The sequence below is a fragment of the Aplidium turbinatum genome, chromosome 17, assembly GCF_918807975.1.
Source record: "Aplidium turbinatum chromosome 17, kaAplTurb1.1, whole genome shotgun sequence".
Lineage (NCBI taxonomy): Eukaryota > Metazoa > Chordata > Ascidiacea > Aplousobranchia > Polyclinidae > Aplidium > Aplidium turbinatum.
In genome coordinates, this window is record NC_137488.1 from 1,130,052 (window position 1) to 1,202,140 (window position 72,089).

The 72,089-nt window shown below is 40.5% G+C and overlaps 2 protein-coding genes across 2 annotated transcripts; both read left to right on the top strand.

Annotated features, from left to right (window-relative positions):
- The first annotated feature begins 5,454 nt into the window (after nt 1-5,454).
- On the top strand, nt 5,455-31,106 carry LOC145786715 (peroxisomal 2,4-dienoyl-CoA reductase [(3E)-enoyl-CoA-producing]-like). Its single transcript, XM_082598438.1, has 9 exons — nt 5,455-5,648; nt 11,680-11,748; nt 26,165-26,282; nt 27,065-27,134; nt 27,398-27,522; nt 27,819-27,912; nt 28,134-28,238; nt 29,000-29,877; nt 30,695-31,106. Exons 1-8 carry the CDS (start codon nt 5,461-5,463, stop codon nt 29,209-29,211), a joined length of 981 nt encoding a protein of 326 aa, XP_082454564.1. The 5' UTR covers nt 5,455-5,460; the 3' UTR covers nt 29,212-29,877; nt 30,695-31,106.
- Nucleotides 31,107-33,379: 2,273 nt separating this feature from the next.
- Nucleotides 33,380-55,269, top strand: LOC145786828 (melatonin receptor type 1A-like). The gene is made up of 8 exons (XM_082598569.1): nt 33,380-33,583; nt 38,981-39,087; nt 48,755-48,850; nt 49,548-49,744; nt 51,116-51,308; nt 51,843-51,994; nt 53,280-53,478; nt 55,110-55,269. The coding sequence occupies exons 1-8, from the start codon at nt 33,380-33,382 to the stop codon at nt 55,267-55,269; spliced, it is 1,308 nt and encodes a 435-aa protein (XP_082454695.1).
- The last annotated feature ends 16,820 nt before the right edge of the window (nt 55,270-72,089 follow it).

The window sequence follows — 72,089 nt, forward strand, 5'->3', positions numbered from 1 at the left end:
CGTTTTATTTCATAACATAGAGTGTAGCTTTCATTTCAACCTGCCAAAATGTTTTAGAATCAGAAAAAAAAGCTTCTTTTGGATACTTTTCAATGTAGCTAAACGTTGAAACGATATAAAAGCCAACTTTTCTGCCTGGGCTGCTGCTTTTTGCTAAATTTCCCAGACAGCAAAACCAGTCATTTTTCAGACGTTGAATCAATGTAAAAATGACGGGTTTTTCTGTCTGGGTTGTTTAACCTGAGTCTGGCAATGTCGAAACAATGTAAGAATAGTTAATTCTACTTTTACATAATTAAAAATGAAATGTACCACAATTCTGGATCAACACACAAATGATCGTGGAGTTATGAAAAATTCAGTTTACAAGCATTTAGACTAGAGAAACACAATGCTCGCTGTTCTGTTGTGAGTAGTCAGGTAGTGCTTACGCCAGAAAGATCGCTCCTTCTCAACTGTAGCCTACATGTCATGAATGGCATGACATACATAGTTTCAACATGTGCTTTGCGCAAAAAGGCATATTGCATTTGGAGCGACGATCAGAAACTTTGCCGAGATTATTTCTTTTTTTGGAATAACCCGTTCTTCTGATGTCGTCTACACATAATGGTAGGCTACAAGGCTTTGTGGATAACTGTGGTTGATGATTCGGTTGTGATTAGCCCTGTTTTTCTTTTCAGAAGTAGCAAAGTGTAAATACTAAACTAAAGTAACGGATCATTCCTAGTAGCCAAAGTTTGCTTTTCATGTTTTGAACACGTCGAATCTTCGAAAAAACTGGTCAACTTCACTTGCCGAGATTGTGCAATGACGAAACAAAAACTGCCTGGGATTTAGATAAAACGATAAATTGCACTATGAGTCCCATTGCGCTTAGTTCTAAGTTTAAAGGTGTGACTGATGACTTGACTCGCGGTTGACTGCGGCCACTGTGTATACAATAGCAAAAGCGATGAGTCATTTCGAGGCCGATTGCCAAAATATAGGAATTTATACAAAATTTCTGAACAACCTGTGACAAAATGCTTATTGTGAACCACATAATGTTCCAAAAATACCCAAATTAGGTTTAAACGATGCTCAAATGATAAAAAGTAAAAGTCAAGAAATATGAGCGCTTTAGGAAAATTCCTTCTATATAAAATTTCAAAACTAGTGAAGGGCGGGACCATCAGGTCCCGGCTGATAACAGGTCGAGTTAAAAGCTTTCATGAAAGAATTCGCCATCGACGTAGATTCTTGGGAAGAATTAGCCGCAGAACGACCAACATGGCGCAGTCTTATTTATAAAGGCGCAGAATCAGCTGAGAAACACCGTACGCTATCTGCCGTCAGAAAACGAGAACATTGCAAGGCCCGAGCCTCAAACAACCCTGGCTCTAGCCAACCATCCTTCCAATGTCCATCCTGCAGCAGAAGTTTCACCGCACAGATAGGCCTCATCAGCCATCTCCGCACTCATGTAGCCTACACTGACCAAAGTCAACACTAAAAAAAAGAAACTTGATCTCAGTCTCATTGGCCATCTTCGGAAACGAAGGGCGAACATCATCATCATCATCATCATCATGGTAAATTTAGTCTAGACAAGAGGATATCCTTTGAGCGGACGTCGAGTTGTCCGAAGCAACCGTAGCCTACATACTGAGCTATAAATTATTGCAGCAACATCTCAAGCACATCGGTGGTGGAGATGATCCGAGAATGATGTCTGGATGTCTACATGTATGAGTTTATTGCAGAGAATAAATCTTCAAACCATCAGGACGCATGAACTCAAAAGGTTGCAACCGAAATATGCCTAACTAGGCTAACAGAACGTGGTGAACTGAATCTAATCATGACTCGTAACATAAATTAAACTGACACCACAACTGAACTGGTGTCTGGTGCCATAACTGCAAACAAAGCGTGGTGAACTGATTGAAAGATGCCATGACTCAATGACTGAAAAAAATCATAATGAAATTCAACACTAGACGCGTTGGTTTAAGAAAGGACCCAGTGTGGTTGGAATGCTCCAAGCGATACATTTAATCATGACACACAAACACACTGTGGCATGCAGCAGATGCACAACTCTAAAAAGACGTAAATTTTTGTATATTATATATGTATCAAACTACCAATTGCAAGAATGTACTCAAATTAATAATGTTCCAAATTCCTAAAAAGCACACAAATACCTAGCTAGCATTTCAAAGTAGCCTACTTGACTTACAGCGAAACTACAGGGACTAAAGGCCTTCCAGGTTTTCACAACATAAATAAGGCACAATGGAACACAATAATGTCGCAGAAGCTATGTCAGCTTCTAGGAAATTGGAGTGTCTAGGGAGCTGACTTTGTTGTCTAGGGAGCTGACACCTCTGTCACCATAGTTAATAAATATACCATATATTTATTAACTATGCTGTCACGGAGCACCATGAAATTAATGCGACGTGAAACAATGGCAAAATTTTGCTGTTTGCATTGGTCGTCAGTTCGCGTAAGTCGTCACTTTTTCTATTCCCCCTAGGGTGATGAGTTATCCAAGTTCTACTGTATATATAATAAATCAACTAAAACAATAAATACTATTAATACTACACAAAGTGCTCAATGCCAAGCGAAAAGCCAAGTAGAGCGAATTAAATCAAATATAGTTATTATCTACTCTCTAAAACCCTTGACAGCCTGTTTCACCATAAAACTTAAAAGGAGGATCGCCAGAAGGTCCTTATTAAAATAGAATTATTTTATTTGAATAAGGACCTTCTGATGATCTTTAAGGTGAAACAGGCTGTCATGGGTTTAGAGAGTAATAACTCTATTTGATTTAATAAATCAAATAGATTTAGATTTAATAAATCAAATAGAGTGAAACTATTTTATTTTGCTTCATTGTTCACACACTTTTACCCATGTCACAATGTGTCTTGGTCGATTCCTGTCTATGATGTCATAGTATTTTTTACCACGGCCACAGCGGAGGGGAGACTTGTAAGTTGTACACCAGCTCCGGCCCAAGGATGCCAGACCTTGGTTTTTCCACCTAGATCTGGGTTTTTTTGACCACATCTGGGTTTTAAGTTTTTTTATTTCAAATTTAGGTAAATCTAGGTTTTTTTGGTTTTTAACTTTGTACAGATCTTGCACGGTATTAAGGCACTGGGATCTTCGATAAATGGTCCACACTGCAACTAGGGTTGCCAGATTGGGCGCTTTTACGCCCAATTGGGCTACTTTTGATTTCTCCAGGCGCCAAAAATTCGTGTTGGGCGCGCTTTTTTGGTGGGCGCCCAATTGGGCTACTTTTTTTACAAATATAATATAACTTTTTATGTAAAAATTGTATCATGTTTAAGATTTTTACCTAATTTATAGTTATTTCATTGAGGAGTAGCGTTTTTGGAGGCCTCGGTCAGGCAGGGTTACCAATTTGGTACGTATAAAGATGCTAATTTTCAAAAATGTGCATGTTTAGGCTTTAATATCTGGCAATCCTGGCAACTTAAGTGATCCAGGTTTTCATGAAAATGCAGTGGACATCAGTTCAGCTTGTTTTTATTTCTGACAATCACAACGAAAAACAATATATTTCAAACATAGCAAGGGTCTAGAAAAAGGTAGAAGCAACAAAACACGGACGCTATAACGTGCATGACGCCAAAGCAGGACAATCAGTTATGGCATGGTCGCAACACCTTAATAAAGTTTTTACAAATGTAGAAAGATGAGAAAAGAAAGGCTAGTGAAATTTTTTTTAACAATTTATATGAGTAAAAAAAAAGATAGTTTCTACGTTAATCTACCAAGGTGGGTTATCAAAACTGTTGATGGTCTTGAGGGGAACACTCTTGATGCGTTAGCTCATCACGAAAAGCAATTAAACCATTTTTTGTGTTGCTTGGTGTGGAACCGGTACTTGTTTGTAGTTATTTTAACAAACAGTTGAGTGAATGCATGGATGCCAATCTGTCTGAAAGATGTGAAGAACTGGAAAAACACTTATAATTTGGGACTGATGATCAAGCGTTCTTGAAGAATTTTGTATAATAGCCTATTTCTTTGCTTGGGCTCCAATTTGGGCTCTATTTTAGAACCCCCAAAAAAATTGGGCTACTTTTGGGCTACTTTTTGCATAAGCTTGGGCTCTTTTTTATATTAACCTCTGGCAACCCTAACTGCAACACAAAAATGATAAGGTAGCCTACTGGTAATGTTTTTTTGCATCAGCTACTGCAGTCAGTGAGGTAGCCTACAGGATGCTAAAGAAATGATCCAACTTTATGAAAATGTGGATGACTAAAAATTGGAGTAGTACAACAACTATTTGTGTTACTGAACATTTACTTATTGTGAATTTGAGTTATTCTTTTCAACATTATGTTCAAATGAAAAAGGCTAAGCAGGGTTTATTGCTAAGTAGGCTACCAAGTTATCGTAGTTGTACACCAAGCAGTCAGCAGGCATGATGATTCTCCTCAGCCGCAGTCTACAACTCACACAGCAAAAAGTTTAGTTCAAAAGTCAAAACTAACCTTATTGGTTTTGTCTAGTCAGTTTTAGAAATTTTGGTTAAACATGCACTGAACCTTGCTAGCTAGACGCTTTACCATAAAGGTAATTTTGAACCAAAATCTTTGCTGTGAGCCCATATAGGCCTACCAAGCTCTTGTTTTTGTATATAGTTATATTACATATATATTAACTACCATACCAACATAAGCATGTATATTGTATAATTAAATCAAATATAGTTATTAATTACTATATTTGATTTAATTTGCTCTGCTTTGCTTTTTTGCTTAGCATTGAGCACTTTTTTGTAGTATTGATAGTTTTCATTGTTTTTTTTATTGTATAATTATATATATATAGGCTACGTGTTACTATTTGTAGCTTTCTGAGGCTTCTGTGTAATGATTTAAAAATGGTGCTGAAAGCGCATGCAGGTTTTTTTAACTGCTTTACTACATATTTTCTGGACCTGGTTTTTTTTTTGCCTCATCTGGGTTTTTTTTAGCACACAATCTAAGTTTATTGGAAATTTGTCGCTGGCATCCTTGCTCCGGCCGCTTATGTGGCCGAGTGGTTAGCGCGTTGGGCTCGCAGTCGAGACTCGAGAGCCTGCATGTTCGACTCCAGCCACCCGCACTTGCTGTTGTTTCTCTGGGCAAGAAACTTTACGATAATTGCCTCTACCCAGTCATCGATTTCGAGTAATGGGTAGTACCAAATTTAAGTCATAAGTAGAGCAGACAATCGGAAACAGACATTGCTGTCGGCTGCAGCGTGGGTCAGGTGTACGTCGGAAGGCGTACACCGATGCATAGCGCTCAAGTCCGCTTTCCCGCAATGCAGGATAAAGATAATAAAACAAACAAACAAACAGCTCCAAATTTCCAAGGTCTAATCTAGGCGTCTGTTGTAACTTTTAGCTGAGCTGTTACTTTCAAAGACTTGGTTAAAATGTTGGTAGCTCATTGTAGGCGTTGTACTAGTAAAGTTTTATTAAAACCTTTGCATAAAGACTTGTTGGTGTGTACAAAGCTATCCCCACTTGCAAGAATGACCTCAAGCAGAAGCTTCACAAATAAAACTGAAGGAGATAATTGTTTGAAGGAATACAATTATGTTTTTAAACCAGACTTACTGAAGTGAGTTTCTTAGTCTTACTCAGCTAGGCCCAGTTGATCAATTTGATATTTTAAAAATATATTGTGGCTGACTAGTATGGTACCGGTAGATCGTATGGCCACTTTGTTGTCTCCCTATCAAAAGTAAAACATTGTGTAAATGTATATGATATGATATATTATTTTTGTTTGAAATTACTTTTGTGTTCTTGTTTTTAATAAGCAAATTATTACTTATTGTTTACTCTTGCATTATTAGGCTTTTTTATTGGCAGTGGCTGTTTGACCGGCTCCAGTCTTAATCTGAAACACTATTTGACTGGTCAATGGTCATGACGTATCTTTTTCTCTTTTAAAGCAAAGACGAGAGGAGAAGAAAAAAGTGCCTATATAACTTCTAAATTCAATTGTTTTAATCAACTGAGTCAGTGGCGCGTGTGATCTTTCTCGGGCTGGTCATAAAATCCTGAAGTGATAATGTGGAGCCCATGATTTGTCCTGATCACCCAGGCAAATTTTAAAGTATATATATATATGCAAGGTATGCTTGTTTCACAAACCTTGTTATGGTTTGCCTTGGTTAGGAACAGTATAACTGCCACATATATATATTATATATGTAACACAAAACATCAGGGTCAATTTCACACTTTCTCCTTGAAGATGCCATCCTGCTACTTATTCACACCACAAACAGAATTAACACCTTGCTAGTATGAAAAAATCTGAATATCTAAAAATTTAAATAGAAATGAGTTATAGACAAGTTTCAAATAAGCTTAAATCTCCACGTTCAGTAGTAGCTATGGTGGACTCCTCATAAAACAAAAAAGATAAAACCGATATTAGGCTATACTGTATATCAAAAAGTGGAGTGGTACTAAACATTCAGGCGAAAGTGAATGTATCCCTGCAAGGGGTGGTTTATGGACAGTTCTCAGAAGGTAAATTAGTTGGATGGTCTACCATAGACATTCGTTATTGTTTTTAAACTAGAGTGCTTCAGATTCCAGAACAAGATTAAAGTTGCAAATTTTTTAAGCTACTTTTTGCCTATGAAAATAGTAAAAGAAAGTGGAGCTTTTTTTAGAAAGAAAAAGAAAGCTAGAGAAGAGGAACTAAAAGGGAATAAAGGAGCCATGTTGAAGTTCGTGAAAATTTCCTCTGCTATTAAAGAAACAGAAGAGGTTAGCAGCCACAGTAAATCGCTACCTCAAGTTGAGACGGAAGAAGAAGTGTACCTCGAGCAAATCAATAATATGAAATTTGCTAATATGAAAGAATTTGAATACATAAAAATTCAAATAAGAATGAATTATAGACAAGTTTCACATAAGCTGAAATCTCCACGTTCAGCGAAAAAGATAAAACCAATATTTCGGCGAGTCCGATTTGGCTAGTCCGATTCGACGAGTTCCTTATTCGACGAGAGCCTGTTTCGGCGAGTGCCCTATTTGGCGAGTTTTTAAAATTTTATTTTTGAAAGGGAATTATCGGGTACCGAGCCTAGGATACAACCTAGTTCGTACCATGAACAGTTCGGACCGTCAGTTCGTACCTTGAAAAGATCAAGAGAAAAAATTAAAAAAAGCCGAAGTCGCTGATCGCAGTTTCCGCAATCATTTTAAAATTTTCCCCCTGAAAAGATCAAGAGAAAAAATAGCTCAAAGCCGAAGTCCGCTGATCGCAGTATCCGCAAACATTTTTCCGCAGTTTCCGAACACATTTTTCTGCACTTTCCGCTAACCTTTACCCTCGCTGTTCGCAGTTTCCAAACATTTTTCAGTTTCTGTTAACCCTTACCCTAATTCTAACCATAAAGTAATCTATGCTCTAACCCTAACCCTCGCTGATCGCAGTTTCCGCAAACATTTTTCCGCAGTTTCTGAACACATTTTTCCGCAGTTTCCGCAAACATTTTTCCGCTAACTGCAGTTTCCGCTTACCCTAACTCTAACTATGGAGTAATCTATGCTCTAACTCTAACCCTCGCTGATCGCAGTTTCCGCAAACATTTTTCCGCAGTTTCCGCTAACCCTAACCCTCGAGTTTGTTTCAAATTGTTTGGGGAAACTACGATCAGCGACTTCGGCTTTGTGCTACTAAACTGCAATCAGCGACTTCGGCTTTTTTTATTTTTTTCTCTTGATCTTTTCAAGGTACGAACTGACTATACGAATGGTTCAAGGTACGAACTAGGTTGCACCCCCGAGCCTAACTGTTTTCACATCGTTTTAACGTCGCTGAACATGCAGAAAGGAATAAAAATTAAATATTTGAACTATTAAATTAAAATTCGTCATGTCAGTTCAGTTGAGTTGTTTTTATTTCTGACCATCATATCAAAAACAATACACGTCAACATAGCAAAAGTAGAAGCGACAAAACGCGAACGCTAAAACGTGCTTGAATTCGTCATGTCCGTTCAGTTGTTTTTAAAGTAGAAGCGACAAAACGCGAATGGTAAAACGTGCTTGTGACCAAAGTAAGTTATTAAGTTGAAAAAAATTTGGCACGGTTGCAACACCTTCAGAAAAATTTAAGATATGAAGGGAAAATAAAAAAAATAAAATGTTACAAAAAAAAAATCATGTTTCAACACCAGTGCCACATACTTACAACCATACCAGGCCTCGAAATTCACGGCTAACACCGCGGACATGTCCACCGTCACAGCATGTAATGTCTGTGGGAAGCTACCACCTAGATCGGTCATATTTGTCCACTGAGAAAGAACACAGGCGCTAACGAAACAAATCGTCATTGCATAGGACGAACAATTGTTGCGAGAATATAATTTCCCCCACATTCTAGCGCACATCTAGAAAATGTAAATACTGTATCGCATAGGCGTCAAAATAGGGTGGGCCGGGTGGGCGACGCCCACCCTGCCGTGAAACGAGGGTGGGTAAAATATGTTTCACCCACCCTGTTTTCATGACACTTATGTCTTATGAAGTGTTCGTTACAATTATTTTCGTTTTTCTTGAACGCTGGATTATCCAACCAACTGCAGTGCAACTTCTTGTTTTACGCTATGTCTCTCGCTAAGTATCCGACAGAACAATCTACCTATCTATCCGCCCCGATAGCTCAATTGGTTAGCGCGTCATCTCTGGAACGAAGAAGCTTCAAGATCAAGCGGCGCTGGTTCGACTCTCGGGGTGTGCGCTTGAGCAACGCACGTTAAGGACTGCTCTCCATTCAGCGGCATCTAATGGATGGAATAGTTCCCCGGCAACAAGACTTCAACAATCGGAAACTTCACTCTGTCAATCTCGGTGACCGGGCCTGCGTCAGTGATTCAAAGCCTTTACAAGTATGCGAAACTGCCAGGATAAAGCTCTGCAAAAAGCTTTCCCAGTCCGAGGATAAAGATTCAATCAATCAACAAAGCAATTCCGCAACAACGCTGCGTGGAAAAAAAGGGGTACGGTGCTCACTGCACTGCTGTTGTTATGGCAACTGCCACAGCTAGCAATTCCGGCAATTCCTGGTGAGAGAAAGCCACGTTTGATCTTTTCTCCGAATGGTCTCACTTTCGTTACGTCACAATCAAACTTCAGTTTCCGGTCAGCGTAAGGGAATGTGAATATGACATCATAATGAACATGACAATAAAATAACCGATACAAACTAAAGACGTACTGAAACAATCGCTTTTACAAATCAAAATGCGGCAAATCCGAAGGCGCTACTTTAAAGATAACAGGTCATGAGTCACGCGCTTTTTAGGTCGCAAAGGAAAACATAAAAGAAGTTTGTTTAGTTTAGCAGCGCTCATAAGATCGCAAGGCGCAAGAAAGAGAACATCCAACCTATTAAAGCTTAATTGCTGCAGCGACGCTAAACGCAATCTTTGTGAGAAAGACTAACCACACTTTTCGAAATTACCGTCGGCAATTGCCGAGGTGATTGTAAGGACCACAAGAAAAAAACTAATTTTCTTAGACTACACCAGACTAGGATGTTGTTTCAATCTTACTATTGCTGGATGCTTTATTTGGGTTACTTCCTGCTTCGCCGGCGCTTAGACACGTGCCCAGCTGGGAGAATCTTTTATAGAAATATCACCCTATTTGCATTGATTTAACTCCAGTAGACGTCAAATTATTGTAAGCATCTACTCCTTGTTGCGCCTCGCTTTCCGTTATCTCGTCCAGCTGATACAGCATCTGATGATACCGATTCTGACTAGTTCATCAAACAGACTTTGTGTTGCTCGCAGTGTCCCAATTGTGCCGAAATTATGTTGGCATATAAGCTTACGTAAATCGAGGCAATCTTCTCGCAGGGAGCTCTTGATATGTTACCTGTACCTGGTTGAGCAATTAACGTTATTTTATGATAATTCAACGTCGCTTGATGTCGAATTAATGTAAAACAAATGTAAATTTCTTATTGGGCATTGTTACGCAATATAACCCGCCGGGAAAATTAAATCGATTTGTGCTGACTCGAACGTTGAATCAACCCAAAATTAACTTACTTTCCTCCTCCCCGTGAGTTTTTTAACGTGAATTACCGTAACAGCGTGCGTATCGCGTTGCTCGCTTTATCACTACTTTTGGTATTATTACATCACAACAAATCAAACAATGCGTTCGTGATAGACTACTCTAGTATATTTTTCGCTTCTCGTTTTACATGTTTTAGTACAATCTTTTCCTAAGTGTTCACAGCAATTGCCGAGGCAATTTCAACTTTTGCCGTTTGGCCTCGGCAACGTTTTTGCCAAAGTAAAAATATGCTAATTTTGAAGACTGAACCATTGCGAATTTGCAAACATATACAAAACACATTCAATGAAATTTGTTTGAAAACTCTCGCCCACCCAGAATTCTTCTTTTCTAAGAAAAAATCGACGCCTATGCTGTATCGTGTATCGGTGTATCCCTTAGCTTCCATTCAAGCAGGAAAACTTTCGATTTTTACGTTGTTTCAACTTCAACGATGAATGACATTGAATCAGCGTAACAAAGGTGAATTCTTTGCTAAAAATCGATGGCAGTAGCCTATGTAGGCTACTTCTACACTAATCAGCGCAATTTAGTTAAGTCTTACGTCACAATGGCTGGCTTTTGATATCCGAGTGATATTAATAAGGCGAGGTTGGTTACAAAATTAGATTATACCAGTAGGCTATTACAGCAAGATGCAGCAAAATTTGTTAAGTTTTGGAATTACAGTAAGATTTACTAAGAAAGAAAAGGCCTACTCACTCTGACTTTGTTTAAGCTTGATGAGTTTATTACAACGAAAAGTGGGAATTAAATCACAAACTGATAGAACCAGCTTACTAAAAACAACCAAGTTACATGGGTTTTTTTGAACGTTTGGCAACGTAAAAACGATCCACAAATTATACATTTTTGCTACCTAAGTAGTCTTAGCCTAGCAAAAGCTTCTCAACCAAACGACAAGCGCCCTTAGGGGTAGGAACTTTAACATACTGATTATATCAATTGAACGAACCGTCAGATGTATTGTTAAGTTGTCCGTCCAATTGTGACCATTTCAGCATTCAACCAGAGGGTTGATTATTACTTTAAACTGTTTTGGTAATTACACAACAAACAAGAGCAATAGCAGTGGTGGGAAGTTGCATTTTTCCTTTGTTTCGAGAAACGCAACCTCGATGACGTCATGAATAGTGTAGCTTCTGATTGGTTGATGGTTTGTGATTCAATGGGATATCAGTATGTTAAAGTTCCTACCGCTCTTAGGTTGTACATTACTTGTCGAATAGTTTTTGTACGACTACACAAATGACTTGGTTTACATTTCAGCTTGCTGTAAATGCTTGAAACTTGATGCACATTCGATTGAAGTCTTTTTGTTATTTTCTCTTTGTTATTTCATAGAGATGGTGATCATTTTCTTCTACCACTCCATTTTTGAAATGGAATGCTGTCTGCTGTGTGATCTAGTGATGGAATCTGCCTGTGCAAACTTGCAAAGGCCCTGCCAAATGCCAATGGCATTAATAGTATTTTTACATTCCAATTATTATAACGACATTTACTGAATAGATCACTTGCAACTTTTTCAGGAATAAGGTTGCTTTCATTACTGGCGGAGGTTCAGGTATTGGTTTTCGAATAACGGAAATCTTAATGAGGTGAGTGATTTTACTTTTTAACTGTGCAAGTTGGTAATTTTTATTGTTCGATTGATTCTGCTTATTTTGACCAACTAGGGGCTGACCATTTTTCTCATGCTGCCCAAATAGTCACAATAACCACAGGAAGATATGTTTTGCAACATAACAGGTGAAACAAGTTGCCAAGATTACTTGATAGTGATTGATTTCATTTACTTCAAAATTTAAATTAATCAATATGTAGAATGAGCACTGAGCAGTCTACCTGGTGTCAGCATATGTCTGAGTACTGAGTAGGTTACTCAAAACTACTCACTATAGAACAGCAACCATTGCGTTTCGCTAACCGTGTCGGTGTAGCTTCTGTGGTAGCTATCAAGGATCCAATCAAGTCTGTGGCATGAATTAGTGATGCGATACTGATGAGACCAGGCTCATGGGTGAAACACGTGTCTATCGCTGTCGACTTTTGCTACAATTGGCTGCTGAAAAACAAAAAATTAATCAATTACAATAGGCCTAGTTCGTTTGCTTGATGCAAAACATTCCCTTCAGCCCTATGGGGATATGCCGACTAGCTATGGTTAAAAACGTTTTTTTTAGTCGCCATTTTGTAATCTTTTTTCAGGCCTCAAAATTTACGGCAGACATTTCCGCCGTCACTGCATGTGATGTTCGCAGGCAGCGGGAAGTACCATATAGATCAGACATATTTGTCTTCCGAAAAATAACACAGGAACTAGCGATACAAATCGTCATTGCATAGCACGAACAATTGTTGCGAGAATATAATTTCCTGCACATTCTAGCGCGCATCTAGAAAATGTAAATACTGCATCCCTTAGCTTCCCTACAAGCAGGAAAACTTTCGATTTTTACTTTGCCTCAGCGGTGGATGACATTGAATCAGCGCAGCAAAGGTGGATTCTTCGCTAAGAATCGATGGGAGTATCATATTTCTACTCTAATCATGCACAACCGCCACTTAGTTCAAGTCTTACGTTACAATGTTTGGCTTTGATCTCCGATTAATATTGATAAGGCAAGGTTGGTTTGGTTACAAAATTAGATTATACCAGTAGGCTATTACAGCAAAATGCAGCAAAATTTGTTAAGTTTTGGTATTGCTGTAAAAAAGAAAAGGCCCAGGAAAAATTCAGAAACCAAATTTTTCATATTCCCAACTTTTGTCCAAGGAAGTCGGTGAATGAGAGCACAGCTATCAAATGCAATCGAAATACAAAATAATCGAGAAGTAGTGCACAAAATATCCTCATTTTGCAAGATTATTATATGTATTTGAACAATGCAGATGTCTGAGATTTCCGCATACTTCCGTCATCTGGGAAAAGTGATGGTGGAACATAAGCATTTAGCAAGTTCATGCGAAAATTTGTCCGGTTCCAGTGGCCCCTGCAAACAGGCTATAGACAGTAACCTGTGAAAGATTTCAGTGGATAACATGTTTATTAAAGTGACCCAAAAAAAACTAAATTTTGATTTTTAAACTTTTTCTTGTTTAGACCTCTGCATTATGGTCCAAAATGACACCTTGCCAAGTTTTGTTGAGATTGGTCCACATTTGACGCCCTAGCAGTGGGTCGGTACCCCCGCCGGGTCAAAATCGGCCAATCTGGCTGTATCTCAGCAACCGGTAGGCCTAGAATGCTCAAATTTGGCTTTAAAGAAGCAGAATGCATGGTTTCCTATCTAACTTTCAGAGGGTTTTGGGGTCTAAACCATTTAGTTTATGAAAAAAATGCAAAAAACACATTTTTGACCAAATGTGGCCCCCATAAACGTGTAATAATTCAACTTTTAGTTTAATATACTACACTAATTGACTAATAACACAAAATTTAAAATACAAGCAACTTTTGTTTAATCATAGACAAGCTTTATTGCTTTTGCACTTTGGTTTACCACTTAACTTTCAACCACTGACCACTGTAATTACCCATTAAATAATTCAAGACAGTTTTTTTTTTCATTTATTGTATTAGTTTACCACTTAACATTTCTTAAAAGTGATTTTGTGGTTGTGTCCAGCTTTTGGTGGACAATGACTTCTTGGCTATATCTCAAACTTTAGAACGGTAAGCATGAGTGACTTTGATTGCTTTGTCCAACTCTTTCTCACTACTAGGAGCAGAAGCCCTTTCCTCAACATCAGTGACCATGTCCAAAACTCTCTCAACAACATCATTTGTAGCAGGCATGTTCTGTAGCAGAGTTTTGAATGATGAAAACTCCTCCATATGGTGCCAAGATCTGGGACTTTTATGAGTCAGACATTGAAACTTGGGAAAAACGGTAATGAGTTCAAAAGAGTCTGATCTGATTAAGTCAGGCAAGCGAGTGGAGTTTTGAATAGTATGCATTTGAACTAAGCCCTTTCCAATAACGGCTCTCTCAGAACTTGATCGAAATGTTTGCATCTTTTGCCACATTCGGACCTTGGTGGATATGCTCACACGATCACTTGCAAAAGTAAACACAACGTGGCACTTAATGAGGTACCACAGGTGCAGGTTGAGTTTCGTGCGTGTAGTAACAGCCATTTCAAGGAAAAGGTTCAGGTAGCCAATGTTGCTTCTTTTAGGAATGGCATTTGTGAGAGCGTTCCACATTTCTTAGTCATTCACTTCAGCATTTGTCAAACTTGGAGATGTAAACCAATATTTAACATAAAAAAGCGTTAACATACCATACGGTACTGGAAAAAAGAAGCCAGTTCTTGCAGTAGTACTGAAATGTTTAAATAATGAAGCAGAAGTGTTGGTTGATGTGATAAACACGAGGGACTCAAGTGGATCAAAGAATGAAACAAGAAACGTGATTGAAGCACTGAATGCTGTCAATTTCAACATAAAAATAGTCTTGGGTCTTGTTTTTGACACAACTGCAGTAAATAGTGGTTAGAAAAGTGGCCTTACCGTTCAATTTCAAAGCCATATAGGACACAGTATCCTTCAACTAGCCTGCAGGCATCATAGCATGGAGCTTGTTTGTGGTGGAGCAGCTTCAGTGGTCTACGGTAACACAGAATCACCACATGAAGCTGTATTTAAAAGCTTTGCAGAAGTTTGAGTGAACGATATAAATGTTTAAGTTTATGAAACTTTCCGAACGAACAACAGAAAATTGAATAGAATTAAAGAATCAGTTCTAGATTTCTTATTCAGTTGGCTTTAAAATGGAATAAACATACGAGAAGATTTCAAAAAGTTGGCTAAATTGTCCATTCTTTTTCTTGGTGGTACTTTCCGGTGTGGATACAATATTATACGTTCAAGGCTCCAAGTGTGTTTAGCACGTATGATGGCGAAGATCGTTTATACCATTCAAATTGCCTTGTTCAAGCAGCAGTTATCAGAAAATCCAGCTTTTACAAAAGATTGTGGTCTTGGGAATATATATTCACTGGCTTCTTTTTTAACACTTTTTAATGTTAAATATTGGTTTACATCCCCAAGTTTGACAAATGCTGCAGCGTATGACTTATAAATGTGGAACACTCTCAAAAATGCCATTCAGCTCACCTCTAAAAGAAGCAACTTAGGCAACCTGGACCTTTTCCTTGAAATGGCTGTTACTACACGCACGAAACTCAACCTGCACCTGTGGTACCTCATTGAGCGCCACGTTGTGTTTGCTTTTGCAAGTGATCGTGTGAGCATATCCACCAAGGTCCGAATGTGGCAAAAGATGCAAACATTTCGATCAAGTTCTGAGAGAGCTGTTATTGGTAAGGACTTGGTTCAAATGCATTTCTAAACTCCACTCGCTTGCTGGACTTGATCGGACCAGACTCTTTTGAACTCATTAGAATTTTTCCCAAGTTTCAATGTCTGACTCATAAAAGTCCCAGATCTTGGCACCATATGGAGGAGTTTTCATCGTTCAAAACTCTGCTACAGAACATGCCTGCTACAAATGATGTTGTTGAGAGAGTTTTGGGCATGGTCACTGATGTTGAGGAAAGGGCTTCTGCTCCAAGTAGTGAGAAAGAGTTGGACAAAGCAATCAAAGTCACTCATGCTTACCATTCCAAAGTTTGAGATATGGCCAAGAAGTCATTGTCCACCAAAAAGCTGGACACAACCACAAAATCATTTTTAAGAAATGTTAAGTGGTGAACTAATACGAAAAATGAAAAAAAAAACTGTCTTGAATTATTTAATGGGTAATTACAGTGGTCAGTGGTTGAAAGTTGAGTGGTGAACCAAAGTGCAAAAGCAATAAAGCTTGTCTATGATTAAACAAAAGTTGCTTGTATTTTAAATTTTGTGTTATTAGTCAATTAGTGTTGTATATTAAACTAAAAGTTGAATATTACACGTTTATGGGGGCCACATTTGGTCAAAAATGTGTTTTTTGCATTTTTTTCATAAACTAAATGGTTTAGACCCCAAAACCCTCTGGAAGTTAGATAGGAAACCATGCATTCTGATTCTTTAAAGCCAAGTTTGAGCATTCTAGGCCTACCGGTTGCTGAAATACAACCAGATTGGCCGATTTTGACCCGGCGGGGGTACCGGCCCACTGCTAGGGCGTCAAATGTGGACCAATCTCAACAAAACTTGGCAAGGTGTCATTTTGGACCATAATGCAGAGGTCTAAACAAGAAAAAGTTTAAAAATCAAAATTTTTTTTTTTTTGGTCACCCTAATGTTTATCTCTTCATCTCCACATTTTAAGGCTTTTTGCATAACGGCAAAGGTACTTGCTTGGTCAGATCCTTTTAACAAAATCTCTCAGTTTCTTTCCACATATTTTGTGAATAGTATTATATCGTTACCAATACTTAATTAAGGCGTTATCCACATTTACACGATTATCCGTAATAATGCCCTGTTGAAACGTTGTGCCTACAAATCTTCTGCATCATTTTTGGCAAAGATTTCAATGTATACACAGTTTTCCATAAATCAGCTAAACCACTTCTTTCCATCAGTTTGCACCCTGCTCCGAGAAAGGACATCAGTTGATAAAAACCACCAAGTCGTAAGTGAACATATTTGAAAAGGCCAATTGTCCTGTTTAATTTTGAATGCTCTGAAGTGGAGGGGTTGGTCAAACGTTAGCGGTGCACAACGTATGCTCATTTCTCTCGCTTGGTCTTGAACGAATATCATTGTAGGCTACTGTAAACAGCTTCATCTGTTGCGGGATTAAGCGCTATCATAGGATTAAATGATGCTGACGAAACCTGAAAGTCACCTTTAACTACATTAGCCATGAACCCTTGCCATTTTACTGGCTTAGAATTGAATATTATATTTGAACACAACCATATAGTGCCAAGCAGTTCATGGTGCGTTAACAACACGGGAGAGGCATTCAGCTGCTTGATTAGTAGCCTACGTCTTTCCAAGTAGTCTACCTGTCTTTGCAGCAGTATACGACTTGACTAAGTTGCCAAAATTACCTTATTCCAGTAGTTCAGTTGCACTGGCGTGGCGTTTTTCAATAACTAGTGGTCGAGTTTGTCATATACCAGCAGGCCTCGAAATTCCGGCAGTCATGGCGGACATGACCTCCGGAATGACCTCGAATGTCTGCCGAAGCCGACTCATTGGTCGGTCATAAATGACCGCCGCAAAATTCTTGACAAAAATAGAGCTAATGCAGCAAAAATATATTTTAAATTTAAATTGTTTGTTTAACGCGAACAAATACGGAGCTGAAACAATAATAGTACAGGCAATTGCTTTAAAGATCACATTAGAGTGGCGTGGTTAACGAGCTGATGGCAAAAATAGCCATTTTTACATCATTTCAACGCCTTGCAATGTTGCCTTGAAATAAAGTTGTCTGAACTTTTCGGTAGGATATGTATTCTAATTTTAACAATGAGGATTATTGCGTTACATTGATCGTTTGTTAAAAAGAAACGTCACAGAGAAGCAAGTCTCAGCTGGGTTCCGCACGTGCTTAGGCGAATGTGGCGACCGTATTCACGCTGATACTGATAGAAATAGAATTTCTGCACAGAAAGGAGGGTGTTAGACTAACACTATTATGTTAGTTCAGGGGTGGGGAACCTGCGGCCCGTGTGACTGTTCCATGTGGCCCGCGTCAAAATTTTATTTCGAGGAACAACTTCAGACTTTGAAATACCGGTACAAGAAAATTTGTTGTCATTGGAATCTATGCATGGAACAACACGTGATGAAGACTTGTTTGAGAGGCTTGTAGTGGCAATGCGCCAATTTAATCTATCATTTGAAAGGTTGAGAGGTCTTGCAACAGATGGTGCTCCAGCCATGGTGGGTTCACAAAAGGGGTTAACTACACTTGTAAAAAGAGAAATGACACGTTACGGCCTTAATGCAAGTGATTTAGTGGTATGCCACTGTCTCATTCACCAAGAAAACTTGTGCGCGCTTAGTGATGTCATGCCAATAATGATAAAATGCATCAATTTCATCAAAAGCAGAGGTTTGAACAGCCGCTTGTTTACTGGAAGGGCTGAATACTGATTACCACGGCCTTGTCTACCACTGTGCAGTTCTGGCTGAGTCGTAGCGACATGCTTACACGCTTTTACTTGTTGCGAAACGAAGTCGATCAGTTCATGAATAATCAGGGAAATCATGTCGTTGAACCCACTGATAGCCAATGGTTGGGTGACCTGGCGTTTATGGTTGACATTAGCAAGCACCTCTCCGAGCTCAACGTCAAGTTACAGGGACCGAGTCAGCTTTTGAACTCCTTGTTTGCAAAAGTGAAATCATTTGAAGCTAAACTACATCTGTGGAAAGTACAACTTGAAAACAATAACAGTATAACACCGCACATTTCCCTACCTTGCAAGAGCAAAAGCCTTCTGCAACAGCTAAATATGCCCATGTATGTGTCAATCTTACGGAGACATTTAATGCAAGATTTTTGGACATAAAGAGTAAAGAAATGGAGTTAGATATTTTTGCCTCTCTATTCAATGTGGTTGCAACTGATGTTCCTAGTAACTTCCAACATGAAATAGTAGAGCTCCAGAGTGACGGTACGTTGAAAGCGATGTACCAAAACGTTCCACTGCTCAACTTTTATCAACGCAACATAAATGCTGATAATTTTCCAGTCATGCGGAAACATGCTTTGAAATATGTGTCTCTGTTTGGAAGCACCTACCGTTGCGAGCAGTTTTTTTCCAAATTGAATCTAACAAAAAGTCGGCTTCGCTCCAGACTGACTGATAAAAACGTGGAGATGCAGTTAAGAGTTGCAACATCTTCTGTGTCAGCAGACATCACACGACTCACCAAAAATAAAAACTTTCAGCCATCCCACTAGCTGTGAAAGTGAAATAAATCATTGTCTACTTCGCTGCATTTTTTATCTGTAAATAAAATTTCGAAAATTTTAGTGGCCCACCTGTGATATTTCTCATTTTATGTGGCCGGCAATACTATACTACAAAGGTTCCCCACCCCTGTGTTAGTTAGCACTAACACTATTGAGGGCTAACATTATTCAGTCACAAATGCGCATTTGTCTGGACGGTCCTGAGCTGGAGATTTATGACCCCGCGCCGGCAGTAATCGCTTGGCACAACGATTCTATAACGCCAAAAACCACGGAATAAGTGATCGTAGTTGCTTTTGTAATAAGGAAATTTGCTTTGTTGTTTTCAATTGTGTTTATTGCGTCATTACACGACTGTCATTAACGCACTGATTTATTTGCAAGCAATTTGCTCCAGTATACTTCAGGGTCGATTAATTAAGCCATCAACCATTGCAGAGTTATTCTGTTCTAGAAAATCTTCTTCTACAAACCCAACTACACAATACTGTAGTGTGATTTCGTGCAAAATCTACATGCAAAAAATATGTCCGGTTGAGATATTAAATGTCCGCTGAAAGGGCCAGTCCGGTAGGACATGCTTGACTGCCGGAAAAAAGTACAAATTTCGAGGCCTGTACCAGTCATATCAAATGGCCAAAACAGTGGTTGACGTCAGTTATGAACGCTCCCTAACCGTTATCGAAGCTTGTCAGTCGCAATACCGATGCTGATGGTGCATTCTTTTGAAACATTTTTCGCCTAGTTGGGCTCGCCCAGATATCGTGTACCGCACGTCGTTGGTCTGATGAAAGCCATTCAGAGTGACTTTGCCGAAATTTTAATATGCCTTCCAAACCAAAGCTACAGTTCTCAACTGGCGAAGAATTATTAGCATGATAATAAAGTGAATAAACATGACAATCGACGTTAAAACTGGTGTGTCCGTCATGATACTTAATTTGTCCGCCGTAATAGCTGCTCAGACCGGACACGTTTGTCCGCCGTCAACAAAAACGAATTCCGAGGCCTTTTTTACGTTTTTCATACTACGATATTTCTAATCGTTTCAGACATTTTCTCAAGCAAAAACTGTTTTCGTTTATCTTTACAAAGAGCTGCAAAATAAGTTGTAGGATTAGAGCTGCTGAATAACTTAATATACCGGTACATTAGTTCACTACAGTTTTGAAAAGTGATACTAATGAACCATTCAATTCAAGTGCTACCAAGTAAGAAGATGAGAACTGTTCGGATGACGAAACCTGGGAAATGGTCCCAGTGGTGACCAACTGACCATGTTAACAGTCAACCTCATTTGTTGCTTGTCTCAATTTATTTTATTACTTAGTTCATACTTTATTTTTTTCTTTGTGTAATTTGTTTATTTCTAACCCTATTATCATGGTTAAAGTCTAATTGGTGAATTTGCAGTCCAGTCGACCAATAGGTTAACAACTTATCGATAAAAAAAATTAGAAAGTACTACACTAAATTAGCAAATCTATGTTCTTTCAATTCGAATTCAAAATTAATAAACTTAAAATTGCCAATTTAGTGTGGTGACTGGTATTCTCTACTTTTTTTGGTTATTTTATCAGAGTCTGCTACTATTCGGTGAGTCCGATTCGGTGAGAGCCTTTTTTGGTGAGAGCCCTATTCGGTGATTTTTTTTGAATTTTTTTTTGAAAATTATCAGGTACCGTAGCCTAATTAAAACCCCAAACCCCAAAAACCCAAAACCCCCAAAAAATCCCAACCCCCCAAAAAAAACCAAACCCCCCAAAAAACCCCAAAAACCCAAACCCCCAAAAAAAACCAAAAACCCAAAAAAACCCAAACCCCCCAAAAAAACCCAAACCCCCAAAAAAACCCATTCCCTAACCCCGAAAAAACCCCATCCCCAACCCCCAAAAAACCCCATCCCCCAACCCCCAAAAAAACCCATCCCCAACCCCCAAAAAACCCCAAACCTCATCCACCAAAAAACCAAACCCCCCAAAAAACACAAAAAACCCAAACCCCCCAAAAAACCCCAAACCCCGGAAAAAAACCCATCCCCCAACCCCCAGAAAACCCCATCCCCAACCCCCTAACCCCCATCCCCCTAACCCCCATCCCCTAACCCCCATCTCCTAACCCCCATCCCCTAATCCCCATCCCCTAACCCCCATCCCCTATCCCCTAACCCTATAACGGCAATGATAATTAGGCTACGGTACCCAATAATTTTAAAAAAAATCACCGAATAGGGCTCTCACCGAATAGGGCTCTCACTGAAAAAGGCTCTCACCGAATCGGACTCACCGAATCGGACTCACCGAATCGGGCCATTCCGATTTTATCACACTAGTCATCCTTTTGGATCATTGGTGAAGTTAAAAGAAAATTTTAATAATTATGTTTGGTGACGAAATTTTATTTTGGTAACTTATTGATGATCTGATGTCTTGATTATTTCAGAATTTAAGCAAAAGTGCAAATTTTGTTCTAATATTCACATTTCAGACAGATTGTTGGTGCAAGAAAACGTCCGTTATGTTTGATTCGTTTGTTTTTTCAAGCACAAAAAAGGACTCATCTCTATCGCGATACACTTGGATACGATTCAACTCACCCATGGATACGCCTTAACTCACACTTGGATACACCATGAGCCCTCAACTCACACTTGGATACACCTCTACTCATACTTGGATACACCTCAACTCACACTTGGGTAACCTCGATTCACACTTGGATACACCTCGACTCACCCTTGAATATGCCTCGACTCACACTTGGATACACCTCGACGCACACTTGGATACACCTCAACTCACACTTGGATACACCTCAACTCACACTTGGATACGTCTCGACTCACACTTGGATACGTCTCGACTCACACTTGGATACGTCTCGACTCACACTTGGATACGTTTCGACTCACACTTGGATACACATCGATCCACATTTGGATACACCTCGACTCACACTTGGATACACCTTGATTAGGCTACTTTAAAACGATTTAGTTGTAGTGCTCATATGGAGAATTTGATGTCGTATGTACTCGAACCGGAACGTCCGGATTTGGAGGTATCTCTGTTGTCAAACAGTGTTTGTATCATGATTAAAGCACAATTGTCTGTGTACACCAGGGTTCTGTCTTCTCTCCTCTACTTTTTACCATTGTGATTGATGTGATTACCGAATGTGTATGAGAAGATTCATTGATGGAGATACTGTACGCGGATGATTTGGTTTTGTTGAGTGACACAATGGAAGACCTGAGAGAGAAATTTGAGATGTGGAAGGAGTCGCTTTAATCTAAAGGTATGCGTGTGAACTGTGAACATCAAAAAGACAAAGGTCGTAATAAGTGGAACGGAAGGGGAAATCACAATTAGCAAAATTGACCCATGTGGTGTATGTGGAAAAAGAGTGATGGCAAATTCTGTTAAGTGTACAAAGTGCAGGAAGTGGGTGCATGGGAGATGTGCAAAGATGAAGAGAGTGACATGTAGATCCGGAGATGGTTTTGAATGTGAAAGATGTAGGAAGATTGAGGAAGGAATGGTTGGTCCTGTTGAAAAGCTGAATGACGAAGTTGAATCCGTGAATGCCTTTTGCTATCTAGGAGATAGATTGAATGCAAGTGGTGGTTGTGAAGCGGCAGTGACTGCAAGAGTAAGGTTTGGTTGGGTAAAATTCAGAGAGTGTCGAGAGTTGTTATGTGGTAGAAGATTTCCGTTGAAAATGAGGGGAAGAATTTATACTAGTTGTGTGAGATCTGCAATGCTGTACGGAAGTGAGACAACATGGTGCTTACGGGAAAACGAATTGGCGATTTTAAGAAGAACTGAGAGAGCGATGGTGAGAGTAATGTGTGGTGTGAAGCTGATGGACAAAAGGAATACTGAAGAACTGATGAACTTGCTTGGGTTGAATGAAAATGTTGATAAGTTGGCGAAAGCAAATGGAGTGAGGTGGTATGGGCATGTTTTGAGAAGGGATGAAGATGATGTTTTGAGAAGAGCGCTGGAGTTGCGAGTTGAGGGTCGTAGAAAACAAGGAAGACCCAAGAAAACATGGAAAAGGCAAGTTGAGGAAGAAAGCAGCAAGGTGGGCTTGACAAGAGAGGACGCGTTAGACAGATCGATGTGGAGGCAGGGTGTGAAGGCAATTGCGGCATTTAGAGGTGAATGCGGCCACCCTCGGTAACAGGGACATCACCGGATTAAAACTGGACTACTACTACCGTCTGTGTGGAGATGGAAATCCTCTAAAATCCCATGGTGGCATCTGTTTGAAGAAATTGTAATAGAGTGTTCAGAGGAGTGATGAACTAATTTAAAACCTAGTTCTGCTGTCCAACAGCGTTTCATGATTAAAGTATAAATTAGCGTATTACAACGTAATTAGATATTAAGGAAATAATAGAATCACCAGTCACCACCATGGTGGACATATCAGTGGGCAATCGCCTCCTTAAAACATAATAAACTGACTTTATACATTTTTTCTACTTTGTAAAGTGTATGAAATTAACCTCCCTCCCCTTAACATTATTAGCATGATCCACCACTGGAACTTTAATGCTAATTGATTAATTAACTTATAGTCATTGCTAGATATACCCGCATGATAATATTATCTTAGCTAGTTTACATTTACCCCACTGTGAAACAATTACAACATAAACCGTTTCAATGCCATGGATACCGGAAGGTAAACATGAACACCGGCTACCTAACTTATCTCTACAATTGCTCCTACTGTAATATATTCAGAAGCTGTCGCGAGATTTTCAAGAACTTTCGTCTTCCAAATCGATTGTATCCGAATTGGCTGCACTGAATTGCAGCAGACTATACTCGAACACAGGGCTGCGATTTTTGCCTTTTTCGGTGACGAGGTCACTCGACAGTCGACACGCGCCATCACTATTCGACAAACGCCGTGCCTTACGAAAAAACAAAACAAAAAAAAGGAAAAAAAACTGAGAGAAGACTAAACGTCGTCAGGTCGAGGAACAATCGGGGGGGGGGGCATCACGTGATGCAATCATAAGAGTGCTGACTTACGTAAACTTTTTTGCGCCAGGTACTTCAAAGCAAGGTCTAAAAGCGACGCTTCACACGAGAAACTACAGAGGCGTCAGCGCCGCCATTTTGAACACTGCGGGAGAATGCTTTGATCGAATTTCCAACGCCTGGCATCAAATATTTCGCCACACACGTTTTGTGCTATTCGACACAACGGGTTTCTTTTATAGATAAAATAACCGAAGTAGGCTACTTTAATTGTCAACGTGTTTGCAAGTTTGTATTTATCTCTGACTTATGCACTTGTTGTTCCAAAATTGCAGAAATGTTTTGCAATGGGAATAAAGAATAGTAGATAAACACGGTTGCAACTTGACTTCCATCCACTAAAAGGGTTTCTGTGATTATATACGTAATGGGCGATTTTGCATTTGCATTCACAAAAGCACACAACCCAGCTGGCAAAACTCGCCGTTTTTACATTGATTCAACGTCTACGAGAAGCGAAAAATATACTAGTGTACCGTAGTCTATCACGAGTCACGACCGCACTGTTTGATTTGTAGTGATGTAATAATACTAAAAGTAGCGATACGCACGCTGTTACGTTAAATAACTCAGGGGGAAAAGTATGTTAGTTTTGGGTTGATTCAACGTTCGAGTCAGCACAAATCTATTTAATTTTCCTGGCGGGTTACATTGCATACCCCGACAGCAAAATCATCATTTTTACATTGATTCAACGTCTACAGACGTGAAGTCAATGCAAAAATAACGAATTTTGCTGCCTCCGTAACAATGCCCAAGAAGAAATTTACGTTTGTTTTACATTAATTCGACATCTAGCGACTTTGAATTATCATAAAATAATGTTAATTGTTCAACTAGGTACCGGTAACAAATTAATATCTCACTGCGAGATGATTGCCTCGATTTACGTTTACACTAACATAATTTCGGCACAATTGAGATACTGCGAGCAAACACGAGTCTGTTTGATAAAGAACTAGCTGTCAGAATCGGAATCATAAGACGCTGTATGGGAGGATGAAGCTGTCGCATCGTCACTGGAATACTTGAAGACGCAAAACTGCCCGTTCATGAACGCGCAATGCCATATGATCAGAAGCATTATTTTTCTTTTCTGCCGAAGAACCGTTTATCCAATTTTGTACTACTTTTTTAACTGGACCCCGTAGCTTTTCTAATTCCGATTTGTTTCCGGCATAAAATTCTTTACAAATTTTGCAAAATACCACACTAACTTTTCCTTCTGTTTGATAATCTATAGCAGGTAAATTTCACTTTTAACTGTATCTTCTTACACGATGATTTATATTCGCAACGACACCGGTAAACAATAAGCATTCGATGAAAGAATAACTTTTGCGTAACAATAAGCCGGTATTTATAAGGTTGCAAACTTTTTACAGTTCACAAGAGCATTGTCAGCGCATAAAATAGCTTGCATGATGCTCTGGGCTACCGCCGTGTGACACACGATAAAGAAGAAGCGCATAAAATTTCGTTTGATTAAACATTAATTAAAGCATACGGCAATTGTCGCAGCAATCCAAGGTGTGTTGATTTGGCTACGGCAATGTTTTTGTCGTAGATGCATCACTCAACCAGCGTGCGATTAAAAACTTAAAGTAAGTGACTCTGATACCACACAACTTGTGCGGTAACTCGCGGCCAAACGCTTATAATCTGACTCTTGTGACGTCATATTACTATTCGACAAACAAGCGTAGAATTTTTGGTCGTTCGACAAGAAAGAAAAAATCGCAGCCCTGCTCGAACATAGGTCGAGGTTTTCGCAACTGATTTTAACCTTAAAAAGTGAGGGTTGATCAATGGACACTGGACAGAACACCAGGAATGTGGAGACTCCAAATCCACATAAAACACTGCGTCTAATACCAATGGAAGGATTTCTTAACAGTTCATCGTCTTGTTGCACTTTCAGTCATTGGATTGTGTGTCTGCCAAAGACAGTGGTTTTCGAACTGGCGCCCTTCACTTTGCAGCCGGGCTCAAAATAAGTGACCTATTTAGGGTTTGCTGATTGATTTGTTGGTAACCACTAACTAGCACCTATACTGTTTCAATAGGCATGGATGCAAAACTGCTATCGCAAGTCGTAAACTGGACCGTGTCGTGGAAGCGGCCAAGAAGCTGCGTGATGCAACTGGCGGGGAATGCCTTCCTCTGCAGGTTGATGTCAGAGAGGTCGGTTATGTTCGGAACAGTTCACTTAAGATAGAATTTTGCCCGTTTATAATCTTTATATTGGTAATGTTACTACTTTTCACTAACTAGTACGGCGACACACGGTGGCGTACGCAGACTATTTTTATTATGGAGTTCAAAAAGTTTTTGCTTATTCGAGGCTGTCAACCTGTAACTGTTGTATTTCTAGTTTTACTCCACCTACTTACTGCGTGCTTATACTCATGTTGGTACAACGCCTCGACTAAACATATCATGTTAGTCAACATTGCAAAACAATTCTTTAATAATTAATTTGAGTATGGAAGTAGCACTTCACCAATAAGTCCCTTACGACAGTGATTTTCAATCGGTGTTCTGTGACGTGAAATCAGTGTTTCGTAACAGGTTTGCTTGGACCAGAAGCTTCCAGAGGTTAGGGTAATACTACATCACAAGAATTTACTCTTCTGGTGAACTAGTCTTTTAATCTACAACAAGAAGTTCCAGAATGTCACGTACACAGAAACTCTCTAGAAGCAGATATCACAATAACAGATTGTGTAACAAAAAGTTACTATCTCTCAGTATCATCGAAACACCTCAACAGAATTACGCAATAAAATAGTTAACCCATTGTAGAACCAAATGTAGCTTACAGCGAGACTACGCATACTGATTGTGACACCCTGACATCAAAGGAATTGAAGTCTTAAGATGTGAAACGATAGTTGAATCATCTTGTTGTAGGCCATTAGACACTCTAGGACTAGGTGGGTGTCTAACAGCTATCTTATGTGCAGCCAGAGCAGATTCAAAAAGTGATTGATGACGTATTGTCCGGGTACGGGAGACTTGACATTTTAGTGAATAGTAAGTTTTAGCTTTTGATTTTCTTATCAGTTTGGTGTTCGCAGGCTTTATGATCCTAAAACGTTGAGAACTTGATGATCTAGATTTGTATGCATGGTTTCATAAAGCGAAATTCTTTAGCCCAAATGTATTACGTTTGAGAATGCAATGCGCCCGGTGTGTGTGAGTTCAAACCAAATAAGCGAAAATATTTGGTTTTGCCAATATGACGGCAAGGTAAGTGTGAGACGTCCTTACGTGCGATGACCTCATTTGTGTTGCAGACGCCGCAGGAAACTTCCTGTGTCCGGCCGAGAATCTATCTTTCAACGCCTTCAAGACTGTCATGGAGATCGACACCATGGGAACGTTCAACGTCACCAAAGCTGCTTTCGAAAAATATTTCAATGTCAGTGAGTTCTGTCGCAGCATGTCTTGGTGGTGCGCCGGTAGTGAACTTGGAGTGGTTTAAACTTGACCATGTCAATGGCCATGCTTGGTTTAGGTCATACAGGGAATATGGTTTCCACCACTACAACTCATATTGAAGTACATTTGAACCTGTTGATTTTTGATATACGAGCTACTTAAGTGAAGGCAACATGTTTTCTATGCCATTCCTACATTTCGAAGTAGCTACTTTTATGTAACAAGTATTAACTTCCATTTTATTTATTTACTATGCTAAGAAACGATGTTGTTCAGACTCACGGGGGTAACGTGATAAACATCTCTGCCACCCTGGCCTACCGCGGCAACGCATTCCAAACCCACGCAGGGTCCGCCAAGGCAGCAATAGGTGAGTGTTATTGTGCTTGGTTCAATTCATTTGACGACTGGGCTGCAACAAACTGACATCTCTTTGTCTTGTTTGGTTGCCTGCAAGAATGGACGGTAGTTTGTGTCGGTTCTCAGGCAATTTTAAATTTCAATTGCTGAGTTACTTTAATTTGTTCGCCTCAAACCTCGATGCTTTCCATCTGCTTGCTATCCGAGGTTTCACTGATATTATTTCCGCAGATGCGATGACGAAACATCTCGCAGTGGAGTGGGGCGCCAAGAATATCAGGGTCAACTGTATAGCCCCCGGGCCCATCGGGGGCACAGAAGGAATGCGACGTCTTGGTGAGCCGTTGTTGATTATTTTCGGGCTATCTCTTAACTGAGCATCGCTGTCGACTCGTGTGGTGGTCACGTGACATCTGTACAAATCCCGCAACGATGGTTGGGTTCTCACGTGCACAGTTGAATGACAACACGTTTTAAGACGGTTCTACCATAAGAATACTGTCAACCTGAGTGACCTGTGTCAGTGATTCCAAGTCTCTACAAGTATGTCACACTGCAAATTGTCAAAATCCAAAGATCAAACTTTAGAAGTGTTCTTCATTAGGAATACCGTGGAACATGTAGTGAGGTTCCACGAGTTTATTTATAATGGATTCCATGAGGGTTCCTCGCGTTTTAATGGAATTGATTTCTTGGATTGCATTGAGCAACATAGAACATAGATTGTAAAAGAAATACAAGAGCAAAGAGTTATTAAACTTCTTACTTTTTAACTTTTGTAACAACTGTTTATTTGTTGAAGTGTCTACTCACATTTTTAGGTGTAACAACAAAATATTTAATTTTGTTACAAGCAATTCGTGATTTTTAACTTTTGTGTTTGTGTAGGTTCTGTGATAAACGCGGTAGTAAATCAAGGGGTTCCGAGATGACAAAATGGTTAAAGAGCGCTGTTTTAGGAGGTCTTTTTCACGTGCTTTTAATTGATTTGTATCGATTACCAGAAAGTCTTCTGTAAAGGATCCCACGAAGGTTTTGTGGGATATCTCCAACTTATGTTCGAATAGACCAAAGCTGATGGTCATCTTCTTCCACAGGTGGACGGAGCAAGGCGGCCGATGCTGCCCAGCGGATCATTCCCCTACAGAGGTTCGGCACAAAGACGGAGATAGCCGATAGCGTCCTTTATCTATCGAGCGATGCATCGTCGTATGTGACTGGGACAGTCCTTGTGGTAGATGGGGGGGCATGGCTCACCTCACCCAACGACCCAGCTATGTTGCAGATGTTGCTTAAGAGTGACATGTGATTGTCAAACCAGGTCATTAATCCACGAAGCAATTTGAATGAGTGGTAATTCCCCGATCGTGGCTGGGCTTGCTGATCAAGTGTAATTATTGCAACAATATTTTGTTACCGAAGCGCATCGTCACTCATCTACGCGTCTATCCGACCACACCATGTCTCATAGTGTTGTTTTGTGTGTTTCTCTAGAACGTGACGTGGCAACATGTTATTGCAATTCATAATGAATATGAAAGTTCCGCTTGGTTGGGCATCGTGGGTTGCTTGGGTAACTACGTTGACTCAAAACTTTTAATTCAACATTTCTGAGTCGCTATCGTGCTCACAGACGTCGTTCCATCATTCCTGATATATTGGTGGCGGTTACGGTCTGCTTCGTGTTATGACGACACCACTTGAGGCTTTTTTGACTTCTATGCAGATTGGTTTGATAGCGATGAAACTTCTTTAATGTTCATGCACAATTTCGGAGCGATCGGTGAATCGTGTTTGTGACACTGCGGCACATGCCGATGTTGCCATGTAGTTCTCCATCTTCCCATCTATGCACATTGCAATGAAACACCCCTATGCGTATAGCCTAAGTAAAGTTCGCTGCATGACCAACTTGATTAATGTTGTGTAGAAGGCAATACTTTGTCGCATCATGTGGTTGTAAAATGTGTAACGTGTAAAACATATACACGGTAACCCAAATTTATCATATTACTGTGACATGCCACTACTACATCCCAGCTGGCGATGCCTGTCGTTCTTGCATTAATTCAACGTTTGCTAACGTTGGATCAGTGTGGAAGTGACGAGTTTAGCTGACTGGGGTTTAAAATTATCGCTTTATCAACGCAACTTTTATCAAAGCACGCTTGATATCTTCAAGACATAACTTTCCCTGGGTAAAATTGAATTTCCGAAAGATGATGATGTTGTTTTCGCTAGTTTGTTTTATTTGTTTTCGTCATTGTTTTCAGTGTCGTCAAGTTATAGCCTATCTATTTTGTGAGTCGTACAAGGCCTATGGTGCGTTGCGCTTGAAATGGCTTTGCCCGTGGTAGGATTTCTTTGTGGGGTTTTCTTTGCCTGCCTTGCTCTTGTTGCTATGAGCTAAACGCAACAAGACGTGTTCCCCTTAAGACCATCAGCACTCTTGATAACGCACCATGGCCGATCTTCATAGCAACTGTCCATACAAATCTTCAATATATCAGCTAAAGTTATGTAGGCTAATAAAGTTGTAGCCTATATATGTTTATATGTTTTGTTACATTTTTTATTTTTTTTTTCCCTTTATATCTTAAATTTTTCTGAAGGTGTTGCGACCGTGCCAAATTTTTTTCAACTCAATAACTTACTTCGGTCACAAGCACGTTTTAACGTTCGCGTTTTGTCGCTTCTACCTTTTTCTCGACCTTTGCTATGTTGACGTGTATTGTTTTGATATGATGGTCAGAAATAAAAAAACAACTGAACTGAACTGAACTGTGTCACAGATCTATTTATTGTTAATAAGAGAACTATTGAATCATGTGGTTGCCTGCTTTGTTTTATCGATTGGTAGCGCGCGCTACTTTTAAAGTAGCTAATGCTCTGTTCTGAGCGTAACACTGGGAAAACAACGCAATAAATCCTGCATAGCGCGCTACTACCCACCTCTGGATATAGGTGACAAAGAATTTATTATTAGTGGGCTACTCATTGCATTGTTTATCACGAGGCCTTAGCACCCAACACTTTGTCTCCTGTGATTGTGAAGTAATGGAGAGTGACCTGAACTTAATTATAGAGTTAGTCGGTTTTGCAAAGCTTGTGCCCGTAACATCATCTTTTTTATCCTTCACGTTTTCAACATCCTGGGCCAATGACCTTATTTACCCACTTGTCTCAACTATCAGGATGTTGTTACCACTTAAATGGCAAAAGTGCTGGATTCTGCATAATAATCTTTGTGAAGCTACATTTTCTAATGCAGTTGCTATTAAGACCAGGAGCTCGCTGAAAGTTGAAGACCTAGGCTTGGTTGAGAATTTTTTGGAGTTGAACGGTGAATTAAATACCTAGTTGCTCAGAGGCTCCGATAGCACAGTCGGTGAACATTGCGTGTTTGTTCACAAATAAATAACATGCAGTTTGGTTTGGAATAGCTAGCCCAGTGGTTCTCAACCGGGGTGTCTCGGCACCCTTGGGTGCAATTTACAGTACAATATTCTTGGGTGCCGCGAGCTATTTTTCATATTCATTCTTTGTCTGTTTTAATTGGTTAGCTAGAATATTGTTGCTGATGAAATTTTTGTTACATTGTTAAAGACAAATTCTAGAGGTCTTAGAATGTACTGCTGCATCCTAAAATCAGGGCTAAAGTTGAAATTAAAATTAACCCCATATTCATTGCTATGTTGATTTCTGAAGGTGTTGTTATTGCAGTAATCCCCGCCTACTAGGCCCACGGTTAATATTTCTAACCGCTTATTGAGCCCAATCTGGTCCGGTTCGGAATTACTGCTATTCATTTAATTATACCTGTAATAAAAAAAACATTTAATAAGCACAAAACTCCGCTTAATAAGCAAAATTTTCGATTCTATTTGCTTGAAATTGTGTAAAAAAAAACGTTACAACTTACTCTTTTGTGTCTTGCATTCCACAATTTCACGTTTTGCTACTCTGCGAACTCAGTTCTTAATGTTGATCGTTGGTTTGTACAAAACCATGTTCGTTGCTAACACAACTCGCAAAAAACGCAATTTTTGGTGGTCCCCAAAATGGATGGCGTGTAACAGGAAAGAACCGATCGTTGTGTACAGTTGTTAACAAATTTGGCAACTTTCAACTATACCGGTAGTACAGTTGACCATAGTCAATAATATGCGTATAGAGTGGCAGAAATTTGTTTTCCGCATCATAAGCCCAAATCGTTCGGCCCCGAAGTGGGCTTAACAAGCGGGGACTACTTGCAATTGCCCTTTTCCAATGTGCACGCACAAGCAAGCTTGCCTATTTTTCTCCAGATTGCATTAAAGCGGAAAGTCAAGTGAAGAAGCCCGAAGAAGCTATGAATGGGTTAGCCTACCATTTTTAATAGTCTTTGGTATGAAACAGTTGAACAACCTGCTGCATTCGAAGTAAAAGATCGTTGGCCTACCACTGGGTGCCACAAAATATTTTTCTCTGCTGAAGGGTGACGTAAGACTAAAAAGGTTGAGAACCACTGAGCTAGCCTATCTACAGAGGTGCAGTGGGTCTCTTGGAGGAAGATGATGAGTGCCCGGTTGGTATGGGAAAGTTGCTTCTCAACTTTGGTCTTGTTACGTAGCCTTCAGTGTTAAGCTGCAGAATGGTGGGGCGTTTGAACTTGTCCATTGCCCTTTGCAGCTGTGGAGGCTCTTGGTTGACAAATTTCGTTTATCATCTGGTTGAAAGCTAATGTTACTCACAGGATGGAGCACGAGGAGTAACTTGTCCTCCATCCTGCCAATAAAACATAGCCGTAAGCAATAAACACGCCATAGAGTTAGGATCATAGAAATTCTGTAAAGACCAAAACGAAATGCGACGTTATGGACAAACTGACGCTATAAAGTAGATTAGCCCGTGATAAACCACTTCTGTGGGTTTTGCCAACACCTTAAGTAGGCTACTGTTTGAATGTTAGTGCTTATATAGTTCATTTTCAACCCACCCGTAGGTGAAAATACTTTGGAGGTTATTATATTTATTTAATAATGTCGCATTAACTTTGAAAGGCGGTTAGAATCCTGGCAGTCATTATGTGTGAGTCACGTGACGAGGCTTTGCTTGAAATATTCATCAGCTTGCTGATCGTGACGTTCGGGAGCGGCTGAAGTCCATTTCCAGTCGCATGCAAACGACGCATGATTTAATGTTATAGTTGATTGGTTTTCAATTTTGAATTACCTGGTTGAACCAGGGTAAGATGACTCCTGAAAATATCGAAAAGTTTGTTTGAAACAGATTCCGACTGCTGTGAGCTTTCAAAATATTTCAATCGGTTTACAGCCAGTAGCTGAGCAAAACTGAACCTACAAAAGTACCATAGGAGTAGGTGGTGACTAAAGTTAAAGGGCTGTTCACACTTCGAAAGGACTGACGTTCAATTTGTCAGCATTCGATTGTGACACTATACTACGACGCGGTTTGTGACACGTCACCATAGAGCTATGTCGAGTGGACAATATGTGTCGCCCACCCCCCTTGGAGTCATCCATGCCAGCGATCACACCGATCCTATTCACGATATTATTGGGGTCAATCTGTTCCAGCAAACCACCACAGCGTCGTTTGCGTTCAAGGTTTGCATGATTTCCGTCCTGATAGCAGTGGGAACTGTAGGAAACCTCTTCACGATGGCCGCAGTGACACTGGTGAGTAGAAATATTTGTTGTGGTGTCCAGTTTTTTGTTATTTTTTGAATTTTTAGCTTAAAATTCTTGGGTCTAAAAAAATTGGGTAAAACTGTGAGGATCTTTATTGTTCCTTTTATCGTTCTATAGAATATTTTTTGAAAGCTTATTTCTGGCAGTTTAGCGTACCTACTTGTAGAGGTTTTAAACCACTGACACAGGCCCGGTCACCGTGTTTGAAAGTGGAGTTTCCGATTGTTGAAGTCTTGTTGTTTATGAGTTATTCTATCCACCAACCTGTGCTGGAAAGTCAGTAGTGTTTGATATCAGTCTCACACAGAGCTTAAGATGTTTTCTACAGCGCTCATGTTGTAAACGAGTGGCGATAAGCAGAGCTCATACATCAACGCCATCTTGAGCTTCATGAATGTCGAAATTTGGCCTATTTGTCTTTGCATATAAATTCTACTTTTGTTGAATTTTGATAACCTGAAAAGAATGTATAGTGCGGTAGTAGGCTAATAGTAGCCTAGAGCATATTTTTCAATTCTAAAATTTAGATGAAAACTTTGTAATAACCCCAACCTACTTCCTAATATAACTTTTGTTCTCCCTTGAGACTTCTCGACATTGCCAAAATATATTCGACTACCTATCCAAGATCACTCATGTGCAATGTGCTAGGCTACTCTTGATATGCTGATGAGGTAGCCTAGCAATGGGAGCCTTTGGAAAATCCCATCTGCGCCATTCGCTAAGTTTTATTGCAAAACAATTCCTACTAATATCAACTTCTTTATCCGGCCAAGACTTAGGCTACACTGCTGCCGCTTCGTGAAATCTTTCCTCGAAATCTACTAGTGGGCCCCTATGGTGAGTGACAACTCTTAGAAATAGGGCAAGAAAACATTAGGTTATGGTCGCAAACACTTGCAAAGCAAAGAAAAAATTTACAATCATCATTTTAGAAAAGAACAAACAATTCCGAGTTTTTTAGAAAAAAATAGTAGGCTTCAATATGCCGACAATGCAGCAGCGGATCTGGAAAAAAGTTGAGGAAGAAATATAAGTTAGGCCTAAATGGACAATGCAAAACTTAATGTCTGAAAATAGCAAGGTGGAAAAGGGTTGTGGGAGGCTTGCCCACCTGAAAATTTAGACAATTACCGTATAATCTTGTTTGGTCACATTTTTGCCGCAATAATGTGTTTTTTTTTTATCAAGAAGCACACTTTGAATGTAACCAGAATAGGCCGCTTTAAAAGCTATGTAACCAAATTCATTAAATTAATATTTGATTGCGGTAGAAGTTTAGTTTAGGGTTGTTTAGTCACCATTAACACTGAAATTTATCAATTTAATTGTTAGTTAACTAAGTACAGGGGCGCCGGAAGCGTGGAGCAGGGGGGTGGCGGATGCCCCCCTGCCCTCAATTTTTCTGCAGATGGAGGGGCAGGGAGCGCAATGGTGCCCTTTTAAAGTCATGTAAGCTACTGCACATTTTGCAATATAACAATTTCTGCTATTCGCTTTCAGCCTAATTATAATCTTTCATTTTTGCCTCAAAATAATATTTACGGCACAAAATTTTGCAACACAGTACCTACAGGCCTTAAAACTCGTTTTTTTTTTCGGTAGCCATCGTGGCCTACCGAGAGCTCCTTCTCGACGGCCAAATCTGCGTGGTTGGAGGCCAAAATACAAAATAAAAATAACGATAGCACAAGTAAATAGAATTAAACTTGCAACAATGCTAAAATGATCACTTAGCGTTGTTGAAGTCTAGGCCTGGGCGACGTCCTACAACAGAATCGTTGCACCACGCAATAACTGCTTTATCGGGATTGTAATCCAGTACTGCGGGACCATCTAACGACACTCGCACGAGTGTCTCCAATGTGGCTGATTTTAAAGAAGTTCGCCAATCCCTTAGAACTCTTTTTAGCAACGAAAAACAACGTTCGACATGTGTTGACGATGACGGCAAGGTAATAAAATGAGTATTTTAATGATGTGAAGGACATTACTAAAAGAAGCTTAATTTTTGCAAAATATGATCAAAAAATGTTTTCCCCTCGGATGTCAACTAACCTAGTTCTCCTTTTTAACAACGATTCAATGTCCGACAACATCGAATCGACATAAAAACGACAATATTGCCAGCCGATGTAAATTAGCACTTCGGATTAAGACTTTGTTAAAATAAACGTCGGGAATTACAAACAAGGCTTACAGCGCTGGTGATGGCAGATGAGAATATTCCATCAATAACAAATATTCCTGCACAATGCAACAGCGGTGATTATGACGCGTTGACCTAATTCTGCATTACTCTTTGATGCTACATATTTTCGACAGTTAATCCACAATCATTCTGTTGCGAAATTAAATAATTGGCTAGAAGAGACCGGCGGCCAAACTTGGCCGATTGAGGAGGTAGCACAGGCGGTCATTCAAGCACTACTTAGCGGCCATGGCCACAGGCTGCTGGCTTGACAGTAGGTTACATCATTATAACATAGCATGATGCCTTTTTTTGTATACTGGACACTTGTAGACAATCATTACTCAATGCACAGTGAGCTGATAGATTAGCATTGTTGCTAACTTATATCTTATCTTAAAACTTGAAAAAAAAATTGGCCTTTTAGTAAACAAAAGTGCCCTTTTTTCGTAATCTTGCCCCCCCAGTCAAAAATCGTTCCGGCGCCCCTGACTAAGTGTTTGAGTGAGCAGTGTGTAGGCTATTTCAAAATGTTACATTATTTTGTTAGTTTTTCTGCGGGACATAAAAATTTCTTATTTCTTTAATCCACTTCAACTGTAAGCCCAAGATCCCTGGTTAGGTGAACAAAATGTGGTTAAGCGAGCGACAAAATTTTGCAAAAATGAAAAAAAAATTACACGTTAGCCTAAATGCTTGGTCTACATGTAACATTATCAGCCGAAAAATGCAGCACAAACTAATTATGCGTGGGCCCCCAGCCGGGTGTGTGAGAAGCAAGGCTTATGAGAGGGGGGTACGGAGGGTACGGCGTACCCTTGAGGGCCCAGGCCTGTGTTGTTGGGGAGCCCAAAATTGTGGTTTTATAGTTAACGTGCAAAAATGTTTGGTTAAAACCATCCTAAACGACTGATTTCAAGCATAAAAGTTGTTATTTTTTAGTCCTGGGGGGCCCGTATTCTAGCAAAAGGGCCCAGAAAGGTAATCGAGTGCTTTGCGAGCAAATTAGGGGCCCAAAGTGGTAATTTAATGCTTTACGTGCAAAATTGTTCTGTTAAAAGCACCCTAAATTAAATCATAAAAGTTAGTTATTCTCCTGTCCGGGGGGGGTGGGGGCATATTGTCTCAAAAGCAGGTTTGAGAAAAACCTGGGCAAGGGTTAGGGTTAGGGTTAACCCGGGTTTTTTTGTTTTTTTGTGTGTTTTTTAAAAACTATTTGACAAAGGTATAGTTTCACGCGTATTTCACTTCAAAATGAATTTCGGAGTTAGAGCCGGAGAATACTTTCGGAGCAGGACCGGAGCCGGTCAAAAAAAGTGACTTCTCTCGTACACCTCTGCTAGTGCTGGGCATGTGGTGAATGTAAAAGTTAATGAAGAAAGGTTAGGATTGGTCAGATGATTAATTTGATGATGTTTTAACAAGATGTTATGTTTGAGCCTTGGTAGAGAGCTTGGCTTGTACCAGATACATATAACACTCAGTAACGTTAACGGATTTAACATTAAACACACAAAAAAAACATGAAAAAACTACTAAATCCAACTTTTTCGACACCACATAGTGTCCTCTTCAGAAATAATTATAAGCTACATCTAATTCTAAGAGAAATAAAAAAATGAATTTAAAAACTTCACAACCCTTTGAGGACCGATGTGACATATGTGTCCCATAAAAATTAGCCGACTACCCCCCAGTTAACTTTAAAAAATGTGCCACTGTTGATACCTTAACGTAGTATTCGATATCTAAGTTATGCTTAATTTTAGGACAGACATCCTTTTTTAATTTTTTTGCGTAGGTGTTGTTTATATGACATTTGAAGTGTAAACAAACAAATTCTACATAAATATTTTTTTGAGGAAAATTAATGGCAAGCGACACCTCTCAACAGCACCATCAACAATTGACACACGAATTCAATGCAGGATACACAAATTGGCGAGGGACAGATCACATGATATGTACATTGCACAACACAAAATAATAGTTTTTCTGCAGTAAAATGTTGTGTGGTTTGCAATACGCCTAAGCAAACATCACACTTTTTGCCCAAGACAAAGGGGGCCCGGAGTGAGAGGGGGGCCCGGAATGACTCTTCGTACCCCTAGTGAAAATTTCTCTCAGAGGCCCTGGTGAGAAGCAACAAATACAGCCTTGCATAATTTAAGCTATTGATTATCGAGTTTTTATCGCAGCGTTTTTAAACAGTCAAAACATATTAAACAGACTAAAATTAGTGGGCCCCTAAACAGCCGTGAGTCCCCGGCCGGGGGGGGGGGGCACGAGGGCGCTTAACACGGCCGTGGGTCCAAGTTGTTTTCGTCACTTACTCCAAACAATATCTTCAACAGACTAAGCTACTGCGGAGCAAGTGCTTCTGTTGACTTTGATCATTTGGAGAACGAATGCAGTATAGCCTATTCAACACGGCTATGTAAACTTGCCTAGAGCTTGACAAACTATTTTGAATTTCGTAGGCTAAGGAAGGCGTTACAAAATGAGAACATGCCGATAATATCAATGTTGGTCCTGAAATCCAATTTTTCAGTGCCTATACGTCACAGCAATAAGCATAATGCCTCCACTGTTGCCAGATAGAGAAGTTTGTCGGAAAGTTAGAGCGTTAAAACATTATAATTGGGGTAATTTTGACGCAGTAAAGATCCATCTTTAGAGATCACCTGTAAGAGAAAAACTACCATTATCGGTTGAGTTGCTTATTTTTTTAGGTTTTCTTCCATGTTTTTAAACAGAGTTTTAAAAAGATGAATTCAAAAAACAAAATCCACCAGCGAAACCATCTCGCTAGCACGACTGCTTGAATGCAGTTCCATGGGTTGTCGGTATAGCGGGGTTCCACTGTACTTCATTATTGTTTGCATTAAATTTTAAATCACAAATGTAGATACATACGACCTGGCCTAATGCTGCGGGTTCGCTGTGGTAGTAGCGGTTTGTCACTAGCTTTCGGACAGATATCCCTGGTTTCGCAACACAGTTCCTTAGTCATCTGTTGTGACGAAGTAAGCTTGTGCAAACCACAAGGCTACTATCACAGTGAACTCGCAGCATCAGTCTAAAATGGTCATTGTATCTACATTTGTGAAGTAAATAACGATCATGCTGCTAAAAGCGAAACTCAATCTATTGCATAAATTTGAAATGTTTACCACGCATTTTGTTATCGCCAGATTTCGAGCATGAACAAACCTGGCAATTATTTCTACGTTAACCTTGCCATCGCCGACACTATCGTAACAGGAATAAGCATGCCAGTTATTCTTGGTAATATATTAAGGTAAGTCTTCCTGTTGCTGTCTAGCAATGTTTTCTAAGACAAATCAATGATAAAGAAATAATTAATAAAAGGCTTCATAATGAGCCTGAAAAAGGTTGCGTACACGGAGACCACCTACAGAACATCCTTCAAACGTTTGTTATGTTCCAATGGGATTCGGCTCACACGCAACCTACTTTAATTTTTGTGATTTTTTCATTAAGGTTCAGCATTTGCCTCTTAACGTGTCGCACATTGTAGAGAATGTAAACCCCACGATTTAAATAATTCAGTTCGTCCATTGAAATACAAGGTTCAGGGTTGGATCACGACTAGAGATGATCGCACACCCAGGACTGTCAAGGTACTGATTGGATCTGCAGTAGATTATGTAGCTTCTGTTTCGAAATATATTGGCCAATATGTCTAGACTATAGGGCTTCCCAAAGTGTGTGCGGTGGGAGGGCCACAGTGTGCCTTGAAAGTTTGTTGAGTTGAATGTTGTAGCCGGAAAAGCTAACATGTAAGTGTAAGCATGCTAAAATAATGGAAGCATCTGACTCGATAATATGTTCCTTTGGTGCCTTCAATCATCCGATGTGTTTCATCGATGATCGCAGTGTACTCTCAAACATGTAAGAAACTTGTTGGCGGTAGCGTTGGCAACGGGGTCCAGGATGAACATTCGGCCCCGGAGCTCGTGAACTGACCAAGATACTGCAAAAGCTAGCGCGTATTCTTTGGATATAAGCTGGTGCAAAACCAAAAAAGAGCAATCTTTGTGCGGAAACTAAACAAGGTCAACAAATACTATCGTCACAGGAGTCACTTGCAAGGGGAGGTATGCGAACTATCCTGATTAAAGTTGAAAATCTGATCCTGTTAGACTACAGTTTCCATCAAAAACTGTAGTCAGTCGTCATAGTCTTGTGAACCCTTGGTGCCAAGGGTCTATTCTTCTACTACCTCAGATTTCCAATGTTCCCGGACTAAGCTGGAATGCTACTAGAGAGCAGCCAGTCTTGTTTCATCATTAAATACACGCAGACCTTCCGCTCCAATATGTGGCTTGAAAATGGTGCAATTGTTGATGATGTGGTCTGTTCTTCAACACCACATCTACAAGCAGAGGAAGAGGCAATTCCCCATTGGTGCATGGTTAAGCGGAAAAACTCGACGCCCGTACGAAGACGGTTGAAGCGCACCCACGCATGTCTTTGTAGTGTCAGGCCGATGAAACGTGTGTCGGCAATCGGGGATGAACGAATTAAATCTGGGAGTGTTTGAAGTCCATTCAGAGTTCCATTCATGGTTAGCCCAATTAGCCGCAGAAATATCTTGTCTATCAGCTTCGTTGATCAAAAGTTGAGCGGCTGGCACAAATAGGTGTCTTGATTTGTCGATGTGGGTGGTCTCTTGGGAGAACAGAGACCTTGGAATGAAGAAAATGGGTTAGGGTTCCAATGCCCGTCGATCAAGAAACAGAGAAGCTTTTTGCAACAAAGCTTAGCAGGTTGGATGCCAGCAAGAATGGAAAGATTATAGCCAATAGTGTGGGACACAGGCATCCGGTCACTCTGCGCAGAGCGCTGTTTATGGCAGTGTCGATGTTATGGCAGTGAGCACTGCAGCACCAAACATTTGCACAGTATAGGCTACTCTGATAAAGAGTAGACAAGGGCTAAGGTTGCTATACGCAAAGTGTCAGCCCTTGCTCCCTAGCTAGAGCCTGCCAAGAGCTTGAGCAGCGCAACGCGCGATAAAATTTTCTTGTGCAGTAACAACAAATGGTGGCGGTATGTGAACGATCTGAGTAATGTCATCTCAAGGTATTTTGATTTGGGGAAGAAGAACAGTGATTTTCTGCTGTTCAAGACATGCAGCTCACAGTCAGCTTTCCGGATATGTAGATGGAAAGCTGCTGCCACAATTGTGTTTTCGCTGAGTTTCAATCGCCATTTCTGGAGATAAACTGAGAGGGTTTTATATTTGAGCTCACGGTGTTTGATACGTTTTCCCACGATTTTGTCGAAGGGAGAATTGGCAGGTCGTCCGAGTATGCGTATTTTGCTGAGACCGTGGTTGGCAGGTCGTAGGTGTAGATGTTAAAGAGAAATAGGGCCAGGGCCGATCCCTGTGAGACGCCGTTTCTCAGGCGTCTCAGTCTGCTTCGCTGTGAGTTGCCGGTGGTGAGTGTGAAGCTTCGATTCTTGACAAGTTCCATGATCATATGGACCATATGTCGGTCAGGAAGCAGGCGAAGCAGCTTGTAAGTAAGGCCGCGGTGCCATACGGTATCGTAAGCAGCTTGTAAGATTAAAAAAGACAGCGCCGGACTTCTTTTCTGCCTCATAGCAATCCTCGATGTCTTCGGTCAGGAGTGTGACCTAATGTACGCTGGATTTTTGCGCAAAAATCCATCTTTTTTTCTTTGGGAGGAGTGGGTCATTGATTGGATTAACGCGAGCATGAATCAGCCTTTCCAAGGATTTTGAAAAAAACACTGAAGCGAGATATCGGACGATAGCTCTGTGGGTCCTCTCGGGGCTTGTGAGGTATTGCAACTACTAAAGCTCTTGTTTAGATATTAGGGATTGTGAGGTGGTGCATAAGCAGGAAAAAAGAAATCTACGTAGCCAGGACTTGAGGGCAGGTCCAGCATGGAGCACAAGCTCAGGGCAGATCTTATCTAGTCCTGGAGACTTGTGTGGTTTCACTAGGCGAAGGGCGGTAGTGAACTCTTCTGGAGTGAAATCTTCAGATATTGTTTGATCTGGTGGTGTTTCCACTCGTCATAGAGCAGCAGACACATGAACTGTGGTCAGTGAACAAAGACGGTTATTTTTCTTAAATGTATTAACAAAAGAAAAATGATCGAATCGCAATTTCTGCAACAAAATACACAACGTAAGATTGTTAAACTCAACACTAGAACTAGAACAAAAGAAGCTGTTGTTCGCTAGCCTGCCAGAATGAAATGATACGAATAGAACGGAGTACTGCCTCGCGGAGTACACGTGACAAGAGGAGTGCAAAAGTAATCAAGGAAGCATGCTAACTGCAGGCATTTGTGCATCCCCCCCAGCTCGTAAGGCGAAACTGTAGACTTACGAGCTCGAACCCTTGATTACCCATTGACCAGAGGATGCGTCTAAATCCAATGCCGGCCGTCGGGACCGCGCAGAACGGCGCAAAACAGGCGATTTTTCAATATGAGGGACTCCACTTGTGGGTTCGGTTGGTTCCACTGAATCGAAAGGTAGCGGCTGCTTTGGATGTTCAGGTGAGTGCTGTGGCTCACAAAGCTTCGGGCTTGAGGCTGGTGTGGGGCAGGAGAGTGCAGGCGGACTGTGATCTGCATCGAGAGGCAACATCGGTGATTCTCCAATTTCTGGGCTAGGGCCTATCTCGAGATGCGGAGGGTGGGGAGGGCAGTAGTCCGTTTCAGGGGGATGGGCAAAAGAAGATGATGGGAGGCTCTGTGGGTGAGCATTGATGTTTGGTTGAGGAGGGATGGGATCGGCACATGCTTTAGTATATGGAATTACTCGCAAGAAACGTCGATTCCGTTTTGTGATTCTGCCCGACCCGTCAACTTTCACTACATATTTGTCATGCGGCAACGTTTCGACAACCATTCCCACTTTGTCCCATTTTCGAGGATAGTTACCGTTTTGGTTTTGGATAAATACGCGGTTTCCACATTGTAAAGTACGTAAAGGACGAATATGCTGAGACAGCGCCTTATCGGTTCGACCAGCTCGCAGGCGAAGGGCGTCTTCCTTTGCCTTCCATGTATCCCGCCATGTATGACGAATGTGACGATTGGAGAACTTGACTAGGCGGTTTACAAAACCGAATGCGTCGCGCAGAGGGTGACCGAACACGATCTCTGCTGGAGAGATATCACAGTCAGGATCAGGTGTGTTACGCAACTGTAACAATGCACGTAAGAAGGAATCGTTGTTCAGGTCTCCGTTTGGGCTCACATTAGTCATGAGCAAGCGTTTGACAGTTTTGACAGCCACCTCAGCTCGACCATTAGATTGAGGGAAGTAAGATGACGATATGCGGTGCTGCACACCCCAATTTTTAAGAAAGAGTTCAGTAACGGCAGCAGTAAATTCGGGACCCCCATCTGTAGATATTTCCTCAGGAACACCAAACGTGGCAAAGTACGAGCGCAAGAGTTGAGTCAAAGCAGCTGCTCCTGCGGCACTCGATCCTGATGGCGTGGCAAATACATCCGACCACCCCGAGAATCTGTCCCCAATGACCAAAAAGTGACGGCCCCCATAGTCAAAATAATCTGCAAAAATTTTCTCAAATGGTGTAGCTGGGGGATCACATGGCGTCGGGGGAGGAGCTGCTTGAGATGGAGCATTACGATTACATGATGTACACGAATCACGAATAGCATGGATATCATTAGTCATACCGGGCCAAAATACTATAGCACGTGCCCGGCGTTCCATGGCAGACACACCTTGATGACCAGCATGCAACGTTGAGAGTACTCTAGGCCTAAGCGATGGTGGTACAACAATACGATCATGATATAGAATAACGTCGTCTTCAACAAAGAACCCATCACGATAGGGGAGATATGGGCGAATGTCGCCGGTGTTGGGAAAGGTGAATCCCGTTTCAATAGCTACCATTAACTTGCTAAGGTTTGGATCGGCGGCTGTTTCCCGAACGATTTCAGACCATTGCAAGCAAAAGGTATGGGCGGCATCTGCCTGTATGGTAGTAACCAGCGCCATTTCTGCTACATTATTTTCTGCACACGACGCTACAGCAATGAGATCGCATGATACTGGATGACGTGAGGCAGCATCGGCTGCGCAGTTGGTTGTGCCGGGTAAGTGTGCGATATCAAAGCGCCACATTAGTGTACGCTGTTTTAAACGAAACAGGCGAGTGTTAGTGATTTCGTCTAACGTACGGTCTCCGAATATTTTTACCAATGGCTTATGATCCGTTACAATAACCAAATTATCACAGCCTTGCGTAAAATACTTTGTCTGTTCTAGGCCCCACGCAACTGCTAGGGCTTCGCCTTCTATGGGGGCATAACGTCGTTCGGCCGATGAGAGGAATCGGGATCCTGCAAGAGTCACTTTCCAACCTGATGAGCAGCAGTCCGGTATAGTGGAAGCACATACGCAATGTTTTCGAGAAGGAAATATCCGATGCCTTTATTAGACCAGTCAGGGCGCAAACATGTTCGACGGCAGGGGTCAAAGATTTCTACTCCATGGCGAATAGCGTCAACAATTGCAGATTTGGAGGCGGCAAATGCGGAATCCAGCTCCTGTGACCATTCGAACTTATGCTTTGGGCTAAGGAACGGCTTGAACGGTGCCATTAGGTCACGCAGTTGAGCATAGTTTCCTACTTGGTTGATTAATCCGAACCAGCTGCGTATGTCTGTGATATTATTCGGGACAGGAAATTCTTGGATGGCGAGCAAGTATTTAGGGAGGGGCTCGACCATTGCTTCTGAGATACGGAATCCAGCAAAATCTACGGTGCGTTGGGCAAATTGAAACTTGTCAGGGTTAAGGACAATGCCCGCCCGTCCCACTAAAGTGAGGAATTTTATGGTTCGCCACCAATGTTCTTCCAGTTCGCTATCATAGAACACTGTGTCGTCGACACAGCGTTCTTTTCGCACAAAATCAGTTAATATGGTATTGAAACGGCGATTGTAGCCATCCCCAGAGGATAGGAATCCTTGCGGTGCCCTAGTGTAGCGCCATCTTCCAAAGGGAGTGATGAAAGTTGTGAGGTGCCGATCAGAAGGACGCAGTGGAACACTGTGATAGCCGTTCCATGCGTCAGTCACCGATTTCCAAGTGTTTCTGGGGACACGACGGGATAGCTGGAATGGAGCTTCAGAGGCGAAGGTTTCTCTCTGGCAGAATTTGTTTAAGGGGGAAAGGTCGACAGTACGGCGTGGTGAGCCATCATTTTTGCGTGTGATAACCATACGATGACACCATGTGGTGGGTTCGCCGTGGGGGACTTTTTCAAGGATTCCCAGAGCCTCGTCGCGGAGGAGATCAGCGTGTACTTTTTCTTGCCAATGCAAGGGGATAGACGCTGGTGTATAAACGGCCACTGGTTTCGCGTTTGGGTCAACATGTATTTCTATGGGAGGACCAGCCATACAATGTAGCGCGCGGTGCGGGCAAGTGTTGAAAGTGGATGCGGCGTACCTTTGGAGTAGCCAGTTTGCCATCTTGTCATTGTTTTCAGGTGTGCACGGGAACGGAAGCTTGGTTGGGGGAGCTGGAACTGCACCACGTTGAGGGCAAGTGCACGACTCCAGTTGCTTGCTGGGTAATGTGCAGCCACCGTTAACAAGTCTGACGACGTTGATTTCTGGTTCGATAAGATTGTGCGCCATTTCTTGCTTGATCTGATGTTCCCCTAGAGTTGGGAACTTCGGGGATAGGGCACCTAAATGCAATAGTGTGTCATGAGATAAGTATAACTTGTCAACGTCTTGACTGATGTAAATCATGCTCCGACATTCAACATTGCAGCCGTGCGCTGTACCCCGAATGATCGCACGAAATGCTCCTGTGATGGAAATAGTAGAGCAATTTGCAGCTATTAGGTTTGGTGCGGGTACAAGGGTCTCTTGTCCAAAGCCGGATTGCACAAAGTTCTTCAATGACCATACATTTATTTGGGCACCAGTATCTGCGATTGCTGTTACTTGTGCTATCACGCTAGTGTAACTGCCATGATGACATGAGTCATCCATAGATATGTCTACCCGAACTGTGGGATGTTCTCGCATGCGGGATGGTGTCCAATGCCCTTTTTGGAATGTGTGGTGAGGACCACGAATTGTTGAGCACATTGGGTCTCGGGCTACGATGTCAGTTTGTGTTAAGGCAAAGGTGCCTATTTGAGGTACAGTAGGTGCTGCACAGAGTGCTCCGACTGATGCATCTTTAGGAGGAGCGCCCCATTTGTTTCTATGACGAGATGACCGAAAGCATTCGAGACAAAGGGAGTAAGGCGTAGTGTTCCAACCTCTGGGGCCTTCTCTGTAACGATTGAATAATCTATTGCATTTAGGGCAGTGAGTTTGTTTAGACCAATTGGGAGAGGAGGGTGCTGCCTGGATGTGTCCACGGTCTCTTGGAATAGGGCTTTGGCTTTTCTTGCGCTTGAAAGTCGACACTACCGAAACGTCATGAAATGGTACCGCATTGCGAGCCATTTCTTTATTCTCGGCAAGGGCAATGATATCGTTAATGGGAATCGACAATACTTTGTCCATTCCCATCATGTCGCGACGAATCTCATTGTCGGAAATTCCACTGAGTAGTGTGTCTCGGATCATGTGATCTGTATAACTGACTTTCAGGCCGCAAGAACATTTAGTAGTGAATGCACATATATCCGCTTTTCCTCGAGCACGAGCTGCAAAAGCGCGAAATTTTTCATCGCGCATTTGGTGCATAGCCATAAACTCTGTCCGTAACACCCCTGTGGCGACAGGTATAACGGCCAGTTGTCGCATTGCAAGCAAAAGGTCATCTACAGGTTTACTAACTGTTTCAGCGTCAGCTTGGAGAAGGCTGTCCCCTAGGGCTTGGCCGGTACATTGGAATAACTGGGCTGAAGCTGCTTCATCAGAAATTCTGCACCCTTCTTTGAAAGCCTTCCATCTTCTGGTGAACACGTTCCATTCTTCCGGGGAAACTCCAATGTCTACAGTAGGTCGAATAAGCTTCGGACCAAGGTTTACGGGCGCTGGAACGTTGCGCGTCGTATCAGCATGACTGTACGTGTGACTTTGCAGCACCACACAAGCAACCGCTTCGGGCCCGTCGGCTGTTTCAAAATTACAGTTGGGAAAGGCGCATGTTATCACCACCATTCCACAAATTTCTTTAGATTAACCTTATCCTATTGCGATTCGATCATGAACAAAGACGGTTATTTTTCTTAAATGTATTAACAAAAGAAAAATGATCGAATCGCAATTTTTGCAACAAAATACACAACGTAAGATTGTTAAACTCAACACTAGAACTAGAACAAAAGAAGCTGTTGTTCGCTAGCCTGCCAGAATGAAATGATACGAATAGAACGGAGTACTGCCTCGCGGAGTACACGTGACAAGAGGAGTGCAAAAGTAATCAAGGAAGCATGCTAACTGCAGGCATTTGTGCAGTCAGTGGATCTTTTTAACCGATCGCTTTCTATCTGGCGCTACATATCAGTTACAGCATCATCACTCGATGTCCGTCGCTCAATGTCCATCGCTCAATGTCCATCGCTCAATGTCCATCGCTCAATGTCCATTGCTCAATGTCCATCACTCAATGTCCATCGCTCAATGTACATCGCTCAATGTCCATTGCTCAACGTCCATCGCTCAATGTCCATCGCTCAATGTCCATCACTCAATGTCCATCGCTCAATGTCCATCGCTCAATGTCCATTGCTCAATGTCCATCGCTCAATGTCCATCGCTCAATGTCCATTGCTCAATGTCCATTGCTCAATGTCCATCGCTCAATGTCCATTGCTCAGTGTCCATTGCTCAATGTCCATCGCTCAATGTCCATCGCTCAATGTCCATCGCTCAATGTCCATTGCTCAATGTCCATCACTCAATGTCCATCGCTCAATGTCCATTGCTCAATGTCCATCACTCAATGTCCATCACTCAATGCCCATCACTCAATGTCCATCACTCAATGCCCATCACTCAATGTCCATCGCTCAATGTCCATCGCTCAATGTCCATTGCTCAATGTCCATCACTCAATGTCCATCGCTCAATGTCCATCGCTCAATGTCCATCGCTCAATGTCCATTGCTCAATGTCCATCGCTCAATGTCCATCGCTCAATGTCCATTGCTCAGTGTCCATTGCTCAATGTCCATCGCTCAATGTCCATCGCTCAATGTCCATTGCTCAATGTCCATCACTCAATGTCCATTGCTCAATGTCCATCGCTCAATGTCCATTGCTCAATGTCCATCGCTCAATGTCCATCGCTCAATGTCCATCGCTCAATGTCCATTGCTCAATGTCCATCGCTCAATGTCCATCGCTCAATGTCCATTGCTCAGTGTCCATTGCTCAATGTCCATCGCTCAATGTCCATCGCTCAATGTCCATCGCTCAATGTCCATTGCTCAGTGTCCATTGCTCAATGTCCATCGCTCAATGTCCATCGCTCAATGTCCATTGCTCAGTGTCCATTGCTCAATGTCCATCGCTCAATGCCCATCCCTCAATGCCCATCGCTCAATGTCCATGTTTTACTGAACAAGTGTCCACGTTTGGCGTATTTTAAACCCCGATTTTCATTTGCTTGCAAGCGATCTCTAAACGAATGATCCAGCTATACGTCGGCTTAAATAGAAGCCTGCAACATTTTAGGTCTAAAAGTATCGTAATCCCACTGGACTCCAAGTATTTCATTAAACCCAGGGCAAGAGCGCTTGGTAGGGCCTTGTCGGATTATTATAAACCAATATAGCTTTCAATAGACCTACTACGCTGTTCGCGAGCACTACTAAGTATTATTTTTAAAAAGCAAAAATTGTTCAAAAACTGTTGAATTTTCTAGCAAGTCCTTTGTACAGCTATTTAAAAGAGCTTAGGTTAAGTATCTTAAAAAGTTTTAAAGGATTTATTTTGAAGGGACAAATATTCACCAATGAGCAGCTCGGAGTACGAGAAGAGTTACTACTGCCAGGCATCAGCTTACTTGAAGACCATAGCGGTGCATGTTTCATGGTGGGAAGTTATGTATGAGACAACCCTACATACGCAAGCTGGCACCAGCTCATCATTAAATACAAAACTTACAGCAAATTGTTCAGTGGACTTAATAGTAAATGTTTTTTTCGAATGTTCATTGAACAGAGATACTTTCTTAATAGCTTTATTTTGGCATTGTGTTTAGAATCGTAGAATGCCTCGTTTCGATTAACTTTTGTAATCCACATGGTTCGATGCAGTTTTAATAAAAGAACTAAAGGAACAACGACATTTTGAGTCAAATAGTTTTTGATTAAATAAAAAGTTGCCCTAAAAAGCTATCATTGATTGGTTGGTTGGTTTTTAATCTTTATCCTCGGACTGACAAAGCCTTGATAGATTATTCCTGGTACTTGTTCGCATACTTGTAGAGGCTCTTGACGCAGGGTCGGTTACCGAGATTGACAGAGTGAAGTTTCAGGTTGTTGAAGTGTTGTCGGGGAATTATTTTATCCATTAGGTGCCGCTGAATGGAGAGCAGTCCTTGAAAATGCGTTGCTCAAGCGCACCCGAGAGTCGAACAAGCGCCGCTTGATCTTGAGTCCGTCGCGTAACCACTGAGCTAACGGGGTGGACAATCATATTTCGGATCATACTTCATTGACCAAGGAAAATGCTAATGGTTTTTTGATATCTTAATTTTGCCGCTAAATTGCATGTTTTGTTCTGCTAGGTACAGCTTGTCATTCACAGCCATCAGCTTTTATTGCCTCGTTTGCCGCCCAAACAGCTACAAACAATATTTCAAAAAAGAAAATATTCTCAAAATCATCGCCACCACATGGATCTGGGTTTTGATAATCAACTTTGGAACCATGGTCGGATGGAAGATACCAAAGGGCTTCAACGTGAATGCCAATACAACCCAAGGTGATGGTGTCGTAATAATTATTTGGCAGCAATCCAATTGTTTGGTAACTCGTAGCAATCTTTTCTGTTCGTTGAGCCAGATTTGAACATATTTATCATTTTCATAAAGTGGTGATTTCTTCAACCAAATTTGGGCTCAACTTATTAATTTTTCATACGTAAAATGAAGTTTTCAAGATAGGAAGTATGTTTAAATAAAACATGCTGGGTGAGTTTTCATGTCGAATAGTACTCGACACAAAAAATACACCTTACCAGTGGCTTTCAAATTGAGGGCCAAGACCCCCATTTCTACAGGCTTTTTCAATATTATTTGCTCATTAAAAGTCTGTAAGCGTTGATCAATGGATTTTAAGCCCCTTATCAAAACAAAAGATAAATATTTTTTGTCTTTTTCACAAGCCAAACTTTATAAATTATAAATGCAAAGCATCCAAAAACGCTTTACCCATCCTGCAGAACATGTCTTCAATGCCAATTAATATCCTACTTTAATTTTATCTTTAGTATTTTCTTAAATTGTTGTTCCGATAAGAAGCTTATAGCAACGTATGAAAGTTGTATGCCTTAGCAATATTGCAAAAGTAGAATTGAAAGCGTCTCGCAGTGTTGCCACATTTACACTTGAGGTCAAATTATTTTTTAAAGAACTTGTTGAGGATCCTTTTACGCAAATTAACTTCATCTAAAGACAACTAACTGTATTTTTATTTCAATAGTTTTGAATACAAATTGGATTACAATTTTGTTTAGTAAATTTTTCAAATCTTTATTTTGTTATTTCATAAGACACCAAAGCAACGCGGGCCGCAGAGTATCTGACAGGGGTCTGCTTCCAGCTCCGGATCTGTTAGGCTTTAGCCTACAGCCCTACACCAGCGGCTCCGGCTACAGCTCCGAAGCCAGTAGCGTTGACATCCGTTGACAATCAAATTTTAACTCACGAATATTATATCACCCACTGTTGGCAATTTCAAATGCAAGAACCTCAGTAACTGAACTCAAGTTTCAATTGGTTCACCATGTTGTGCTGGCGAGACTCAATTGGTCCCAACATACTACTGAGGCTTGAAGATGTCAATCAGTTGCATAGCAGCACGCTTCTCTATGCACACATGCGTACATGACAATAGTTCTATCAGTACAGTAAAAGACACTGCTAATTATACTGGACACATTCGGTCTGAAGTAGCAGGGAAATTTTGGAGTGGTGACCAAGTCGTCCAGATCACAATAATTACCCTTGAATTGCTTCAGGTCCAGGACATTTTTAGCTAGCTCACAATCTACCTTGGCAGACTACTTGCCACAACTTAATTCGTTGCATCGCCCATGCAGCGGCAATGAAGTCTGTTGTACATTAAATTTCAGGTTTGCATAAGTCATATCCGAAATCGACCCCCCCAGTAACGTACGATAGACCGAGCCACGATTGTATGCTTGGAGATAGCGGCCAAGGAGGCTACGCTTTTGCCAACGGGTTCTTTGTCATCATCCTTCCTCTCTTCTCGATAATATTCTCATACTCTCGGCTCTTCATCGCTGTCATCAAAAGCAGAAGAAAGTAAGGAGCTACAAGTTGTGATAGGCATAAATGTTGCTACTCCACAATATACAACTTTCGTGGTCGCCGCAGCTATCGTGCTGCTGCTGGTGAATGTTGCATTTCTTTACATCTCATTTGAACTAGCAGAACTGTGATATTATAGAACTAAAAATCTACATCACACAAACTTTCGGTGTTCTATTGCTCATTGGTATGAAGCTTATCGTAGGCCTGCCTACATTATGTCATGGTGGTGACGTCACAACGTTGCTAGAAACAAGTTGACATTATCACATTGTTTTAGCGTCGATCAGACGATGTATCACGTAAAAGTAGCACTTTGCTATGTGTGGCATAGAAGTAGAGAATAGAAGCGTGATGGCTTAAAGACATGATAATGTCACGCAAATTGTGCAATTGTCATTAATGAAATTGTCATCTATGTTGACGTGTATTGTTTTGATATGATGGTCAGAAATAAAAAACAACTGAACTGAACTGAAGGCCATGCTGAGCATTGTTGTTTAATAATGATTCATCCTTCTACCACAGACTGCAATCAACCATGGGAAACGAGCAGCTGAAGAAGCGATACCGGGAAGAAGCCAAAACGTTTGCTATGCTCGTCACAGTGGTTTTGGTTTTCATGATATGTTGGGTGCCCGTCATGGTCTATGGAAACCTGTCACATCATCCTTCGGCAGGTGGTCTTTGCCAATCCATCAATTAGATTGATTAAGATCGTTGAGCTGATTTGCTTCTGGTCCAATACTCATCTTAACTACAATATCACATCATCCATGAGCGCTTGGTGGTCGGTGGTGCAACCTAGCTTCGGTGAACAGCCTTCCTCTCAGAAAATAAAAAAAATAATTTGTTAATTAAAACCACGTAAACATTATATGTAGTCATGGGTTCGGTGTAGAACAGTTTTACCTCATCACTGTTTCATGTCCACTCACTTCTTAGAAAACAAATGAAACTCTGTACTGAGGTGTTGCCAAGGGAGAACTATGACCACCTGGAATGCTGGCTTGATTTGTCATATTTTGCAAATTTTGATTATCGCTACTGTGTCTGACTGAAATTTTTTAATTTTTTTGCCGACTAGTACTGTCATGATATAAAAAAAATTGTTACCTTGGAAAAGAAAGTGAGAAAATAAAAGTTGAAAGGCGCCCAGCTGACTAAAATCTTCGAAAACTAATTGTCTTTGTTTTTCAGCGTCTGATGATGTTAAAACCCATTGTGTCACCTGGGGAAGACAGTGAAGAAGACATAATTTTTAGAAAAATTTATTCAGACAGTTACCACAAGTAGGAAAAAACTGGAAAAGTCTGCAGAATGTGACAAATCCGGCCGGATCTTTGGGTAGTTATGGGAGCACTTACAGTACAAAAGGATTCGTTATTTATCATCAAAAATTGTACTTCCCAATAATTTATTATTAAAAAAATAAGGGGGTGTAATCTTCTTCTTCGTCGTGTCAGCCTCTGGGGCCGAAGGTCTAGCTTTTTTTCTTCTCATATTTACAATGTTCCCGGACTAAGCTGGAAGGCTACTTGAAAGCAGCCAGTCTTTTGCTTCATCATCCAAAACACGCAGACCTTCCACTCCATTAGGTGTCTTGAAGATGGAGCAGTCATTGATGATGTGGTCTGCGGTCTGTTCCTCGGCACCATCTTTACAGGAGGAGGAAGAGGCCATTCTCCATTGGTACATGGTTTAGCGGAAAAGTACGACGCCTGTACGAAGACGGTTGATGCTCACTCACGGCTGTCTCAAATTCTATTTAAATAAGTATCTTCTGATGATCCCCCTTTTAGGATGAAACAGGCTGTAGAGGTTTTTAGTGAATAGTAGCTATATTTGATGTAAGGTAAAATAATATGCATTGAATAGAGAAAGTAGGCTACGTAATAACTATTACATAAAAGCAGCTAATTAGTAATTTCATCACATAATGAATCTTTGTAAATTATTTACAAGCGTCGTATGAGACTAACATGTACGCAGATGCACGATTAGTCACTAATTGGCTCGCCCTCAGCAATAGCTCAACTAAATCAATTCTGTATGGATTTCTCAACATGAAGTTCAGGAAAAGCTACATGGCTTTACTAAAGCGGTTGATTCGATATCTCGCGGGGAGAAAATGCTACCGTCGGACAAGGCAACTTCTCCGAAGGTGGGTTGTGAGTAGAAATGCAAAGGGGCCGGTGAGGCAGTAGCGGGCCCACTTGGTCACGTGCCACCCTCTTGTGCCTCAAAAGGGAGAAAAAAGTTGTAGCCTAGAATAAATATTTTTGTTTTGCTAAATTTTCTCGCATTCTTTTTTTGCTCACTCACATTTTATTGACCTGTACCCAACCGCATCGCGCATGTTCGGCAGAAGGTTTCAAGGGTGCACATTTTTCAATGCGAGGTTTAACTCCTAAAATTGCGAAACATGGATTAAGTAATCAACTCTTAGTCTGTCCTTGGTCTTGATGACAATTAGGGATTGTAGATTATGAGGATGAAAACTACATCCGCTTTTGCGGCTTTTTGCTCATCCGTAACACTAGAAGAGTCACATTTTTTCTGCTTTACAAAATAATCTACATTATGTGGGTTTTATATGAGGATTGAAGTTGATTTTGAAGCAAGTTAAGGTTTTTTGTTGAAAGCAATCCAGCAGCAAAGCCTACAAATTATGTCAGATTGGCAACTGACCCTTCTAGTGTTGGCGGAACAGCGGAGTTGCGCGTCCCGTAATGCACTGTCTCTAGATGAAACAATACTCCAATAGTGAAATGCATTGGTTATCCAACTAGTCAACAATAAAATCAAGTTATTCTTGTTTTATGGTAATAAAAATAGGCTATGACGTTAAATGTGGCTTGTGTAGGCTAGCCTATAATGTGGTGGCCTAAAGTAGGGACACCGCTAGCTAACGGATATTCGAAATTTCCTTGAAAACTATGGGAGACTATAGCTTACAAAAATCGGGAAGAGTCAGTCATGAAAAAGTTATTGGAATTCTTCTGTGGCCATGAAAAAAAATGATTTAAAATTTAATTTCAATTTTAAGCCAAAAAACCTTGTCACTCTAACTTCTACAAAAATCTAGTTTTTAGTTAGATGAATTCAAGCTAATTGAATGCAATCTGTGAGTCTTGAGCAAAAAGACAAAATATCAGACCACAAAATATGCAAAATAGCGACCAAAACAAAACAATTGTTGACATTTTCTGTCCTTGTTAATCTTGCACTTTTATTATGATCTCGAGATTCGCGGTTTCGCTCGACATTATTGCGTTGTTGAAATTCTGAACCCCCTCAACATTTTTTATAGATCCGCTGCAGCGCTGTCATACGCTCTTTTTTTCAATCAATCAATCAATCGTTTATTTATCAAAAAACAAAACACAAAAGTGACATAAAACAATAATACATACAATGTTGAGGTTTTGTTATTGATAGGGAGACAACGAAACGACCATACGCTCTTAGTCGCTTTTAAAAACCACTTTTCAGCAAGAAAATTCATCTATTGGCTATTGCCCGGTTAATGGCAAAGCGGTAAAGTTGTGTGTTTTGTGAGGACGTACGAATTGATCTAATTCCATATTGACAGCAGCTGTATGAAGTGAACGTTAAATAGAAAAGTCACAAGAAAAAAAATTAAAAAGCGTAACGGAAACTCACTTGGAAAGATGTTACCAGCAAGATTACAATAATGCTGCTTTGCTTTCAATTTAAACGCAAAATCGTAAAAGGTTTTTTCACTTGTAAGCTTTCTTTACTTTGTTAGCATTGTTGTGAATTCTTTTCCAGAAACGTTTTAACACGACATAACCAAATTGACTGCCACGGATCGCAAGAAAGGAGGAGCAGATACAGCAAGGACATATCGACCATTCGACTGAATGCAGAACCCAATGACGTCACGATACAAACGACACTCAACAGCGACTTAGGCGAGATCACACACTGAACAATTGCAAACAATAAAAGAGACGTTGGAGCTGAACTCACAATTAATGAAGCGTGATGTAACAATATACGCTTGCACAATTGGTTAGCACAGGACTTTCCAAACTGGGGTTTGCGACTCATAGTGGGACCGCACAAGAAAATCCAAGGATCGCTAGTATACCAGTTCCCCAAAAAGTGTTACGTAGCCTATATATGTTTGATGGTTGTAAAAACAATGTAAAATGATCCACTGCAATGTAGATAGAGTCTCTTGGTAAGTTTAGGGCTAATTCATGGGAGTCTACTTTTTTAAAGATTAACCAAAAACAAGATATCGTCTTAATTTACTGTTTCATTTTACTATTTGAGACAGTGCAGACTCGACGACCTCTCAAGCCTGCCCAGAGCTGCAGTCTTTCGCACTATTTCATTGAATGCACACTAGGCTGTGCCAAAAATGGCGAGGTTCATGGATTTTTCCTTAACTTTCTGAACATTTGTAGTGGACTTTCACAAACACAAACGTGAAAAAAAAAATTGAAAATAATGGCGTCACACGGTCGCGTTGGGCGTTTCTATGATTACCACTTACCAGTAGGCTACCCATTTTCATAAAAATTGTCATATTTCGAAAACCATTGGAGATAAAAAGAACGTTACATCAAAAGCTGCAGAAGTGGCATGTTTATACCTGCTCTAAGAACACTTTTTATTCTAGGACTACTTTAAATATATTTATAAGCAAAAAACTCAATTTTACTATTTTATTGTAGTAGGGGAAATGCAGGACCTATTAGACATTTTTTTCTTTTTTGCTTTCATTTCTTCAGTTTATATCAAAATAAGACAAAATTTTTAGAGAATACGGCCAAGGTCAATGTTTATTGACTGTGTGTCTTGACAATAGATCTTGACAATAGAATTTATTTTTATGAGGTTAAGCTTATACAAACTTATTTGAAGAGTGTATATTATATATATATGTTTTCGTTTTTTTTTATGTACAGTACCCTACATTTGTGTTGCTTCCAAACAAAAATAAATGACTCATTTGACCTTATCGACATTGCCGGGCAGTGAGCCACGATTGCACTAATGCACTTGCTATGCCAGGGGTCCGCAAATAGTGGGTCGCGACCCAAATTTGGGTCGCGAGACCATCCGCAGTGGGTCGCAAAACGGTTTAAACTTACCATAAATATAACTTGTATGGCAAAAATAAATACAATCATATAGTCTTTGATGTGCTGAGTTTCGTACAATTTGGTAGGTTACAAGAAAATTTATACTTTCGATTGCAGTACAGTAGTTAAGCCCACGGTTATATAGCCTGGAAAACACCTTGAGGCAGGGCATGAAAACTCTCTCAGCTTATCTTCAGAACTGGCGACTGAAACTCAGCGAAACCAAAACATTGGCGGCAGCTTTCCACCTACACAATCGGGAAGCTGATCGTGAGCTACAATGGAAAACTTCTGTCCTTCTGCCCCGAACCAAAACATCTTGGGGATGGCACTAGACAGATCGTACACATACCGCCACCATTTGGTGTCACTGCCCAAGAAAAGGACATTCCGCGCTGCACTACTCAAGCGCCTGGCAGGCTCCAGCTGGGGGGCGAGTGCTGACACTTTGCGTATAGCAGCCTTAGCTTTTGTCTACTCTTCAGCAGAGTACTGTGTACCTGTTTGGTGCCGCAGTGCTCACTGCCATAAACAGCGCCCTGCACACAGTTAGGCCTACCGGATGCCTGCGTCCCACACCATTGGACAATTTTGACATTCTCGCTGGCATCCAACCTGCTGAGCTTCGTCGCGAAGAAACCACTCTGTTTCTTGGCCGACGGGCACTAGAGCCTAACCATCTTCTCCACCACAAGATCTCTGCTCCCCCAAACCAGCACCCCCATCGACTGAAGTCAAAACACCCATTCGTGCCAGTCGCTCAACTTCTGATCAACGAAGTAGATGAACTTCATCTCTGCGGCTACTTGGGCGGACTATAAATGGAATTCTGAAGGGAAGTCAAGTACCACCAGACCCCATTAGTTCATCTCCGACGCCGACACATGCCCCATCGGCCTGACACTACAAAGACAAGCATGAGTGCGCCTTAACTGTCTTCGCACGGGCGTAGGGCTTTTCTGCTCAACCATATGCACCAATGGGGAATCGGTCTCTTCCTCCTCCTGTGATTGTGGTGCCGAGGATCAGACCGCAGACCACATCATCAATGATTGTACCATCTTCAAACCACCTAACGGAGTGGAAGGTCTGCATGTCATGGATGATGAAACTAAAGACTGGCTGCTCTCTAGTAGCCTTCCAGTGTAGTCCGGGAACATCTTGAATCTGGGGCGGTAAAAGGATAGAGTAGACCCTCGGCCCAAGAGGCTTGCACGACGACGAAGCACACGGTTAATAGGTCCACCCGCTTATTAAGCCCAATTTGATCCATTCCGGAATTACTGAAGGTATAGGAGTGGTAGAAAATTGTCCCCCGTTTAATAAGCCAAAATCGTCCGGTCCCGATGTGGCCTTAATAAGCGGGGACGACCTATTGGAATTGATATTACTTTGCAAAGTGTTTTGCGCATTCCGAAACGTTTGGGTCGCGAAGATTTCGAACGATTGCTTTTTGGGTCGCACCAAAAAGTATTTGCGGATCCCTGTGCTATGCAATATAAAGCAGTCACACTGACTAAATGTGTGTTACTTAATATGTTCATAGCTGGCATGTTGTTTAATTGTAGTTTTCTTCAGTCAATCGTGCAACGTGGCAGCTGTTTTGAAAGACTGATGACTGGTGACTGGTGAGGTTTTACATAAATTGTTTGCGCATGCTACTGCTGGGTTGATGGCCATGATGGATAACGTAGAAAAGGTGAAAATAGCCTTGATGGAATCGGTAAATTACGTAGCCTACTAAGGACAAGGTGAAACGTAAACAATGTGTTTGCTGACCTGCTGCAATGAAAAGTGCAGTTTTACGTAAATACCAAGAAGAAAATAGTGTTTGTTGCAAACTGGGCTGGATTATTTATTTGACGTCATAATTGTTCCCGTCTGTGCCCTCAGGGCCCCACATGGAGTGAAGGATCTGTAGCTGATACCAACTCGAATCAATTGAATTGCTATTCCTTGTGGAACGCATCGCTTTCCGCTTTCTGCTGCTTTGTTAGCTGCTTTTTCAACAAATTAATTTTAGTTGGTATTGCGCAATCTACAACTTATTGAAGGGGATGTTAATTTCTTTCTAGCTCGTAAATAGCAATGACAGTCAAGTTTATTAACATTTGAGTAAACCAGCGACCTGCTCAGTGACCGAGTGGTTGCTGCCTTCGGCTTTGGTGCTGGTAATGTGAGATCGATTCCAGGTCTGGTCATACAAAAGACTTTAAAAACGATACCGATTGTATTCTTTCTTGTATAACACATTGAGAAGAAGTCGGGTAATAATGTGATGACATCCCAAACCTGATGCAACATTAAAAATTAGCCTTGTCGCTAAAAGACCTTAACAGTTGACAGTTGTAAAGCTACAATAAATAAAACTCTTATAGAAAAGGGATAAATGAACCAAAGCAGACAAACTTCTTTCCTATAGTTTTGGCGAATAGAAAAGTTTTATTGGCTCGCAAAAACAGATGTTCTGAGGCAAAGCAACAAGTTCAGTCATGCAAATTTGCTGATGTTTAAATTTTTAACATGCGTTTCACTGAATAAACTAAATTTATGTCCTTACGTGAAAACAAATTGAATTTTTCGCTTAAACGTATATTTCATTTATCTTTCAAGCCATAAAAACAAACACTCAATAAAATTAGCCGTGCTGTGTAATTTCTATATTTTATTTAGATGAATCTTTCGCCGCCGTGAAGGCGGTTTCCTCAACAGTCAATATTTAGAATGCAAGATTAAGCTACCGTGAAAACACAAACAGCAGCAAGATAAGAATAATTACTTGGAAGCCATTTTTCTGATTGCAAAACTGCAGAACATTTATTGCACAAATCATCACAAAACTGAATGAAAGTCAGGCCGAATATCACAAAATTGCAAAGGAAAATTTGATGCGAAATTAATAACAGAAATTTGCTTGGTATCAAACAATCGTGGAATCTTGACGATGACATCATCATCATTATGTTCCTTCCTCATATTGACAGTTGGATACAATGCGCCATTGTTCTCAATCGACGATATCACGTTCATAACAACTTGCTCAGGGAAAACAAGCGTCAGATCATAAAGAATTAAGACAATGACATATAAAAGGCAATAATATACAGTATATAAACAAAAACTTATCCCCCGTGTTAACGTAGTGCTTGGTTTCTAGGGATTGAGGATAGCGTTTGTGCATCCATCCATAATCTGCCTTTCTGTATGCTTTGTCAAAATCAAAATTTCGACACTTGCCGATAGTGTGGTCTGTTAGATTAAAATGAAATCCAATCAAAAGTTATTTTTTAAGCTGAGTTTGAATATTATGGTGTTTGACTTAAGGTTGCTTTCATCAGAACTATGTTGCTTATTACACTTTGAGCAAGAAATAAAACAGATAACATTATTTGAATTGCAAGTAAAAAAAAGGGAAATAATCATTCTTGAAATTCCAATCCAAGGTTGTAAGATTAGAATATTGGCAAGTAGAGCAGTTTTTTCGACTTCACTGATGAAATTGAGTGATTTCTACGGCATTAGGAAGCGGTTTAATTTTAGGTTAATAGTAGGCTATGCTACACAAGGTGGGAGGTTGCCGATAAGCAGCTGTACCGGATTCACGGGAACGAGTTCAAAACTAAATTATTCATTAATATGCGGCTTCTTTATTTTAATGAGTTGAAAATTGATGAAAGATGGACAGAGCAATCAGATGGATAGCCCAAATAGATGCACAAGTGATAGCTTTGTTTTTTAGACCTTTAAGATTTAAAGACCTTTAAGATTAAACAAAAAAGATCTACGGCATCATGTTTCATAACTTTCTTTCTATTCCTCGTGACAGAGATATCCGATGTAGCCTAAAAACTAAACACACAATCAACCATGCCGATTGTGGACGTTCCAACCATCAACACCCATTTCCTTCCTTTCGAGTTTCTTCCTCATCTGCAGCCCACCGGTACACCTCCACCCACCACTCTGCCATTGGTAGGTGTTGCTCCCGGTTGTTCATCAACACAATGTGCAGGATAAACAAAGCAAACTTTTGCGTAACTTTTTAATCACTGTTTTGGTATTGTGATTTATTAACTCATATTGTGATGAAACGTTTCTCTTGTTTTTTCAGTCTCCGTTTTCATTCTCTTCCTATAATGACGTGATGATGTACAGAGAGGAACTTCGCATCGCGTCCGATGCCTCTGTCGACTTCCTCCTCGCTTTCTTTATGATGATGAGCAGTCTCAGGGACAAGGCAAGCAAAAAGGCGACATCGCGACGATCCGAACACAACGACGGCCACGCTCGGCCCCGAATGCTTCTCTCTTGTCAGTTTGAGCGCGGCTGGTAAGAAACGCTAATACAAACTTTTTGCAGTCACCATAACTCTGGTCTTTGTTTGCCAAACTGCATGAGTCTTACTTTTTTAGAAAGAGGAAGACTTGTATTGTCTAAAAGTTGAAAAAAAGGCATGGCAGTTAAAGGGTTACTTTTGTCATGGCAATAACTTTCTCCAGAAGGAAATAGTCAAAGCAGCTCAGGAAAACAGTGATCATGTTAGGAAAGAGATTTCTTCCAACAATCAACACCAAGTTTAACACATGGTTATATTGGCATCGGTTAAGTTCTTGTGCCACTTTGTCATATGGTCATAATACATCAAACTGTCAAACTCACTTCTTGTGATGGTTCGCTTGGTTGATGTGGAACTGAACATGAACTTTTTGGCCTTTGTTCAAGTTCGTTCACTTTCTGCTGAGGTAGAGCTCGTTTGTGTGCCAAACCCACCTGAAGTGTGCCAAACCCACCTGAAGTGTGCCAAACCCACCTGAAGTGTGCCAAACCTACCTGAAGTGTGCCAAACCTACCTGAAGTGTGCCAAACCCACCTGAAGTGTGCCAAACCCACCTGAAGTGTGCCAAACCTACCTGAAGTGTGCCAAACCCACCTGAAGTGTGCCAAACCCACCTGAAGTGTGCCAAACCTACCTGAAGTGTGCCAAACCCACCTGAAGTGTGCCAAACCCACCTGAAGTGTGCCAAACCCACCTGAAGTGTGCCAAACCTACCTGAAGTGTGCCTTGTACGATTTCATCAAAGGTTTAAACCTGCTTTGGATTTCGAAACTATAGTGTTCCAAATTGACAGATGTAAAAAATCTCAATTGCTTAATATTGCGACACTTTTTATCGTTGCATCACTGCCTTCAACAACCAATACACAATAGCGATGACCTTAGGAGATTGTCGGTTGAAATTCTTTACAATACAAAAGTGCTCAATTGAGCGGAGCAAACGCGATTATATGTGCTTTTCCAATTACTTTTCTTGATTTAGAGTTTTTTGTTACTCTTGGGCGTCTTTAGACCTGAGCGCTCTGATCCCACTGACGCTGTCATGACGTTATTCCAGGTGTCCTGGATGGAACCAAAGCCACACAGACCATTTGGACTGGTCCATACATAGTGGTCCAGTCAGCACCATTGGAACTGGCCCGGTCATCGATCACACACGACTGAATGCAAGTGAGTGAAAATGCTTGAAAGAAATTTTAATTCAGTGAAACAATTTTTTTACTGAATCAATTTAATTGGAGACGAATCAGCGACAAATAAATTATTTGTTAAAAAAAAAATTTTTTTGACAAAGATTACTTTAAACAGACAAATAATCAACAGACATAACAGTAAGCAGTATTTTTTATGATTATGATTACTATAAAGTCCACGAAAATGCTAGTTGTAAAAACGTTCCCTCAAGTGACCAAAATTGAGAAGCAAAACTCTGGTTCTCATCTTACCAGGCAGCATGATGGTTAAAAGCTGTCCAAACAAGAATTTCATTTTTGTCAAAACTCAAAAGACGAAACCTACGTTTTCATTTGGGCTGTTTAAATTAAGAAAGTAGAATATATTTTTTATCGCTTGGCCACATATCCAGTTCTCTTTTCGAAATAAAATTCTTAGTAAAAAATGTTGTTTAGACTTGTATTGATATCATTTGTTAGAAACTTGTTTTGTTTCGACAAAAATAAAAATCTTAACGAAGTGTCTCACTTTTGTCTCACTTCATCTCATGTCTTGAATGTAAAAATACCGGAATAAATTAAAGTAATTGGAAGCTTAGTGTGATTGAATGGGCAACGTTTTACTTCGGAAGATAGCATTTTTTGTCTGCTTCTTCAGCCACTTTACCAAATTCTTGCATCTTAACTTCACTACTGATGTAGGCTACAATGTATACCATGCATGCTTCATTTCTGCTGGGTTAATCTAATACACAGTGTGATTGCAAAAATAGACAACGATTGCATGCTTTATATCGCTTTTTTTTTGAGAGGGAGACGTGACTAAATGCCCTGCCATGCATCCGTCACTGGGTAATAATTCAAATATTTTCGTTTTCAAATCGTCGGCTCCAGTTAGTGTCCGAGCATTGGTTTCGTCTTCAAATTGAATTTGGTTTTGGATGGTGATGTCGTATTTGGCTTTGGAGGCCCAGTTTATGATGGAAAAGATGTGGGCAGAAGTCACATTGTATGGAGGGTGGGGGACGTGGTAGTTTTAGCTTTTTTTTCTAGTGTTTCGTTTTTCTTGGGCTTTTTGTATCCTGTTTTTTCAAAAATTTCCGTGTCTTCCCTAATTCTTTTTCTCCAAAGTGGTCTGTCACTAGCAAGTAGTTCCAATGAATCCAGATCAATGTTTGCATGATTGATGGAGACTTTCAGCTGATCTTTGTATTTCATTTTCGATCTTCCGGGGGGTCTTTTCCCTGTCTCTAGTTCACCATAAAGCATTATTCGTGGAAGCGCGCTAGGTCCATGTCCAGCGAAGGCGGTGTTGCAATATGGTGGCTTCCAAACTGGGCAGCCTAGCGCGATCAAGGATTGCATCGTTGGTAAGACAATCTTCCCAACGAGTACCTAGCATTTGCCTCAGTTTCCTCTGCTGGAAATTTTCAGGACGTTTGATGTCACGGCGGTATAATGTCCAGGTTTCACAAGCATAGAGAAGGGTAGAAAGAACGACTGCCCGGAAGACCATAATTTTTGTGCAGATAAATATATCATGGTTGTGGAAAACACGATGGTTAAGTCTTCCATAGGTACAGTGAGCTGCTTTTATACGTTGTTCAATATCCTTTGCACATGTTGGTACTGTTGAAAGTGTGCTACCAAGGTTAGAAAAGTAGTCTACTTCACCTAAAGGTCTTTCGTTGATATTGATCTCTGGGGAGGTGCGGTCAGGTGGCGTTTGGTTGAGTATCCTAGTTCTATCAGTGTTAACTTCCATTCCAAAATGCTCATAAGAGTTGTTGTAGATGGTGGCTATAAGAAATAAAACAACAGCTTGGAGTTTGCCTACGAGTTTCATATGAATTTGAAGCTGCAACATCCAGATCAAAGTTTATGTTGAGTTTTCGTTTCTTTCGACTTCGTGTAAAATTATCAGTCATCACATAAACGTTTTATGGAAAATTTCATCACAAATAGTGTGCCGGTGGCTTTGTATAGTGCGAACATTGTGCCGACAGCTTTGCATGGTGCAAACAGTGTGTCGATGGCTTTGTATGATGCAAACAGTGTGCCGACGGTTTTGTATGGTGCGCTTATCGAACGCCTCTAGGTCGCAACTAATTTCAACGTTCTACAAAAAAAAAGTAGGCACTTTATAGAATTGCTGACCAGAATTTTATTTGAAACAAGAAATATAAACTACATTTATGGGACTTTCATTGATAATTTGGTATTTGGCTCACTGTGAGTGGATGATCTTGCTGCACGCAAACGTATCATTTAAATAGTTTCAAATTTTCTGTCGCTGAAATCGTGTAAACAAACAACTTAACCATTAGGTTCTCCATCTGTTGCAGAAGTTGTCAGCAACTGCATAAATGCGAGCCATTATATCTGCGCACCTGCTATACAGACTCAGGATTACAATTAGTTTTGTCAATTCACTCGCATTCATCAATAGCACTGTCTATTGTTAGTGCGTCATGTTAATCATTGGTTTGTATTGCTTCCTTAAATTGCTATGTAGACGAGTCAATATACGGAAAAAAGGCACCTAACCCCAAAAAAATTGATACAAAAGGTTTTTCAACGGATTCTGTTACCAATGGGCATACTAAATAACATACTAAAAGTCTACTAAAATCAGATCCCCAGAAAGGGGTCATTTTCAAGGAAATATACGGCATATTTCTAAATAATTTTGCGTATTGGGTAGATGGTGGTATTCAAGTTGCTATTGTTCTTGTGTTTGTGACATCATAATTACATGAATGCGTGCATAGTCGCATCACAATGCAAGCGAAGTTATCGTTGTTAAAATCAAAAAGATTTATTCTGTCAACATTGGACTTCCTTTGTGGTCTTTCCTCCAAGCACAACCTTGCACCGGTAGTTACATTCGACCAACCATTATATTGGAAGGCATCAGAGATAATCCTAGATTCACCACCGGAAAGCCACCTTAAATCTATTGTCCTGCTACTAAAAAATTTGATATAACATTTTTCAATTTTGTGAGAAAGTTTTTAGCTAATGCAGCTTCGTGGCCATACAATGACCAATCATTGAAAAGTTGTTTACAAAGCGTCAATACTTGAAATACAAAAAAATCTTACAAAAAATGACAGGACAACCTGCATTCGCATACTCATTCAGTAGAAATGATAAAGCCAGGACCCTTGGGCAAAACTCTGCTATCAAGGTCGCTCCTGATCGAACCATTGATACTGCACTTCTTTTTCAACGCTTCATGGTGGTCTCCCAAGCTGGACATCTATCACTGGAGGAAGTTATGTGTTACGAGCTTAGTCCTTTCCCTCCTGCTCTCTTTGAATCGAGACATGTATTCCGAAAAGCTGATAAGCCACAGTTAGCACACGCGATCTGTGATTACGCAAGTAATGCAATCCTACATTCTGTGCCAAAAACGGAGTGCCACGTGCTTGATAGCTGTTCACTCCTTCACCGCATACCATGACAGCGTGGACAAAGCTATGGTGAAATAGCACGGTCATATGCTGATTTCACCATCCGGCAATATGGATCCGGTACGACCATTGTGTTTGACGGCTATGAAGAAGGGCCGACCAAGACAACATGCATCAAAGAAGAGGACGTCATCTTCATCCCGTTGTCAACTTTACAGCTGAGACTATGTTCACAGGCAAGAAGGAGGAGTTCCTTTCACAAGATGCCAATAAACAAAATTTGATTTGGATGATAAGTGATAAACTTCGGGAACAAAATTGCACCGTGCTAAATGCATCTGGGGATGCTGATGTAGAAATTGTGAAGGCCGCAGTGGAGACATCTCTTCTCCAGACAACAATGCTGATTGGAGAAGATACCGATCTCCTTGTGTTAATTGTTTACTGTGCACAAGAAGATAGTAAAGGCCTTTATTTCAGGTCAGACAAGTCCAAAGCTGATGGCAGTACCAAAGTATACAACATCAACCGTTTGAAAAAAATCTTTGGACACGACATGTGTTTTGAGTTGATATTTATCCATGCCATGACTGGTTGTGACACTACGTCTCGGATATTCGGTGTTGGCAAGGAGACTGCTTTTCGGAAACTTGTGCATGGAGATCCTGTTCTTCGGTCTTGTGCTAAAGCATTCACTGCCCTAAACCAGACCACAGAGATAATCGATGACCTTGGGTGCCAAGTAATGGCTGTCTTCTTTGATGGCCAGAGCACAGATTCCCTTGCGACAATGCGATACAACACCTTCAGCAAGAAAGTTGTCTCTGCTTCATCATTTGTAACGCCCGAGCGTCTGCCACCAACTGAATCTGCTACCCAATTTCACTGTCGTCGAGTTTACTACCAGATAGTGGTCTGGATGGGAAAAGCAGAGAGTACGGATGTCATGAATTGGGGGTGGAACCTGCAAAGAATCGGCTCATCCCACTTATGTCAAAAATGAAGGCTGCTCCAGACAGTCTCTTGAAGGTCATTCATTGCAACTGCCTGTAAGACACTCCGTTGCTCCTGTAGAGGATACGGACTACCATGTACCGCTGCATGTGGACCATGCCAACTGCAAGAATGTGACAATCCACATAACAAGTTTCTTCTAGACGAGTCGGAAGATGATGAATAGAGACAGCCGTAGGCAATAAGACAACAAACGGGCTGATCACCTTAGTTTACGATTTACCTTTGTAGCCTACTGTTGTAATTCCGATGATTTTCTGAATGTGTCTGTGTCCAGACTTTAATGGTACGCCATTCTTTAGAACAGATTAATCCCCTGTATTCATCTACTGTAGGAGGCCAAGTATGAGCCTCCTGTTGGTTGCAGATTTTTCTTAGATGCCTGTATTGATAGTACCTGTTATGCCGCATGTAATATGCTGTTATGATAATTCCATCTTATTAGGGGAGATTGGGGATACTACGAACACATTTTCGAGTGTTTTGTTTTCGAAAAAATGTTTTATTTTAAAGTGTACTGGAAACCGTTTTGCACCAATACATATGGAATTTATTCAGATGAAAAGTGAGGAGTTGTCTCGGAAAATTTTACCACTATTCGGCTTATCAAGCTGCCAAAAGTATAGAAACTGAAATGTTGGAAAACCACTTTTCTCAAGCTCGTGTTACATAATGGAAGTAAAGATGATTTTGTTTGCGGTTTATCTCGCCTCAAGTGAATTTTCTAATATCGTGCTCTGCTCTGTCTGATGTTGGCCTATCGCTGCGTCCGAAATGTCCCCGGGCTCCCCCAGGTCGTATATTATATACAAATCATACGTAACTTATCTCAGTATATAATCAGCCTATCGTAATTTAACCTATTTAATTCGATTCATTGACCCCGAAAACCAAGGGATAGATGCCTATACCGCCTTTCTAGCTTGAATAGCAATTGAGATATAGGCAATATAACATCCCGGCGGCCATCTTGGACGCCATCTTGAAAATGACCCCTTTCTGGAAGTCCGATTTTGGTAGACTTTTAGTATGTTATTTAGTAGGCCCATAGGTAACAGAATTCGTTGAAAAAACTTTTGTATCAATTTTTTGGGGTTCAACCTTATATTGACTCGTCTAATGCTCAATGCAATCACAGCCAAACAGGCCTTCATGTTTAACATACAACTAAACATTTTCATAAATTTGTGAAGAGTTAATTCAAATCTATTTTCTGATTTTGATTTTTACTTATACGCAATAGATTCCCTGTTTACAAAACAAACTATACCTTAAAAATCTTGTACAAGAGACACCAAAGTAAAAGAGTTTCTTGAAAACCAAATACCTCAAAGAGAATTTGTTTCTGCAGATGGAAGATACGCTTACATGGATGCGAGTGATAGAGAGATCGGCAACATCGCCATCTTCAGGACACCATTTGTTGCAATGAATAGCCACGAGAAGTATTGCTTCAAGTTCTGGTGAGATTAACGTTGCGGGATATGCATGAATGAATTTGGCTTTGGAGTGCAATAAACCTAAAACTGATATATACCTTGAACCTTCTAAGCATTTCTAACGTTAGTAACAATCATGCAATCGCTTGAAAATAACGGAGATTATGCCCGACATACAGTGGAAATATTTTCATTGTGCCAAGAACATTGACAACCGGAAATAACATTATCACTGAGGAAGCAAAGTGGCAATAAATGAAAAGCATCTCTTCATTGCTTGAATGAGACCAACTACGTTTTTACAATCCATTACTCTCTGTGCTCAAGATTATTCCCATTAAGTTTAGTCAGGTGTAGAACCGGGAGAGCGAGTTTGACAAAGAAGTAGCCTTTTACAATGTCGGTTCAAGGCTAAGCGCGAAACAAACCCTACAAGTGTGAGTCGACCGGCAGTAACTCTGCTTGGTCATATAATAACGTCGGCCGATCTACCGCGTGAGGGAGGGGTCGTGAGAACAGCAGAAGGAAAAAAGGAAACTTCACTGTCAAATCTCAGTGACCGGTCCTGCGTCAGTGGTTCAAAGCCTCTACAAGTATGCAAAATTTTCAAAAATAAGCTCTCAAAGAAGCTTTGTCAGTCCGAGGATAAAGATTCTAACCAACCTACCAAGTAAAGACACAGTGAAACTGTTCACCAGGAATTTGATAAACCTACCAATATGAGAAAAACAACACTACACATCACTAACCTGCTTTAGCGTTGACAGTTGCCTTGGACGTCATTGTTATATACTGTAGTATGACGTCATTCATGGATTCAAATGATAAGTCAAGAAATTATTAAAAGTTTAGCCAGGGATTCATAGTATAGGGATCGCCAACTCGGCTGAAAATCCGACAATCGGAGTGTAAAAGCGTTGCCAGATATTTTTTATATTTTTAGAACAAATTATTATTTTGGCATTTTTAAAGAGTAGTGGTCGCCCAAACCTTGTCCGTTTAAAACTAACCTGAAGTTTAAAGTTGCACAAGATTGAGTTAAAGTAGTTTTTAGTTGTGTAACTTTGCAATAAGAATGTTCTAAATTTATGTACCAAACTTAAATAAAACTTGCAGGTGTAAAAATTTTTATTAGGAACCATAGTTAAGAACAGAAAAAATTGAGAAATTTAAAATACACCTCAGGAATAAAGCACTTCATGTTTTAAGTGTTGAAGCCGGTAATTATTTTTCAAGTAGGCTTAATATGTTTTATGTACCAGAGAGGGTAAATTTGCCAAAAATATGATAGTTTGATAAGTGAACAACAAAATTGCTTTAGATTAGTTTTAAAATATTTATTTACGGGCAAGTTTTGGCCAACTACTACTTTAAAAATGCCAAAATAATATTTTTTCTAAAAATATAAAAACTATCTGGCAACACTTTTACACTCCGGTTGTCGGATATTCAACCGAGTTGGCGATCCCTATACTATGAATCCCTGAGTTTAGCAAATACAAGTGCGATAAGTGTTTAAAAAACATATTTTTTTCCACGAGAGGTGTGTTTAGCTTCATTATCCTTTGTTCTTCATTACACCCCGAGAGTCGAACAAGCGGCGCTGGTTCGACTCTCGGGGTGTGCGCTTGAGCAACGCACGTTAAGGACTGCTCTCCATTCAGCGGCATCTAATGGATGGAATAGTTCCCCGGCAACAAGACTTCAACAAACGGAAGCTTCACTCTGTCAATCTCGGTGACCAGGCCTGCGTCAGTGATGCAATGCCTCTACAAGTATGCAAAATTGCCAGGATTAAGCTCTGCAAGAAGCTTTCCCAGTCCGAGGATAAAGATTCAATCAATCAATCAATCAATTCTTACGATGTAGGCCTACCAGCCACATCCACTAAACCGCGGCCATGCCGTGCCAGTGGTCAATTTGCGTGGGACAACATTATGAAACTTCGCAAGATTACTATAACTTGCTGCTATAGTAATGCGGTTCCGTGCCTATTTTTACAGTTATCTTAAGATTATATCTGAGTTTCGCTAGAAATAAAACATTATTGTCTAATGTTTTTATAAACCTTTTTCATTTTTGCTTTGAGAAATTGTTACAGCAAGGTGTGTGACGACGTCAAACAATTGATAAAAAGAAGAAAAAATACAAATACATCACGATTCATAAAAGTCATTCAAGCGTTGCAAGTGAACAAGTTGATATCTTCCGCAGATGTCATGCGGATATTGAAATTTTATATTTCCATCCAATCTAAGTTTTCTTCGACAAGATTTCAGTTTTATCATGAAAAAATTTCAAGAAAAACAAGATACCGCTCCAAAAACCCAAAATCAACAGCATCTCTTATTGAAACAAAATCCCCAACATTGCTTGCCACTGCTACTGCTTAAAACTCGACAAACAACTTTGAAACTTTTCTGGAGCTAGACATATAAAACCTTATCAAGTTATTACATCTAAAAGCGGCTTGTACTTCTATCGTAGGCTAATACTTAATATTTCATTTGATAGCAAGTTTTCTTTATATAGTTGACCTTCACAAAATCAAATCCTGAAGCTCACCGACCTTTCACATCAGAATCTAGAGGCAGGGCCGGATTTAGCCCAAGCCCTAAGTGCTGCCCTAGGCAGATAAGAAAAGTGCTGCCCCCCCAATGATGATGCGCTACGGTTTACATTTTCAATTCCTTACAAAAAGTTATTTGCGCTGTTTATTTGCATACATCAATGGATGTAACTGTATAATGAACTAATTGTTTAAAATCGCTTCCGGCGGGCTTTTTCTCTTGCAAACAAATCAATAATTTCTTCAAAGTTTGTAGAAATAAGTAAAGATAGTTGATTTTCTTTCGTAGACTAGTCTTACTTTTTGGCTTGTTTTCATACTTTAAGCATCAAGGCAAGTACACCAAATAGCCTGCAACTTTTCTATCAACCTAACATTGACTAAAAAATTTTTTTCTAGGCTCCTTTAAATTTACTAACAGTGAAAAAAAACAAACAAAGATTAATAAAAATTGCACAGACAAAGCCTAGTCCTCCATACTAAGCGAGACAGATAACTAAAAGAAGCGCTAAGCAGCACATTGTTGAAAAACAAGCAAGTGTGAAGTACTCTAGAGGCGATGACTTGCCATTCATGACTTGCCGCTCTGTTTATAGATGTGTGTGATGTGATAACATATTTATTAATTGCTATATATCTGAATATATCTGTCGTGAATTATTATATTTACGTACAGTATTATCAATGTAATATAAGTTATTCGTATATTTTGCCGCCCCCAATGATTTGCCGCCCTAGGCAACTACCTACTCTACCTACTGATAAATCTGGTCCTGTGTAGAGGCTTGTATCAACCTCGTCATATCAACATTAACGAGATTCAAATCTTTTGTCACATAATTACATTAAAACCTTTGACAACCAACGAAAAGCTCTCTTTGCATTTACGTTGCGGAAGTTGATGTGGAAACAAACGTTCTTCGCTGATGAAATCTAAAAGTTTGTCATTGTCATCATTTTGTGAACATTGCACATACGTCGTATATTATGTGTAATGTTATTGGTTGGTTGGTTTTGAATCTTTATTATCGAACTGACAAAGCCTTGATTGGTTATTTCTGGTAGTTTCGCATACTGGTGGAGGCTTTGAACCATTGACACACGGCCAGTCACCGAGATTGACAGAATAAAGTTTCCTCCTGTTGTTGATTTAATTTTTGCATAGTTTTTAAAGTGTTTTTGCTTTAAAACATTATTTTACATTCCCGGTAAGCTGATGCTGTTGATGAAATAGGTATAAATACTAAATGGCCTAACTCCTGCAAAGAATGATAATCATTGTTGTCTTTGCTTCCGCTGCAATCAAGATGAATGCTGTGCAGAGTAGTTATAATAGCAGCAGTGGATTTAGTACAAGAGCATAAAGGAAGGAAACACTATTGTAGAGGGAATCGAGTGAGACGCTTTCATTTTGGCGTGCCATTGAGCGGCTTGACAAGACACGGGTGTTGCCGCAGAGCTTCGAACCAGCGACCTGCTGAGCAACAATCTAATGTCTTCACTGCCATAATGTGATCAGCAACACAGAAAAATGTCCGATACAAATTTATTTTTCCATAAAGGAACAGCAAAAAATAGGCTGCAACTGTCCTAAATATTTCATTAAAAAATAAACTGTTATTTGACGTAGACTACTGCTAAAGCTAGAAAAGATTCTGTTTAGAAATTTGGCAAAGAATTTAAGATTTATCAGGCAAAAGGCTTCCCCGT

What these genes read in the sequence shown, in the direction of transcription:
- LOC145786715 (XM_082598438.1), top strand. Translation starts at nt 5,461, where the DNA reads ATGTTGGTAGCTCATTGTAGGCGTTGTACTAGTAAAGTTTTATTAAAA. An exon ending in ATAACGGAAATCTTAATGAG is followed by an intron (nt 11,749 to 26,164) that starts GTGAGTGATTTT and finishes CTGTTTCAATAG; the next exon opens with GCATGGATGCAAAACTGCTA. An exon ending in ACTTGACATTTTAGTGAATA is followed by an intron (nt 27,135 to 27,397) that starts GTAAGTTTTAGC and finishes TTTGTGTTGCAG; the next exon opens with ACGCCGCAGGAAACTTCCTG.
- LOC145786828 (XM_082598569.1), top strand. Translation starts at nt 33,380, where the DNA reads ATGTCGAGTGGACAATATGTGTCGCCCACCCCCCTTGGAGTCATCCAT. An exon ending in ATTCTTGGTAATATATTAAG is followed by an intron (nt 39,088 to 48,754) that starts GTAAGTCTTCCT and finishes TTTATTTTGAAG; the next exon opens with GGACAAATATTCACCAATGA. An exon ending in GTCATCAAAAGCAGAAGAAA is followed by an intron (nt 51,309 to 51,842) that starts GTAAGGAGCTAC and finishes CTTCTACCACAG; the next exon opens with ACTGCAATCAACCATGGGAA.